We start from the raw sequence: 72,089 nt of genomic DNA, 5'->3' as shown, positions 1-72,089 counted from the left end.
CATGTGCCCCTATTTTCTGGCCCCGCTCCCCCGCCCCCCATTAGCTGAGCAAGGATTGTTTATATTACAGCAGGAATTATTCCAGCCCTAATCAGAGGCCCTGCGAGGTTTCGGCATTCGAGGTATTTCTTTACCCAAGGACACTCTACAATCCTATAATTTCCATTTCCCCAGACGCCCCTGATTGAAAGCAAACATTTTATATTTGGAAAGGAAAAGGGCCATGTGCTATTCATAGCCCAGCCAGGCTGTCCGAGCCAGGCGAGGGGGGCGGGCTTGGTGGGATGGACAGATCCAAGAGGGCAGAAGGGGCGTGGGCTGGGTCCCTGGGGTTGAGGGGGTGGGCAGACCCCAGAGCACCATGCCACGCGGAGACTGAGAACGTGGGCAGTTGGGGGTGCAGCGTGATCCCCTTCTTCCTCCTCCCACTCCTCACTGCCTCGCCAGGTGGCTCCCACTGTTTTTTCCAGGTGAGGACGTGGATACACCCCCATCTCGGGATGGGGCTGAATACAGTATTAATACTATAATTCTGTATGGTTGTGGGGTCCCTGGTCTCCACCTTGGGCCTATCCAAAGTCCCAGGACCAGCTCCTACCTCTCTTCCAGGCACTGCACACCCCTTCCAGGTTACTCACCCGCCATTGCTCCAGAACCTCTCAGGGGCCAATAGGTACACCAAGGCCACTGCTAGCCACCAGACCTGGTCTCCATCCTCACCTTTCTCCCCTGACATGGGGTCTCCAGCCTTGCTCTGTCTCAGAGGTCCAGACAAGGATCATGTATCCTTTACTGGGGGTCCAGAGTCCCCCATACATAGCTGATGTGTATCCAGCCCTTTCTGCATGCCATACACTGCTAAGCCTTTTCTAAGATGCCTCTGTAAATCCTTTGAAGTAGACATTATTGTTATTCCATTTTATGGGTAAAGAAACCAAGGCTTGAAGAGCTTAAGTAAAGTTGCCATGGTCCCATTCCTGTTTTCTTGCATCTCAGTGTCTCAGTGCTTTCTTCTTAAGGCCAGTGAGATAAACTGAGGCAACGCGTGTCCTGGTCACAACCCACCTGGTACATGCTAAGTGATATGCACTTGATTCTTATTTGAATGAATGAATCCCAGGGCAGCAGAGATGTGCAGGGAAACATTAAGTTTTGCTCTGTATAAATCTGTATTGTTGAATGAGAGAGAATTTTTTCTTAAAATTTAATTTTCATTTTTATCAAAGTAATCCATGCTTAGTTTTGTTAGCTGTTTTATATCAAGTATAATTGATGTACAATGAAATGCATATAAAGAGTGTAAAAAGTGATCACTTTTTGAAACGGCTTTATTGAGATATAATTCACATACCGTACAATTCACCTAATTAAAGTGTACCATTCAATGGTTCTTGGCATATTACATTATTGTTTTCGATTGTGGTGAAATGTATACAACATAAAATTTTCAATTTTAACCATTTTAAATACACAATTCAGTGGCATTACTTATACTCACAATGTTGTGAAACCAAACAGAAACTCTGTCTCCATTAAACAATAACTCCACATTCCCCACCCACCTCAGCACCCTGGCACTCTAATCTACTTTCTGTCTCTATGAATTTTCCTATTCTAGATATTTCATATAAGTAGAATCATACAACATTGTCCTTCTGTGTCTGGCTTATTTCATTTATCCTAATGTTTTCAAGGTTCATCCATGTTATAGTATGTGTCAGTATTTCCTTCTTTTTTAAGGGTGAATAATATTTTATTGTCTGTGTATACCACATTTTGTTTATCCATTCATCTGTTGGTGGAAACTTGGGTTGTTTCCCTATGAACATTGGCATACAAATACCTGTTCAAGTCCTTGTTTTCAATTCTTTCAGGGATATAGCTAGAAGTGAAATTTCTGGGCCATATGGTAATCCTATGTTTATTTTTTTAAGGAGCCACCAAACTTTTTCCCAGTGGCTACACCATTTTATATTACCACCAGGAATGTTGGAGGGTTTCAATTTCTCCACATCCTCACCAACACTTGTTATTTTCCATTTGTTGATTATAAACATCCTAGTAAGTGTGAAGCAGTGGTATCTCATTCTGATTTTGATGTGCATATTCCTTAATGACTAATGATGATAAAAATCTTTTCATGTGCTTGTTGGTCATTTGTATATCTTCATTGGAGAAATGTCTATTCAAATAGTTTGCCTATTTGAATAATTGGGTTGTTTGTTGTTTTGTTGTTGAGCTGTAGGAGTTCTTTATATATTCTGGATATTAAACCCTTATCAGTTATATGATTTGCAAATACTTTCTTCCATTCTGCAGGTTGTCTTTTCACTTTCTTGATGAATTTGATATGTTTCAACACATCTATCTATCTATCTAATCTTTCTCCATGGAACCTTCACTACAATCAAAATGCTGAACATGTACATCACCCTCAAAAGTTTGCCATAATCAGCTGTTTTCCATTCAGCATAATTATGTGGAAATTTATTCACATTGTTGTGTGTATCAATACTCCATTCTTTTTTATTGCTGAGCAGTATTCCATGGAATGAATATACCACAGCACAGTTTGTTTAGCCAGTCATTCATTGAAGGACATCTGATCTGGGTTGGTTCCGATCTGGAGCTCTTATTTTTGGGTATTAAAGCTGCTCTGAACATTCAGATGCAAGTCTTTGTGTGGACTTATGTTTTTATTTCTCTTGGGTAAATACCTAGGAGTGGAATTGCTGGGTCATATGCTAATTCTATGCTCAGTTCTTTGAGGAACCACCGAGCTCTCTACCAAAGCAGTCACACCATTTTACATTCCTGCCAGCAGTATATGAGGGTTCCAATTCCTCTACATCCCTGCTAACACTTGCTACTTTGTCCTTTTGGTTATAACCAGTCTAGTGAGTGTGAAGTGTTATCTCATGGTTTTCATTGGCATTTCCCTGATGGCTAATGATGGTGAGCACCCTTTTATATTCTTATTGGCTATTTGTATGTCTGCCTTGGGGAACTGTCTATTCAGATGATTTGCCCATTTTTAATTTGGGTCATTTGGTTTTTTATTATTGTGTAGTAATCGTTCTTTATGTGTTCTGGATACAATTTCTTTATAGGATTTGCAAGTATTTTACCCCACTTTCTGGTTGTCTTTTTACTTTCTTGATAGTGTTCTTTGAAGGATAAAACGTTTTAGTTTTGATGATATCTAGTCTATCTTTTTGTTTTGTTGCTTACTCTTTTGGTGTCGTATCTTAGAAACCATTTCCTAATTCAAGGTTTTGAAGATTTACACTGATGTTTTCTTCTGAGACATACAGTTTTAGCTCTTACATTCAGACCTTTGATCCATTTTGAGTTAGTTTTTGTATATGGTGTGAAGTAGGGATCCAACTTTATTCTTTGGCACGTGGATCTACAGTTGCAGAAGCACCATTTGTTAAAAAGACTATTCTTTATCCATTGAATCATCTTATAGAAAATCAATTGACTGTAATTGTGAGGGTTCACTTCCGGATTCTCAGTTCTATTCCCTTGATCTTCATGTCTTTCCTATGTCAGCACCACACTGCTTTGATTACTATAGTTTTGTAGTAAGTTTTGAAATGGGGAAAGGTGGGTCCTTCAACTGTGGTCTTTTTCAAGATTATTGGGGCTATTCTGGGTCCTTTAAATTTCTATATGAATTTTAGAATCAGCTTGTCAATTTCTGAAAAGGACTCAGCTAGGATTTTGGTAGGGATTGTGTTGAACCTATGGATCATTTTGGGTAGTATTAGCATTGTAGCAATATTAAGTCTTTCAATCCATAAACATGGGTTAGGTGAAAAACATGTCTTTCCATTTATTTAGGTCTTCTTTAATTTCTTTCATTAATAATTTTCAGTTTTCAGAGTAAAAGTTTTACACTACTTTTGTTAAACTTATTCTTAAGTATTTTATTCTTTTTGATGTTATTACAAACAGAATTGTTTAGAAATATTAAATTTTTATATATTGATCTAGTATTCAGCAACCTTGATGAACTTGTTTATTAGTTCTAATGGATTAGCTCTTTTTCAAATGTTTGGTAGAATTTACAAGTGAAACAATTTGGTCTTCGATTTATTTTTGTGAAGTTTTTTGATTACTAAGTCAATGTCTTTATTTGTATAGGTCTATTCAGATTTTCTATTTCTTCTTCTTTTTTTTATTGAGGTATAATTGACATTATATTAGTTTTGAGGTTATTTGATATTTGATAATGATTTGATATTTGTATATTATGGTGAAATGGTCACCACCATAAGTCTATTTCTTGAGTCAGTTTTACTTGGTCTTCTTTTAGGAATTTATTCATTTCATCTAAGTTATCTAATTTGTGACATACAGTTGTTCATAGTATTCTCTTATAATTATTTTTGTTTCTGTAAGGTCAGTAGTTATGTACTGTCTTGCATTTCTGATTTTAGTAATTTTAGAATTTTCTTTTTTTATTTCCTCTTATCAATCTAGCTTAAGGTCTGTCAGTTTAGTGAGACTTTTCTGAGAACCAACACTTGGCTTAGTTTGACTTTCTCTATTGTTTTTCTATTCTCTATGTCATTAATTTCCACTGTAATATTTATTTTATCACTGCTGCTTGCTTTGAGTTCAGTTTGCACTTCTTATTTCTAGGTTCTTAAGGTGGAAAGTTGTTGATTTGAGCTTTCTTCCTCTTTCATGTAATTTAAACCAATAAATTGCCCCCTAAGCACTACTTCAGCTGCATCCCAGAAATTTTCATATGTTATTTTTTATTTTTATTCATCTCAATGTATTTTCTAATTTCCTTTGCAATTTCTTCTTGACCCATTGGCATTTAGTAGTATGTTATTTAATTTCCACACATTTGTGAATGTCCCAAATTTCTTTCTGTTACTAACTTCCAATTTTACTCCATTGTGATTGGAGGTTGTACTTCGTACGACATCAATCTTTTTAAATTAATTTAGGTGTGTTTTATAACCTACCATATGGTCTGTCCTGTAGAATGGTCCATGTATGCTTGAGAAAAAATTGTGTATTCTGCTCCTGTTAGGTGTTCTATAGATATCAGTTAGGTCTAATCTGTGTATATTGTTATTCTAGTCTTCTTTTTTTTTGTTGATCTTTTCCCTGGTTGTTCTATGCATTATTGAAAGTGCAGTATTGAAGTCTCTGATGATCATTGTTGAATTATCTATCTCTACCCTCAATTCTGTCAGCCTTTGCTTCATATATTTCAGGGCTCTGTTGTTAGGTGCATATATGTTTATAATTGTTATAACTTCCTGATGGATTGCAATTCATATCATTATGAAATATCCCTCTATGTCTCTAGCAAAAAAATATTAAAGCTATTTTTTCTGATATGAGCATAACCATTCCAACTTTCTTATGGTTGCTGTATGCATGATATATCTCTTTCCATCCTTTTACTTCCAACCTATTGTATCTCTGAATCGAGTATGTGTTTCTTAGAGCCAACATATAGTTGGATGATTTTTTTTATCCACTATGACAATCTCTGCCTTTTGATTGGATTGTTTAATCCATTTGCATTAATGTAATTATTAGCATAGTTGGATTTACATCTGCCATTTTACTTATTGTTTATTTTATATCTCTTTACTTCTTTTGTTCCTCTTTTCCTTATTTATCTCTTTCTTTTGCATGAAGTGAATGTTTTCTAGAGTAACATTTTAATTCCCTTAATGACTCATTGTCTCTATATTTTTTTTAGTTATTTCTTTTGTGGTTTCTCTAGGACCTACCAAACATATAAGAATCTACTTCAGATTTCTACCAGTTTGATTCCAGTGAGATATAGAAATGTTATTCCTAGATAGCTCTAACCTCTCTTCCCCCTTTTGTGCTGTTATTGTTTTACATATTACAACTATACATGTTACTAAACCAACAGTACACTGTTATATTTGCTACTTTATATTTAGCGAGATGCTGAGAAAAGAAAGGAGAAGTCTGCATTTACTGAGTTGTTATATTTACCTTATTATTTGCCATTTCTGCTTCTCTTTATTAATTCCTCTGGTTTTGAGTTACAATCTGGTGTCATTTTCTTTTTTTTTTTAATTAATTAATTAATTTTTAGTTTTGGCTGCATTGGGTCTTCATTGCTGTGCACGGGCTTTCTCTAGTTGCAGTGAGCAGGGGCTACTCTTCATTGCAATGACCGGGCTTCTCAGTGCAGTGGCTTCTCTTGTTGCGGAGCACAGGTTCTAGGTGTGCAGGCTTCAGTAGTTGTGGCACGCGGGCTCAGTAGTTGTGGTGCATGAGCTTAGTTGCTCCACGACATGTGGGATCTTCCCGGACCACGGCTCGAACGTGTGTCCCTTGCATTGGTGGGAGAATTCTTAACCACTGTGCCACCAGGGAAGTCCCCTGGTGTCATTTTCTTACTCCAATATAACTCAGCTCTTTTCCACCTCATTGGTGCTGTTATTGTCAAATATATGATATTTGTATCCCAACAAATTTGTATCTCCCATTTATATACAAGTTATTTCATACAACTGCTTTTTAATATCAGTTAAGAGAAGAAAGAAAAATATGATTTTTTTTCTGGGATTTTTAATAATTACATAATTAACTTTAACAGGTTTTTTATGTGGATTATAATTTTCATCTGCGTTTATTTGCTTTCAGCCTAAAGAACTTCTTTTAACATTTCTTATAAGTTGGGCTGCTAACAACAAATTATCTTTTTGTTTACCCAAGGATGTTTTGATTTCACTTTCATTTTTGAAAGATAGTTTTGCTGGATATAAGATTCATTTTCTCTTGTTGCTGTCACGATTTCCTCTTTGTCTTTCAGCATTTTTACTATGATGTATCTGGGTGTGGATTTCTTTGTTATTATCCTAATTAGAATTTGTTGAGGTTCATGGATGTGTAGATTAATGTTTTATCTCTACTGATCTATCTTTAAATTCACTGATTCTTTCTTTTGCCAGTTCAAATCTGGTTAAGCCCCTCTAATAAATTTTTCATTTCACTTATTATACTTTTCAACTCCAGAATTTTCATTTGGTTCTTTTTTAATAGTTTCTATGTGTGTTGATATTCTCTATTTGATGCAACATTGTCTTCATATCTTCCTTAACTTCTTGAAGCATGGTTTCCTTTGGGCTTTGAAAATATTTATAATGGTGACCTTGAAGTCTTTGTCTATTAAATATGACTTATGGACCCTTTTAGAAGCACTTTCTTCTTCTTTTTTTTTTTCTGTGTAAAATGTTCATGTTTCTTTTCATGTCTTATATTTTTTTGTGGAATGTTGGATATTTTAGGTAATATATTGTAGCAAGTTTGGATTCTCTTTTTGTTGTTTTTTTTGTTACTTGACTAGATTATTTTAGTGAATTTTACTTCCCCCACAGCACGAAGCCATTGCTGTTGCTCCTCTGGGGGCAGAGCCTTGAGCATGTACAGAGTAACCCTGGGATGACAGTGGTTTTAGCAGGGCTCTTTTTGACTATCTCTTTCCCTGAGTTCTCTATTAATCTACCTTCTTCATTTGATATTACTCTCTATCCTTTAGGCACCACTAATTCCCAGCTGATTGCTTTATAGTTTTGGCAATGCCCTTGGGCATGTATTTCTCAGCAGTCTGATCCAGATATTTGGACAGAAGTAGATTTTGAGACCAGTCTTTGAGGTTTGTTTTGAACCCAGGTGGCGTCTTCTTACTGTATCTTTCCCTGGTTCTCTCTGGTGACATAGATGGCCTATGGTTTAGCTTGCTGTTCTTAATTAAGAGGAGCTATTATTTTTGAGAGCAACTTTAGAATAATCTTCTCCATACTCTGTTTCAAATAATGTCAGTTCCTTTGTGGAGAGCTTTGGAGCTCTCTTTTCTTATGGACTACCTCTCCTCCTGGACATAGTATCTAATCCACTCTTCTGGGCTCCGAATGGGGCAGTAGCCACTGATCTTCATTACTTGCCTTTCTTGATCTGGAAACTCTGCCCTAAACTGGGGATGATTAGAGCTCTAGTATTCTTGGCCTGCTGTGCCGAGGGTAGAGCCTCTGTCCTATAGGTGCAAGGCTGGTGGGAAAAGGGAGCTCCTGACCTCTCAGCCACACTCACCAGGAATTCTTCAACTTGGAATTTCAGGGAATTAGAAATCCTTGTGGCCTGCCCTTCTCAGTGAGGTATAGTAAGGCTTGGTTGAGAGCTGAAGGGAAAGGGAGCACCATCTTCTTGGCCATACTCACCTACAGCGGAGTGTCCCTCAAGCTGAGAGTGGAGAGGGAGAGAAGAAATGGCTCAAATGACGCAGACTCTTGATATTCTTACCAAGTTTTAGTATGTTTTCTTGAATGAATTTTTCCCCTTTTTATATGCCCTTAGGACAAATTCCAGAGACTTTAAATGATTAGGGTTTTTTAAAATAACTATTGCCAGCTTTGTTTTTTTCTCTGTTGAGTGAATCCACAGAGTGCCTCATGCTGACATCCCACTATGACTTTCTTTTTTGCGGTACACGGGCCTCTCACTGCTGCGGCCTCTCCCATTGTGGAGCACAGGCTCTGGACGCACATGACCCATGGGCCCAGCCTCTCCGTGGCATGTGGGATCCTCCCGGACCGGGGCATGAACCGTGTCCCCTGCATCGGCAGGCGGACTCTCAACCACTGCACCACCAGGGAAGACCCCCACTATGACTTTTTAATGAACAGTCAAATTGTTTTCCAAAGTGCTTATACCATGTTACCTTCCCTCTGGTCCTGGTTTCTCTGCATTCTCAATCAGTCTCTGGTGAGTCTTTTTAATTTTACCCATTCTATTAGGTGTGTAGTGGTATCTCCTTGTGTTTTTAACTTGCATTTTCTGATGACTAATGATGTTGCGCATCTTTTCATGAGCCTATTTGCCATTCATGTATATTCATTGGTAAAGTGCCTATTCAAAGATTTTGCCCATTTTAAAACTGGGTTTACTTTTTATTGAATTTTGATAATTCCTTAATAATTATAGATATAAGTTCTTTACTCGATATATGTTTTGCAAAGGTTTTCTCCCAATCTGTAGCTTGTCTTTTCATCTCTTAAGAGTGTCTGTTGCAAAGCAGATGTTTTTACTTTTTATGATGTCCAAGTTATCGATTGTTCTTTTATGGATGGTGCTTTTGGTGTTGTAGCTAGTAAATCTTTGCCTAGCCCAGGTCACAAGGTTTTCTCCTGTGTTTTGTTCTAGAAGTTTTATAGTTTTGAGTTCTACATTTAAGTATATGATCCATTTTAGTTTAAATTCAGATATGAGTTTTGGACAGAAGTTCAATTTTTTTTTTCCCTTTTGATGTCCAATTGTTTCAGCACCATTTGTTAAAAAGGCTATCCTTTCTTCACTGAATTGCCTTTGACCATTGTTAAAGTCAGCTAACTGTATTTCTATATTTGGGAGAAATTGATTTCTGGACTCTATTCTGTTCCATCAATGTATTTGACTATCTTTGTGCCAATACAACACTGTTCTGATTACTGTAGTTTTACGATGTCATGTAATCAGCTAGTGTTAGTCTTCCAGCTTTGTTTTTCTTTTTAAGAGAAGTTTGGTTTTAGGTCCTTTTTATGTCTTCCATGTGTCTACTTAACTTTTTAAACATATAGAATATAATAGCTGTTTGTTATTCTTGTCTGCTAATTCTAATATCTGTGTCACTTCTGGGTCAGTTTTGATTCATTTTTCTCCTCATTGTAAGTTGTATGTTCTTACTTCTTTTCATGTCTGGTAATTTTATTGGTTGCCAGGCATTGTGGAATTTACCTAGTTGGGTGCTGAATAATTCATATTCCTGCAAATATTATTGAGCTTCATTCTGGAACGCAGTTAAATTACTTGGAAATAGTTTGATGATTTGAGGTCATGCTTTTAAGATTTATTAGGTGGTGCTGGAGCAGTGCTCAGTCTAGGGCAAATGATTCCCTGCTGAGAAGACAAGACTTGTCTGTGTATTCTATCCAATGCTCTGTTAGTCATGAGGTTTTCTAATCTGGTTTTCTAATCTGGTATTCTATCCAATGCTCTGTTAGTCATGAGGTTTTCTAATCTGGTTGGTGGGAAGAGAAACTGTTCCTGGTCCTGTGTGAGTACTGGGCTTTGTTATCTATAATCCTTTCTGGTAGTTCTTTCTTCATCCTTGACTAGTTTCTCCCATGCAAGTGCTAATTCATACTCTGCTACATGCTTGGGGTGGGGGTGGGGGTGGGGGTGGGGGTGGGGGTCCTCTGCAGTTCTTTGGAGTTATCTCTTTGCAGGTCTCCACTCACTAATACTCTGTCCTACAGTTCTAGCTATCTATTCTCCCCAGACTCTCAGCTTTGTTTCTCAACTCAGTAAGACCACCAGACTCCATCTGGCTTCCTTCTCCTTGCACTGTGGCCTGGAAACTCTCAAAGGAGTAATTGCAGGGCTGACCTCCATTGTTTCCTGGCCTTTATAAATTACAGTCCACTGCCTGATATCCAATATCTTGAAAAACCATTGTTTCAAATATCTGTTTATTTTTTGTTTGTTTGTTTCAGATGAGAGGGTAAATCTGGACTATGTTACTCTTTATTGACCAGAAGCAGAAATCTTTTCATAATTTTATAAGTTTATTTTATAAAGAATGATTACCCCTGAAACTAACACAACATTGTGAATCAACTATACTCTGATAAAAAATTTTTTTAAAAAAGAATGATTGCCTTGGAGGGATATGAAGGGTAGACTGGAAGGCTAGGGTTTGAGCGGGTGGGATCATACTCAGAGATGAGTGTGGAAGCTGGCAAGAAGAGAAAGACCAGGAGGTACCAAGCAGGCACACTGGGGTTTTGACATATGAGTCCTGGTCCAGGAAGTTGTCTGCTTTTGCAGCCACTGCCCCTGTCTTACAACCTAAGGTAGTTGGAGACTTGGCAAGAAGGGCTCTGCCTGTGGGCTCTGGCTGCCTCTTCCCTGAGATAGAAGCCCTAGTCCGTTTGTGTTCAGACAAAGCTCTATCCTGGGCAGATCTTCTCCCAGGTGTCTTTCAACCTGCTGACCTGTAGTTAGGCAGGAACACCTTGAGGTCTAGCAGATAGTATGGCCTTTGCCAGGTGTTACCAGCACACCTTAGCTGTCGTCTGAGGTCATCAGAACTATGTTGGTGGCTAGTAGTGACTCCTAATGCCTGTCCATACTGGAAGTTCTGGACTCATGGCCCTTGGTGCCTTAAGATGGCTCAATAAGGTAAGCCCTTATTCCCTGGAGAGCTTGGAGTTGTGTTCTGGCTTCCCAAGAAAAAAGCCAATGCATTCTTTTGACCCTAAAAGTCCATTCTAGGAATCTGTGCTCCAGCTGGATAGACTTGTTGACATGCACCAGACATATGTACAAGGAGTTTCACTGTGCTGGTGCTATGAGGACAAAAGACTGGAAACAATTTCTGTTTTCCAATAGCACGCTGGGTAAATAATTTATGTTCTGTCTACCCAATGGAATGCCACGCTACTGATGAAGAGAGAGAGGCAGATCCAAATACACTGATAGGGACTAGTGACCTAATACATTGTAAAGCAGAAAAGACAAGGTGAATAGAGATTTCAAAACATGCTGCTATAGAGGACGCTGTCCTGCACCCACAAATCCTATTTTACACTCTCATATAAATTGAGTCGTGCATCAGAGTCACCTGTGTTTGTGTTCTTTAACTCAACACAGTGATTCTGAGATTCATCCATGTTGCTCTATGTATCAACAGTACCTTCATTTCTAACATTCCACTGTATGGGTGTATCACAGTCTGTTTATCCATTCTCTTTCTGGACATCTAGATTGTTTCCAATTTAACTAAATTATTAACAAAGTTTCTATGAACATTACAATACAAATCTTTGGATGGATACATGATTTCATTTCTCCTTGATCAATATCTAGAAAGCTAGTGCTGAGTCATATGGTAAATATACTTTCAACTTTGTGAGAAACTGCCAAAATTTTCCCCAAAGTGGTTGTGTTATTTTACATTTCTACCAGCAATGTATGAGGTATGCAATTGCTCCACACCCTCACTTATATTTTGAATTGTCATTCTTTTTACTTTTAGCCCCTCTGGTGTGTATGCAATGGTGCTGTCTCATGTTGACTTTACAGTGGTAAGCAATTTTCATGTTCCTATTGATCACCTGTATATCTTCTTCGGTGACATATCTTTTCAAGGCCATTTTTGTTGGGTTATTTGTCTTTTCACTGTTGAGTTGTGGGAGTTCTTTATATATTCTGGATACAAGTCCTGAGAGTGAAAGACGATAGAAATCAGAAAGAAAAAAACTTTTTCTCTCATTAGATGACTTGTCTGTACATTTTCTTAGTGGTGTCATTTGATGAGGAAAAATTAGTTTTTAATTTTGCTGAAGTCTCATTTATATATATATATATATATAAATATATATATATAAATATATAAAAACATATTATATATATAGTTTTGGGTTTTTTTAGCTAGTGCTTTCTGTGTCTTCTCTAAGAAAACTTTGCCTGCCTCAAGGTTGCAAAAATATTCTTTTATGTTTTCTTCAAGTTCTAGTTCTTTTCAGTTCCAGTTCTGTAGATACTCTTTGACAGGTTAAGGAAGTTTCCCTCTGTTCGTAGAATTTGCTAAGAGTTGGGTTGTTTTCCTCCAAATCATGGGATTTGGATAGGTGTTGAATTTTTAAATTGTTTTTTTTTGTGTGTGTGCATCTATTGAGATGATCATATGATATTTTTTGCCTTCTTTCTGTTATTGTGGTAAATTATATTGATTTTTGAATATTAAACCAATCTTGCATTCCTGGTATTAACAAATGCATGCGTGCATGTGCACATAAACACACAAACATTTTTTCCTGGAATTGATTTGCTAATATTTGTTAAGAATTTTGTATCCATATTTTTAGTAATTAATTTATTTATTCTTGCTGTGTTGGGTCTTCGTTTCTGTGCGAGGGCTTTCTCTAATTGTGGCAAGCGGGGGCCACTCTTCATCACGGTGCGCGGGCCTCTCACTATAGCGGCCTCTCTTGTTGCGGAGCACAGGCTCCAGATGCACAGGCTCAGTAGTTGTGGCTCACGGGCCTAGTTGCTCCATGGCATGTGGGATCCTCCCAGACCAGGGCTCGAACCTGTGTCCCCTGCATTAGCAGGCAGATTCTCAACCACTGCGCCACCAGGGAAGCCCCTGTATCCATATTTTTAAATAATATTGGTCTATAATTTTATTTTCTTGTAATGTCCTTTCCCAGTTTTGTTACTAAGGTTATGCTAGACCCATAGATTAATTGGAAAGTTTTCCTGAAAGAGTTAGTGTAAGATTGATACTATTTTTTTCTTAAATGTTTGATATAATGCATCAGTGAAACCATCTGAGCCTAAAGTTTTCTTTGTGGGGAAATTTCAAATTTTTAGTAAGTGTAGGGCTATTTATGTTTACTCTGTGTGTGTGTGTGTGTGTGTGTGTGTGTGTGTGTGTTTGAGAGACAGAGAGAAAGAGAGAGAGGATTTCGGCATTTTATGACTTAAGAAATTTGTTCATTTCATCTAAGTTGACAAAGCTATTGGCATAATGTTGTCCATAATATTCATTGATTATTCTTTTGTTGTCTTCAGGACCTGTAATTACATCTCCTCTTTGATCCATAATAATAATTTGTGTTTTCTCTCTTTTTACTTTTATTGACCTTTTATTACTTTTATTAATTTTATTGATCCTTTCAAATAACCAACTTTTATTTCATTAATTGTCTCTACTGTTTGTTCTATTCCTTGTTTGTCTATTTCATTGAATTCTATTTTTATCTTTATTATTTCCCTTTTTTTCTATTTTGAGTTTAATTTGTTTTTTTTCTAAATACTAAATATGGTTACTTATATAATTGATTTGAGGCACTTCGTCTTTGATAATATAAACATTTAAAGCTACAAATTTCCCTTTAAGCACAACTTTTGCTTCATTCCACAAAGTTTTATATGTTCTGTTTTAATTTTCATTAGTTTAAAACATTTTCTTATTTACCCTGTGATTTCCTCTTTGACCTATGGGCTATTTAGAAGTGTATTGCTTTCAAAGATTAGAGGATTTTCTTATTACCTTATTGTTATGAATTTCTAATTTAACTCTGTAGTGGTATACTCTCTACAGAGTATGTAGAGAACAGACTCTGTATTATTTCAATCGTTTTTAATTGATTAAGAGTTGTTTCGCTAAATTTCCATTGTACGCTTAAAAATGCGTATTCTCCAGACTGTGTTCTATAAATGTCAGTTAGATTAACTTGGTTTATGATGTTGTTCAAATCTTTTATATCCTTATTAAATTGTCTATTTTTAATCAGTTACTCAGAAAGGAAGGTTAAATCTACAACTATATCTGTTGATGTGTCTATTTCTCGTTAGTTCTCTGTTTTCACTTCTCTGCATTTTGAGTCTCTGTTATTAAGTGTATTAATGCTTAGAATTACTATATCTTTCTGAAGAATCCACTCTTATCAATATAAATCAATTTTCTTTCTCTAATAAGACTTTATATCTTTTATATTTTCCCACACATTTACAATTTCTGGCATTTCATTTTTTCAAGTAAATATGATTCCATCAGATATTTCTTTTCAATCCATAGAATTTTCTTTAACATTCCTAGTAGTTCAAATCTCTGGTGATAAATTCTCTCAGCTTTTGTTTGTATAAAAATACATTTATTTTTTCTTTATTATTAAGTGGTGTTTTTGCTGCTACAGAATTCTAGATTGGCAGGGTTTTTTTTTTTTCTTTCCGTATTCCATTGACATCATTCTATTGTCTTTTGACTTGCCTTGTTTCTGCTGATAACTCAGTGGTATTTTTATCTTTGTTTCTATATAACTGTGTCTTTTTGTCTGACCACATGTAAGATTTTTCTCTTTAACTTTACTTTTTCACAAATGGAATCTGATAAGCCCTTGTGTGGTTTTTTTTTTTTTTCTGCTTTTTCTGCTTGAGTTCTTTTGTGCTTCTTTCATCTGTAGGTCTACAGTTTTCACCCAATTTCAAAATTTTTCTGCCACTATTTTTTCAAATATTTTTCTTCCCCAGTCTTTCTCTCTTCTCTTGGAACTTCAACTGCATATATGTTATGACTGACATTTTTCCATACAATTCTGAGGCTCTGTTTATTTATTTTCTGGTTTTTTTTCCTTTGTATGCTTCAGTTGGATAGTTTCTATTGTCTTTGAGTTTACTCATCTTTTCTCCTGCAGTGCTATTAAACCTATCTAGAGAATTTCACTTTGCAAATATTTTCTTTATCAGCTCTAGAAAATCCACATGATTCTTCTTTATAGTTTTATTTTTTCTGATGAAATTCCTACTTTTTTTCCCACTCTATCTTCTACTTTAAATTCACGACCAGAATATAATAAATAATATGGTGTACTATAACAATCATTTAAAATTCTTGTCTCCTAATTCAACATGTTTTCCTGTGTCTGTTTCATTGGGGTTTTTTTTGTTTTGTTTTGTATTTTTGCTCCTGGTTGTGAGTCCCTCTTCCTTCTTCTTTGCATGTCTAGGAATTTTTATTGTGTTTCAAACATTGTAAATGCTATGCTGTTGAGGTCCTGGATGTTGTTTTTCTTTAAAGAGTGTTGTTGACTGATTTTCTGACAGGCAGTCAATTTACTGGCGAATAAACTTGATCTTGGTGAAGTTTGTTTTTAGGTTTTTTAGGGTGGGTTTAGAGTAACCCTTCCCACTGGATAGGCAGAACTCCAATTTTCCTGAACATTGTACAACCTCCAGAATCTCCATTCAGCTCTCAACCACACAGTAGCCATTCTCTGTCTGCCCTGTCCCTGTGCACTTATAGGATGGATAAGTGGGTGGATAGGTGGATGGGTGGGTGAATGAATACATGGGCTGGTGGATGGATGAATGGATGGATAATTTAAAGTGAAGTCAGGGCAGGGCTGGAACAGTGGACTGGAGTGACAGATGGCCAGAGCCCTCTGAACGAAGAAGGAGCTGGACATGCAATTATTGGTGAGGGGTTTCCTGGGCAGAGGGACAGAGAAAACATGAGCAAAGGCCCTGAGATAGGAGCAAGGAACCACAAGAAGTGGCTGTAGCATGGGGGTGAGGGGAAAGATGGGAGATGATAGAACTGATTGAGACCCAAAGCCTGGTGTGGTATGACATGCCCAGTGTTTAAAAATATGAAATAGGTGCCAAACTTGGAAAATTGGGATATTTCACATCAAAAGCTGGATTTTTCGTTCTTCTAAAGTTTGGCATTGCTGGTACCACCAGGCTCATAACCTGGAACTGAGAGGCACAGCCCTACTGCAGACTGGGCAAGAATCTCCCTCCCACCCCTTCCTGGGCCCAGTAAGCCCCTCAGCCCTTTAGTAAGGGGTGGGATCTGCACACCCAAGCCCCTCACCACACCTGCATCTTGCCCTTCCCAGTCCCCACAGGATGGAGGCCTCTCACTGCTCCTGCACCCCTGACCCCAGGTCCGGCTCCAGCCTGTCCTCTGGGCCCTCTGCTTCTGCCTTCTTGCTGGCTGCCACTCCTCCTTCTCATGTCAACCCAGCTGTGCCTGGTTTGTGGGCTCCTCACCCCTGGAGGTGCCCCAGACAGACTGGCACAGAAGGGGAGAGCCCCAGAAGGTGAGAGCTCCATCCTGCCCTGCAGTTTGCCCCCTCCCCAGTCCAGGAAAAGCCTGGCCTCCCATCCTGGGTGCGATGTAGCCCTCTGAGCCCCTCACCTGCCCCCCAGAGGCTTCTGGTGCCATCTTCACTACATCCCCTGATTTCATCCTCATAACAACTTTGGCTACCCTGTCTTAGAGAGGAGGGGCTGAGGCCCTGTGTGGGGCTGTGCTGTGCCCAGGCTTAGAACCAGCAAGGAGCCCCATGTGCCGGGAGCAGAGTGACTGGAGAGGGTGGATGTCTTGGTAGACCTCAGGGAGGAGCCACCTCCCTCTGAACCACATGGGGGGCCTGGATGGTTTGGATGAGGGAAAGACACAGTCTGGCTGGGGAAGAATGGAGTGTGGAGGACAGATGGAGTGGAGGTAGGGAGAGGGTCAGATCCCAATTCCCTTTGGGGTCAGCTGAGGCAGATGAGGGGGAGTCCCATGTTTATTGCCTGTGTGTTCCTCACTTCGTTCCCACTCAAAGGGTGTAGCCAAGACAGTCCTGTCTGGCCTGCTCCGACCCCTCTCAGACTCATACCCAAGCCCTCAGCCCTACCTGCCTCCCTCCAGGCCCCGGGGGTTCTCAGCTCTTGGGCTGCATGCCAGATCCCCAGGAGCCGCTGTCCCATGAGACAGGCGCTCAACTGCATCACCCCACGCCGAAGCAAAGGCCTCCAACATCCTGCATCCCCAGCGGCCCATGAGCAAGTCATTAAGACCTAGCAGAACTTTATAAATGTGGCTTAAAGTTAAGTACATAAGAAAATCTCTGTAATTTCCCACCAAGCAATGGGGATGTTGTCTGGTTCCTACAGGCCATAATTTTTGGGGAGGGAAATGTTTTTTTCCCCACAAATGATGGGAAGTTGGTGGTTACGGTTACGGCTGGCTGTTGACGTTGGGAAGCTGTTCTGATGCCCAGAATCCCACCTACCTCAGCTAAATGGTATCTTTATGAAATTAGCAGAACACGGCTACACCAAGGGGAGGCAAAAAAAAAGAGAAATGAACTTTCAAATTTTAAGTATAATTGGAAAACTGACCTTTGGAAAATATTTTCCCACCTCAGCCCCACGCTGTGGAAGAATGAGTGCTTTATGCTGAGGGTGAGCGGTGACCTTGAGGAATTAGCTGGTCTCTCTGGAGGTGGAAGCAGAGTGGCGTGATGGGTTGTCGGGTCCCTCTGGGCATCCTTGGGTTACAGGGCTTGTGGTCACTGACAAAGGAGGGACCAGGAATGCCAAGGCCACCTGGGGCTGGACGCATGGAGGAGCAGCTGAGGATGGGGCCCTACCCAAGAGCAGTTGGTGGGTCCAGCAGTGGAAAGTGCTCCTGCTGGCCTGGGCAGTTGGGGGGCTGCATGCCTGCTTCTTGCCCCTCTGTCCACTGGCTCAGAAGATGTCAGAGAGGACTTGTTGGGGATGGTATGGTTGGAAGTAACCCTGCATCCAGTTCTGGGCTGATGGAGCTGAGATGCCACTGAGGCCTGCAGGTGGCAGGGAGAGGGAGGTACTGATTGGGCTTCCAGGACATGCCATGCTCCATGCTAGGTGCTGGGGGGTGGAGGGTGACTACAACAAAGCTCAGTTCCATCCAGCAACTTGACAGACATACATTCAAGCCCTGAATGTACAGTTACAGCCCCTCTGAGCCTCAGTTTTCTCATCTATAAAATGGGGGAAATAATGGGAGGAAGAAACAAGTGGTCAACTCGAGGAGCCCCGATGTCCCCCTTGCTGCTTAGGACATGCGGCCTGTGGCTGCCCTGGCAGTTGATCCTTGGCTTTCCAACTCACGGTTTTATCCTCCCTCCACTACGACTGTCTCTGGGCAGATACTTTCCACATTGTGGAGGTTGCACAGGCTGAGACAGAGCTTCTAGGACTCCTCTCTCCCAGTGACCTCTGTCCCACTGGCCCCAAGTTGCTGACTCAGGCTCCTGATCACTCCTGAGGACAGTCATGCTTCTTCTGTGCTCAGGCCAGAGACTGTATCATGTATAAGAGTATGACCGCTGGGCTGTCAGGCCGGACCCTCCCTCAAATTCAATTTGGTTGCTGCTTTGTTTCCAGATCTTGCAGTGATAGGTCATTTGTTTGGGGTTTTCCCCATCAGCACACAAACCCAGGTGGTTCTGTACCCCCCTGGGGCCTCCCTGGGCCTGGTCTGACCCCCTCCCCACAGTCTATGTTCACAGGCCTTGTTGCACACAGGGTCTGTTCCATGCCCTCTGCTGAGCACTCTCCCTGTATAATTTACTCCGTCTTTCTACAGCCGTAGGAGGGAGGGATATGATTAGTCCCATCTTCCAATGAGGAACCCCTGCTAAGTGCCAACAGAGAATAAGGGGCAGATCCTGGCTGCCACCTGTGCGTTTAAGGTCAGTCCACCTCTCCGTGCCCCTGGGAGCTGGTATCGCCACCTTCTGCTAGCGGTAGATGCGAATAATGGGGGCGCAGCAACAGCACCTATGTGACTTCAGCTGGTTGGTTTACAAGGTGACTGGGGACAGGCAGTGGGAAGCAGACGGCAGGACCTCCCCCACACCCCAACAGGTTCTGATCTCTTTCCCCTCCCTTTCAGGGAGTTGCCCCTCTCGCCTCAATGGAGAGTTCCCTCCCTCCTTCCCTGCAGCTGCACTGGCCAGTCCTCCAGATTCTTGGGCACAACAGTGACAATGACCTTCATTTATGCTGCCGACATGCCGGGAACCATTGCATTCCCTCCTCACAGCACCACGTAGGTGCTATCATCACCCTGCTTACAGATAGGGAAACTGAGGCACACCCAGTCACGTCTGAAGGCACAAGGCCCTGCTCCAGCCATCTTCCGACTGCCCCCAAAGCCATGACTGGGGAGCCGAGGAGAGGGAAGCAGGGCAGGGCAGATTTGTCACGTGTTCTCCTTGGAAGAAAGGAGAGTTCACTAATTACCGTTCACTAATTACCACTCAAGCAATTTCCATAATTGCCTCAAGAAAGGGTTTTATCAGCCAAACGTGAACAGAAACAGCCTCAGGGAGAAAGGCTAAAGGATATGCTCAGGAAGCACAAACCAGTGGAAGTAAATCACCTGGGCTGGGCCGAGAGGAGTCCTGGAGCCTGGGTCCAGTCCACACCCCCTCCCCCTGCCGCTCCCAACTCCGTAGAAAGGGAAACCGAGGCCCAGAGAGGCAGGCGATCAGGTCAAGTGCACACGGAAACTCCGTGCAAAACAGATGTGCACGTGCGGCTGGTCGTGCTGTGTAGCGTGGAAATCCATCGCAGGCACATTACGGGTCACTCTTGAAAGCCCTCCCAAAGACAGCGCACGTTTCCTTGAAGCTAATTGCTTTAGTTTGAGGTAATATTCATCACAGAAACACCAGCAGTAACCTTTGGTCTTGGCAAATTCTCCCCTCAATCACGTAACGTAAACAGCGATAAACGAGGGCTTTTTAAGGCTTTCTTCATAATGTGTTGCACATGCATTTGTTACTGAATCTGCGTGAGCTCCAAGCCCTGAAATCTGAGCGTGGCTGTGAGGTGAGCGGCTGGGCCGCCGGAGGTGGGGTCAGGGTTCCCAGGAGACAGTCAAGCCTGGCCGGCCTCCTCCCCCTGCTGCCCCCCTCCGCCCTCCCCCTGCTTCCCTTCCTTCTCTTGGGCAGGTGGGCAGGCAGGGAGTGTCTCTAGTTGGTTGGTTTCTCTCTCTGCCTTTCTCTTATTCTGTTTCCCTGTCTCACCTCCCTCCCTTCTCCCCAACCTGAATCTCTCTCTCTCTCTCTCTCTCTCTCTCTCTCTCTCTCTCTCTCTCTCTCTCTCTCTCTCTCTCTCTCTCGCTCGCTCTCTCTCGCTCTCTCTCGCTCTCTCTCGCTCTCTCTCGCTCTCTCTCGCTCTCTCTCTCTCCACCCGCCTCATTCTCTCTTGTTTCTTTTCTTCTCTGATTCTCTTTCTGTCTATCACTCTCATTGTCTCCTCACTGCCTGTCTCTCTCGCCTTGTCCCTCTCTTTCCTTATCTGTCCAGTGCTGACTTCTGATCTTTGTCCCCCTTTGTCCATCTCCAGTCTCTCACCCTCCAACTCTGCCTCCTCCCTTGCACACAACCTCTCCCTCCCCGGGCACATGTCCTGTGAAGAGCGTGGTCCCACTTCTTCCCTTCTCAGCCCTGGTGGCTCAGAGGGGGCTTGACATAGACCCCTGGCCTGGGGTAGGGGGAGATTTCAGCAGTGGAGGATGAACAATGTATATTGGGCGGTGGGGGCACAAGAAGGACTGCTGTCTTTTGGTGGGGGTGAAGAAATCAGGGGTGTCTACATGGAGGTGGTGACATCTGAGCAGTCTGGAAGAATAGGCAGTGGCCACAAGGAGACAGTAGGAGCAGAGGGACCATGGAGCAAGGGGCACAAGGGCCGAAATCAGGAGCAGCCCTTGGATGGGGATGGCTGGTGGGGGCAGGACAGGGAGGGTGGGCAAGCTGTGGGATGTGGAGGGTGGGGAACAGGCCCTGCCTCGTGGGCAGAGAGGGCATTCCAAGGGCCCTGGGTAAGGGGCAGGGCATGGGAGGGAGGCTCAGTTCAGGCTATAGAATTTGGGGCAGCCCCATTGCTGGGCAAGAAAGGCAGGATGGCTGGCCAGGGTTCCAGGGACCTTGATGAGAGAGGCAGCTGGAGCAGGGGCTACCACAGGCCTGGACACCAGGGCCCAGCCCGGCCACCCCACTGTGAGCCCTCCCATGAGGACTTCCATCACCCGACCTTGTTTCCCTCCTGTCTGTTGGGGTGCTCGTGTGGAATAATTGGGAGGGCTCAGGGCATTGTGGACAGGAACGTGCCCTGGCATTGGCCTAGACACACATCACCCCAGTGACTGCCACACACCCCCAGACATACACTTGCTCCCTGCAGTCATGACAACCAGAAGCTGGCTGCTGGTATCCCCATAATTTCAAGACTTGGAAACTGAGGCACACAGAGGTTCAACAACTGGCCCAGGATGATGAAGCCAGAAGACACAGGGCCAGGACAAGAGCCTCACCCTGGAGCCCACACCCCTGCACTGTCTCCCCGTGAGTGTGGTCCTGGGGGGCACAGAGCCCAGGCCCAATGGTACACCCTTCTTTTCCTAGCCCTGGTGTCTCCAGTGCCCTCATGCGAAACAGGGTGAGTGGGGGCAGAACTGGACCCCAACCTATCACCTGGCCCGCAGTGCCCCACTTCCCATCCCAAGTGATTCCTGAAGCAGCCCACCCACAGGTGGGCAAATGGGCCCCCTGCCTACCCCCTGAGAGAGAGCACGTGTGGATGGAGGAGACACGTCCAGGGAGCTGGGCTGGTCCAGAGGCAGAAGGGGCAAGCAGGGGATAGAGCAGAGCGGAGACGAGCAGTCTCTGTGAAAACAGGAACTGCCCTGGGCCAGTCAAGCCCAGATCTCACTGACTCTCAGAGTGGATGTTCAGAGCCCCAGCGGGGACCAGCGGCCAAAAACCAAATCACAGGGATGAATCATTCAATGCCTCCCGTCCTTCGTTCACTGAAAGATATTTAACATTTAAAAATTGATTGTTGTTTAAACAAAAAAACATGAGTGATTCAGAGTTAAAGGCTTCGGCTCCCCAACGAAAATTTTCAGAAAAACACACGACGCTGCTTCCCCTCGGATGTCCCCTGGACTTTCCTTGTCCTATGGAATCCGTCTCCTCGGATGGCAGCATGCCTGCCTGCTTGTCTGCAAGCCACGCTTTTCATCACCCACGCCTCAGGCAGCTCTTCACACCAGCAAGGAGTAAATGTTCATCACGCCTGCCAGGGCCCTGCAGTCTGGGCTGGAATCCAGACTACAGGAGCACGTGTCAGGGAGAGAGACTGGGGATGCCATGAAATGCCACAGGACTGTATTAAAATGCCATCACCTTCCCCCAAACCTGCCTGCCTAAGCCATAAACCTTGGAGTCATCCTCCACCTTTTCTTCACCTATCATTCCCCATCTGTCCTCAGGCACCCCTCCCACCGGCCACCCCCGTGACCCACTCCCCACAGGCTCTTAGTTCAAGTTCGACCATCCCTCCATGGCTCAGACCCTCCTGGGCCCTGTCTGTCAGAGAGAAGCCAACCCCACAATATCCCGAAGCCCCTGCCTGCTCTGACCTCTGAGAGGTTGCCTGGCTTCACCTCTCCCAGGTCTATCCCTGAATGTTACCTTCTCAGGGGACCCTGCTTTGTTTCTTTTATAGTACCCCTCCTCCTCATTTCTAGAGTCACTTTCTGTTCCCAGAGCTGGACGTGGGTCCTGAGGATGGGAATCTTACCTGTGGGGCTCGGCCAGTGTCTGTGGAGAAAGTGATCCTGTCAGCCTCATTCCCATGCTGACTCCCTACTGTGGACCCGGGCCTGTTCCAGAGGAGGAGCCCAGATAGGAAGGTGGGAGCGGGCTCGGGGTGCTGCAGGGGACCCGGAGCTGGGGGAGGACCCTGGAAGGCGGCATCAGGGAAGGATGGAAAATGTTGGTCTGTGGGTGGGTAGATGGGCTGCAGACCCAGGTTCCAGGAGCCAGAGCCCCGGCTACGGGGCAGAGGGGTAGCTGGAGATCTGCGCTTTCACCTGAGGGCCCTTCCCATGGACACCTCTGGCCCGCAGATGTCCCATGCCCCTTAGGGAAGCCACATCTTTCTTGCTGGGCTCTGGAATTGTCCAGCTCCAGGCTGTTCCAGGCAGGGAACAAGAAGGCCTCAGCAGGCCTCCTGCTGCTCAAATATCAAGCAAATTGAAAATCGAGGCAATTTAAAGTAAAAGGCCATTTTCCTGTAGTACTCACTGGAGGCAGACCTGAAAGTGATTTCCTGAAGGGTCCAAGACCCAGGAACTACCATCCCTTATCCATTGTCCCTCATCCCTTATCACTGGAACATAAGCAGACTTTGGGCACCGCCTCGCCAGGGGGCTCTCTGAGGACCCCTGGCCTCCACCTGACCTCCAAAGTGCTTTTGTCCGTGGGGAAGTTCCTGCAGACACCCCTCGCTTTCAGAGCTCACTTTTCCACACTGACCTCCAACCTTTGACCTCCCACTTGGATCCAGCATCACCCTCCTCTTCAGACAGTGGGGGTGTTTCCCCTATACCCCCAACCAAGACAGAGACCACCGCTAGTTTCTTCGAGAAATCTGTAACTCAGCACCTGCCGTCCGTGACCGCCAGACAGAACCCTCTGTGGTCAGGCCATGTGCCCTTAGCATCGGTCCTCTTGGGGCCTCAGCTTTTCATCTGTAAGGTGGTCATAAATTCCCCCGGGAATTTATGTGTTGGGGGGCCTCAGTGAAATGCAGCTGACAGAATGCCTGGCACAAGTGTGTACAATGGGTGTGAGTGGGGAAGACAGTGGTGACGTGTGCATGTGTGTGAGTGTACATGCATATGTGTGTTTTGTATATGTGTGCTTATATTAGGTATGCGTGTGTATTTGTATATATCTGTGTGTCTATGAATATATGTGTATACATGTATGCAAGTGTGTATGCATGTGTACATACCTGTGTGTGTGTATTCATGTGTTCTCGTCACTGGCTTTATCACACTAACCCTATGGATTTTCATTCCTAGACCCACATTTGTCTCAGACGTTTACCCAGGGCTTGGCTGCCATTAGCCCAAAGCCAAAGGACATTGGAGTCTCTGCCTGGGCCTCTGTTCTGAGCTGGCCAGGATACCAAGGGCCTCTATCATTTTCCAGAGTACTCTCATTTCACACAGCTCTCAGAGGGGACAGGGAGGGGGTGTGAGGACAGCCTTGTTGAGAAAGAAGGAACTGAAGGAGGCCAGGGGAATGGAAGATGGCTTTCAGTGGACACACTGATCAGAGGACCAGGAGGCAATAAGAGACACAGATGAAACTTAAAAATGCAGGGCTGAGCAGAAAAAGTAAAAACCTAAATTAAAAACTTCCATGCACAAAATAATGTGTGTTCAAAGAATAAATCCTGGACAAAAAGCAACACCAAACACATCAGAGTGGGCCTCTGGGACAGAAACAAGAAGCACTTAAAACCAGCCCATGCTGGCAAGTCCTCATTAACTGAGGGCGCTGGTTAACTCACCACAGTTTATGCACAAAAGACACAAACCTGCAAAACACTGTCAAAGTGGGTCTTGAGAGTACCACTCAGGGCTTGAGTTTCCTGGGGCTCCTGGAAGTTTCCCACTTGGCTGTATGAGGGAGGATTTGATCTGTGCAGTGAGCAAGGCTTCCAGACTGAGCTCCTGTCCGCTCATCCCCACCAGGAATCCCGGCTCTGGGAGCAACACTGTGGGATCAGTGAAGGCCTCTGGGGCCTGCTCTGTGAGCCTCCACCCCACCCCTGGCCCGGCAGCGGGGAGGACGGAGAGTCCAGAGCTCCAGCGTCTGTCGCACATTAGGAGCCGTCTGCCTGGTGGGCGGGGAAGGAAATGCCTCCTCCTGGTCCCACATGCCCCCCTGTGGCCCACCTTCCCTCCTCTGACAGGGCCTGGACACTTGGCTCCACCTGCCTGCTTGCTGCCCAGGAGGCCAAGGCTGGAGCAGAAATAGCCCAAGGTGGAAGGCCCAGTGGCACAGCCACCGTCTGCCCTGGACAAGGGCCTGGGGCTTGTAGGGTTAACCCAAGGGAGGACAGGAGGGTAAGGGATGACTAACACCAACCCACACCATACACATGTACAAACACCACACCACGCATATATACACACACACCACACATGTACATACACACACACCACACACATGTATATACACAGGCACACACACCATACTTCCCCCACATATATACACATGTACACAAGTGCATATATACACACAGACAGATATGTATACACATACCATATACTCACACATACATACACACACATACATACACCACACACAGATACACTACACATATATACACACCACACACATATGTATATACACATACACAACACACACCATATATATGCATACACCACACACATATGCACACACCATACATACCACACACATGTGCACACATACACACACACACAGTCACACACATGCATGCACACACTCATACACAAAGTACTGAGCCTCCACACTACCCCAGGCCCTGGCAAGCTGTCCTCAGCCCTCACAATGGCCCTGGGGCTTTATGGCCAGAACTCAGCCTGCTGGACAGGGAGGCCTGGCCGCGGTCATGTCCTGGCTCCCTGTGGACAATGGCCTCTGGCCCTCTGCTCCAACTCAGCCAACTCCCTCCTTCTACAGGTTCAGAAACTGAGCTCCAGGGAGAGGAGGAGACTTACGTGAGACAACCCAGCTAGCGCGTGATAGTACAGGGGTCCCAAGCCTGACAGACTCATAGGCCTCTCTTGGCCTCTGGTGCAAAAGGATTGCCCATTTGCCTGCCACACAATGATTTATTTGCTCTTCTTACTTAAAAGCGTCCCTTAGCCATCTCCTCCTCCAAGAAGCTTTCCTTGGGCCTTCCCCACAGCTCACCCCAGGCTAAGCTGGTGCCCCTGGAACTCACAGAGGACACACACAGCTGTCTTCCCTTCCTCTCTGAGGATCTCTGGGACAGAGTCTGTCCCAGAGATCATGTCTGTGTCTAGCATGCAGCTGGTATCAAGAGCAGAGGGGGAAGGTGTGCTCAGATGAGTAAGTGACCAAACGGGGGAGTGTCTCAATGTCCTTTTATTTATTCAACAAGCAGGCAAATGCACCTGACCTCCCATGCTCCAAATTGTAGTGGGCCTGTCGGTCCTTCCTACCCTGGAACCCTGCACCATCAGTTCACACCCCACATCAGCATCTGCAGGGCCGGGGCAGGCGGCACTGCCCCAAAGCTGCTGGAATCCACTTGGCCTGCATATATGGAGGATGGGGAGCATCCGGGAATTTGCATCTTTCAGGACTTATCAGACCTTTGCCAGTGACCAAGGTGGGGAGGAGTACAGCCACCCAGCCCCTCGCCCCCTCTGGGATGGTTCTGGAGGATGGTCCCTCTGTCTCCTCTCCTCCCTGCAGGATGGCATCAAGGGCTCTTCATGACCTCACATCCCTGCTTTGTTCCTCCACCTTCCCTGTTCTTTCCTAATATATCATTTTCACAGGAACCCCCAACTCAGGCTCTCTTCTGGGGCTTGTTACTGAATATTGTCCCCGCAGGCAAGCTCTGGGGCAAGGCTCTGAAGTTGGATCCCTCATGGGCAGAGGGCAATGTGCTGGTGGAGTGGGAGAACAGTGGCTGCTGCAAAAGTACGACTGTGGTGTCCTCTCTGCCTGCATTGGGAAGGGATGTGATTGGAAGGGGAGGCTGGACTGGGCAGCACATCGAGCATTCAAGAGATGGTGTGGCGGGTGGTTGTAATGAGAGAGACTGGGAGTTGCCAGCCATGAGCTGTCAGATAGAAATGATGAGCTCAGGTCAAGAAATCACCAACTTGGGGTGGTGTGGAACCCAGGCCTCACAGTGGTGTTAAGAGCCCCCTGGCCCCTGCAGCTGGACAGTGTACTATGAGGAGCTGAGAGTGGCTGAACTACAAGGAAGCCTAAATTCACAGCTTCAGCATGGCCTCAGTGGGAAGCAGTGGAACCCTGAGGCCTGGTGTATTTTTTTTTCCCATCGCTCCTGTAACAGATTACCACAACTGAGCAGCTCAAACAACGCAAATTCATTCCCTTATCTTTGTATTGAGAAGTCTGGGGTCAGTGGGGCTCAGCTGCGTCCCCTAACCAGGTTCTCCAAGGCTGAAGCCATGGTGCCAGCCAGGCTGTACCCCTTTCTGGAGCCTCTGAGGATGAGTCTGCTCCCATGAATACTTTTCTTTGTCCCATTGGACTGAGGTTCCTTTTCTTTGCTGGCTATTGGCTAGGGGCTGGCCTTTGCTCCTAGAGGCTGCCCATGTTCCTTCTCATGCTTTCTTTCCATGTGGCACCTCTAACAATGGGGGGGGGTGGGGGTCAAGTCCCTTTTGACTTCAATCTCTCACTTCCTCTCCAGCCACATATCAGACATTAGCTAGGAGAGATTCCCTGCTTTTAAGGACTCCAGTGAATAGATTGACCCAACTATTGACCCCCCTATTTAAAGTCTGTAGCTTTAATCGCAACTACAAAGTCTCTTTTGCCATGTAAGATACCATATTCACAGGGTTCAGGGATTGGGGTGTGGACTCCTTTGAGGGGTCATAATTCTGCTGACCACACCTGGGATAAGGCTATCCTGGTGGATGTGCTTCACAGTAGCAAACCCCAGATTCCCCTGATCTGCATGCATGAAAGAGTCGTCACTCTCCTTGCTGGAGAATAGCAGCCTCCCCTGAATATCATGCAGATATCTCCACTCAGGGGAACGCCCTTCACAAAATCCTCTCTCCCTTTCCCTCTTGGTTGTTAGATAAAAAGTGATAGTCGAATCCCAGTATGACCCAGTAGAGAAGGACCTGCTAACTGAGAAGAAAAATTACTCACTAAAGAAGGTGCAGAACCTGGCTAATGTGCTCCATCACAAACTGAGAGAATATACTTGGGGATGATCTTGAGGATGCTGCACCAAGGGGCTGGGGTTCAGAAATGAAGGCTGTAGGGGAGAGAGTTTGTTCATTCAAGGGCGTTCTCCTGTGACTCAGGATTACCCCCCCATTATGGACGGCATGTTTGCATTCCCCCCAAATCTATATGTTAAAGTCATACCACCCAAAGTGATAGTGTTTGGAGATGGGCCCTTTGGAAGGTGTTTAGGTTTAGATGAGGTCATGAAGGTGGGATCCTCATGACGGGATTAGTAGCCTTATAAGAAGAGGAAGACAGAACCTCACACATGCACCAAGGAGAGGCCATGTGAGCATACAGAGAGAAGGCAGCCATCTGTAAGCCAGGAAGCAGGTTCTTATCAGACATCAAATCTGCCAGCTCCTTGATCTTGGATTTCACAGCCTCCAGAACACTAAGAAATAAATTTCTGTTGTTTAAGTCCCCCGTTCTGTGGTATTTCATCATGGCAGCCTAAGCTGACTAAGACACAACCAGGCAGGACACCAGAAACTGCTCTTAATACACTACTGGGATGCCTCCCGAAAGTTTGGGGAAAAAAATGATGGCCTGCATTAAATGAAATGGAGGTATTAAAACAGCTTTGGCGGAGTGTGTGGGTGAGATCAAATACTCTGATAAATTGGTGTGCTAGAACAGATCTCTACGAAGTCCAAAAAACCCTCCAGCTTACTATGTTCTTCAGGGAAGATGCAGTGGATGTTTCCTCACTGAAGCAGTGAAGAGGAGGAACTGTTATGAATTTAGATACTGATATGACCCTGGGTTCCCTAGCACCAAGGAGGACAATAGGATCATTGTGCTCCTAGGGGCAAGAAAGATGGGAAGCCAACAAGGCTAGGACTTGATATACATATTAAAAAATATTAAGAAAATGCATGAGCAGAGTGATGTCAGCAAAATGTACATATGAGCTCCAAACTTCTGACTCTCCACAGAAACATCGGAAAACAAGCAAAAACTGTCAGGACTCTGGAAAACAGTCAAAGGTTTACAGCAACCAACTGAACAATGAATCAAGAAAAGGCAACTTGAAAACAGTAACAAAGCTTTGTGGCATTTTTACTCGCCCTTGGCCCACTCCCTCCCTGGTGCAGTGATAGTCTTCAAGCAGCAGCAGAGCAGTATGAGATTCTGGTCCCTGGTTCTGCAAGGGCAAAAATCTCTTCTAAGGTGTCTGGAGGTCACCTGAAGGACTGATGCAGGGCACTCATTTCTGTTTCACCTAACTCAGACTTCAGGCCAGAAAACTGGTAAGCATTGCTCAAAAATGCTGCAAGGCCAACTAACAACCCACAGATGGCTCTGGCAAAAGATGATGGTGATACATATGATAGACTACCTAAAGCCTGAGAAGAAAAGCTGGGGAAATTCTGGATTCTTTGGGAAATTAGGACACTCCAAAGCACCAAGAATATAGAGGATTTTAGAAACATGCCCAGGACAAGACATGTGCTCAGAAAGGACATAAAAAAGACCATAAGCTTTCATGTTGGGATAATCCTGAGGTTCAGTGCAAACCTGCTTAAGTATTAGAGTGCCCCAGTGCAGAGACTATCTGCAAAGACTAGGAGAGGTGTTTGGTTTTGTTGTTTATTGTTTATGTTTGTGTTTTTTGTTTTTTTCTTTAAGTTCTTGGCATGGAATGAAATCTCTGTCAAAATCTTAGCTGAACATGAGGTAAAGAAACAACAAGTTCAGTAATCACACGTGACAAGGGTTAAAGTCTTTGCAAAAATATTTTGGGAAAGTCCCTAAATAAGTATGCCGCTAAAGCTACAGCCTTCAACAATCAAAACAAAACAACAAGTGCTGGGGAAGGGGAAGAACTGATCTTCAAAGTTACCACATCATAGCATTCAAATGTTCAATTTTCAACAACAACAAAAAAATCATAAGGAATACAAAAAAAAGTTGTGTCACCTATTTAAAGGAAAAAATAAATTGACAAAAATTGTCCCCATGAAAGCTCAGACATCAGATTTACTAGATGACGAAGACTTTAAACGTGCACAAAGAGCTAAAGGAAATCAGAAAAATGATGCATGAACAACATGAGAATTTCAATAAACAGAAGTTATAGAAAGAAACCAAACAAAAGTTTGGGGCCTAAAAAGTACAATAACCAAAATGAAAAATTCACTAAAGGGAGTTAACAGCAAATCTGAGCAGGCAAAAGAAATAATTATCAAACTTGAAGATAGGCCAACTGAAATGATTGAATCTGAAGAGAAGAGAGAACAAAATAGGGCAAAAAAGCGAATAGATCCTAAAGAACCTGTGGGATACATCAAGCAGAACAATATAGACGTAATGGGAATCTCAAAAGGAGAAGAGAGAGGGGAATTCCCTGGTGATCCAGTGGTTAGGACACCATGCTTCCACTGAAGGGGGCATGGGTTCAACCCCTGGTCAGGGAAGTAAGATCCCATATGCCATGTGGCACAGCCAAAAAAAAAAAAAAAAAAAAGGTGTAGAAAGAATATCTGTAGAAATAAAGGCCAAAAATTTCACAAACTTGATGAATCTACAAATCCAAGAAGCTCAACTCAAAGAGGGATAAACTCAAAGAGACCCATGCTGAGACCCATCATAATCAAACTGTTGAAAGACAAAAACAAAGACAGAACCTTGAAATCAGTAAGAGAGAAGTGGCTCATCCGGCACAAGTTATCTTTGATAACATTAATAGCTGATTTCTCATCAGAAACCTTGGAAGCCAAAAGGTAGTGGGATGACATTTAAAGTGCTGAAAGAAAATAACCTGTCAACTAAGAATTCTATATCTGGTAAACCTGTCTTTTAAAAATGCAAGAGAAAGTAAGACATTCCCAGATAACCAAAAGCAAAGGAAGTGTAATACCACAAGACCTTCCCTAAAAGAAATGCTAAAGGGAGTACTTCAGGTTGGAATGAAAGAGCTCTAGATAGTAACTTAAAGATGTATGAAGAAATAAAGATCTCTATTAAAGGTAAATACCTGGATTATATAAACATCAACATTATTGAATCTTTGGTTTCTAACTCTGGTTTTTATTTCCTACATGATTAAAAATACATGCATAAAAATAATTATAACTTTATGTTATTGGGCACACAATGTATAAAGATGCAGTTCATGATAACAATACCATAAAGGGCAAAGCTGTATAGAAACAAATTTTCATATATTATTGATGTAAAGTTGGTATCAATTAAAACTAGACCAAGGTAAATTTAAGATAGTAAATGTAACACTTATGGTAATAAAGAAAATATTAAAGAATATAATTAAAAGGAAATGAGAAGGGAATCAAAGTAGTTCCACTACAAAAAATCACCTAAACACAAAAGAAGGCAGTAATTGAGGAAATGGGTGGCAAAAAGCTCAGACATAGAGAAAACAAATAGAAAATGACAGAAATAGGGCTTCCCTGGTGACGCAGTGGTTGAGAGTCCGTCTGCCGATGCAGGGGACACGGGTTCGTGCCCCGGTCCAGGAGGATCCCACATGCCGTGGAGCGGCTGGGCCCGTGAGCCATGGCCGCTGAGCCTGCGCGTCTGGAGCCTGTGCTCCGCAACGGGAGAGGCCACAACAGTGAAAGGCCCACGTACTGCAAAAATAATAATAATAATAATAATAATAATAATAATAAAATGACAGAAATAAATCTTTCTTTACAAGTAACTTTTTCCTTTCAACGTAAATGAGTTTAACTCTCCGATAAAAATGCAGATTGGAGGAATTGATTAAAAACAAAAACATTCAACTGTCCACAGTTGATTATGCTGTCCACAAAAGAGTCACCTTAGATTAAAGACACAAATAGCTTGAAAGTGAAAGGATGGAAAAATATACTCCAGACAAATGACAACCCAAAAGCCGTGGGAATGGCTATACTTCTATTAGACAACATAGTCTTTAAGTTAAATACTGCAAAAAGAGACAAAAAGTCACTATGTATTGATAAAGGGATCAATTTATCAGAAAGTATTACACCTATAAACACTTATATGCAAAACAACAGAGCCTAGAGAGATGACATCATCAGGATGTTGGCATAGGTCATTCCTGACTTCAGTCTCCCTCACAAGAAAACCAACTACCAACTAGCCACAGACAACACACTACTGTGAAAGTCCCAGAAGACAAGGATGGGGCTGAAGAACCCCCCTATATCACAGAGACTGAGACAAATTGCATTATAATGATGAGAGGAGTGGCTACACTTTGACAGCATTACCCAGCCTGGCACAGTGCAACAAGAAGAGAGGCCCCCTGAGCCTGCAATTTCTCCAGTGGGAAAAGAGAGTCCAAAGTGGATATCCAACTTCTTCAGTGTTGCATGACACTTCCTGGGAGGCTCACTGGGGTCTCACCTCATGGAGATCACTGCAGAGCTCAGTCACTGGGGATCAGAGAGAGACAGAGAAGGGGGCCTAACTGAGAGCAACTAGCTATCAGATCTTTGTGTATCACATCCCTGCTTGCAGGAATGTCCAAGCAGAGGTCCCAGCCAGCTGCTCTGCCCATCTACAGAGCCAAGCTGGTGGTCCTGTCTGACCAGGGAGCTCAGCTGGCAGTTCTGGCTGTTTTGAATCCCAGGCCAATGGGCCACACTGGCCATGGAGCCCTTTCTATGGCCCCAACTGAGCAGAGAATCAAGTTTGAAGGCCCACCCAACTGCTGAGTATAACCTCAACCTACAGTCCAGCTCAGGGAGGGAGCAAAGCTAGCAGCCCTATACAACTGTTGAGTATAGCTTCTTGCCTTGAATAATCAAGGAGCCTGATCAGTGACCCTGGGCTACCTCTGAGCTCAGGCTGTGGTACCATCCACCCATGGTGGATGTCTAACCTACAGCTGCATCTAGCAGCAAAATCCAGCATACAGCCCTGACCAATTGCTGAACACAGCTTGCTGCCTCACCCAGGCAGGGAGCCCAGCCCAAGCCTCCACCCAACCAAGAGCAATGATGAAGCCCAGCTGATACTCTGCCAAATCATGTAACCCAACCATTGGCATTGCTCTGCCAGGGAACACAGACTGAAATCCTCCTCACCATAGATGATTGCTGAGCCCAGCTACTGGAACACAATAGAACACAGCCAGGAGCCTCTTCTGACCAGGGAGACCATTCAGAGGCACCACTGGAGCATGGAGCCCAGCCAGCAGTGCTCCCACCACCAACCTTAGAGCTCAGGCAGTGGCCTTGCTCAACTAAAGACCCTGATAGCAAACTCCACTTGCCCACAGGTGTTACCAGCTGACCTGTCCAAAAACGCTGAGCTGACTGACTGAAATGAACCTGTAAAGTCTGGAAGAGGAGACTACTCACTCAAATGAGCAGATAGGAACACAAGTATACAAAGACCATGAAAAATCAGGGAAACATGACACCTGCAAAGAAGACCATAAATAAAGCTCCAATAAATTCCCCCAAAGAAATGGAGATCTGTGAATCATCTGACAAAGAATTCAGAGTAATCCTCTTGAAGAAGTTCAGTGAACTACAAGAAAACAGTGACAGACAATTAGGGGAGAAATACATGAACAAAATGAGAAGTCCAACAAAGAAAAAAAAAACATTAAAAAAAAAAAACCCAGAAATACTAGAACTGAAGAATACAGTGACTGAGCTGAGGAATTCAACAGAGAACTTCAACACAGACTCAACTAAGCAGAAGAAAGTATCAGTGAATTTAAAGCTAAGTCATTTCAAATTATCCAGTCAGAGGAGCAAAAAGTAAATAAGCAAAAAGGAATGAAAGACTAGGGACATATAGGATATGATCAAAAGAAAAATATGCACATTATAGGAATCCCTGAAGGAGAAGACAGAGAGAAATGGCAAAAATGTCATTTAAAGCAATAAAAGCTAAAAACTTCCTAAATTAGGGGAGATAAATGGACATATAGATTCATGTGGTCCAAAATACCCCAAATAGGTGGAACCCTAAAAGGGCTACAACAAGACAGATTAAAGTTAAAGTTTCAAAAGTAAAGACAAAGAGAGGATTTTAAAAGCAGCAAGAGAAAAGTGACTCATCACAACCAAGGGAGCCCCCTAAAGATTTCCAGAGGATTACTCAGAAGAAACTTTGCAGGCCAGGAGAGAATGGGATGGTATAGTCATGATATTGAAAAAAAAAATCTGTCAACCAAGAATACTATACCCAGCAAAGCTGTCCTTCAGAAATGAAGGAGAGATAAAGACCTTCCCCAAACAAAAGCTGAGAGAGTTTATCACCACCAGGCCTGCCTTACAAGAAATGCTAAGGGGCATTCTTCAAGCCAAAATGAAAGGATGCTAATTAACATTGTAAAAACATATGAATGTGTAAAACTCACTGGTAAAGTTAAATGTATAGTTAAATTCAGATTCTCTAATACTGTAATGTGGTGCATAAATCACATACAACTCTAGATTAAAAGTTAAAAGACAAAGCTGTCAAAAATAATTATAACTACAATAACTTCTTTTTGGATACATAATATTAAAAATGTAAGCTTTAACATCAATAACCTAAAATGTGAGGGGGGAATAAGTAAAAATAAAAAGTTTCTCTATGCTATTGAAGTTAAGCTGTTATCAGCTTAAAAAAAGATGTTTTAACTATAAAATATTATATGTCGACAATGAATGGATAAAGAAGATGTGGCACATATATACAATGGAATATTACTCAACCATAAGAAGAAACGAAACTGAGTTATTTGTAGTGAGGTGGATGGAACTAAAGTCTGTCATACAGAGTGAAGTAAGTCAGAAAGAGAAAAACAAATACTGTATGCAAACACATATATATGGAATCTTAAAAAAAAAAAAAGGTTCTGATGAACCTCGGGGCAGGACAGGAATAAAGATGCAGACCTAGAAAATGGACTTAAGGACACGGGGAGGGGGAAGGGTAAGCTGGGATGAAGGGAGAGAGTGGCATGGACATATATACACTACCAAATGTAAAATAGATAGCTAGTGGGAAGCAGCTGCATTGCACGGGGAGATCAGCTCTGTGTTTTGTGACCACTTAGAGGGGTGGGATAGGGAGGGTGGGAGGGAGATGCAAGAGGAATGGGATATGGGGATATATGTATACATATAGCTGATTCACTTTGTTATACAGCAGAAACTAACACAACAATTAAAGCAATTATACTCTAATAAAGGTGTTTAAAAAATATATATATATATATATAATATGTAAGCCTCATAGTAACCACAAAAGAAAAGCCTGTAGTAAATATACAAAAGATTATGATAAAGAAGTCAAAGCATACTACCACTGAAAGTCATCAAATCACAATGGAAGACAGAAAGAGAAGAAGCAAGGAACAAAGTATCTACAAAAAAGACAGAAAACAATCAACAAAATGTCAAGAGTAAGGTCAGTCTATCAATAATTACTTTAAATATCAATGGATTAAATTCTCCAAACCAGCTAACTTTTCTAACCAGAATGGTATGAAACTAGAAATTAATAACAAAAAGGTAGAAACTTCATAAAACTTGGAAATAAAACAACACACTCCTGAAAAAGAAATGAATCAAAGAAGAAAAAAAGTCAATCAAAAAATAACTTGAAGGCTTCCCTGGTGGCACAGTGGTTGAGAGTCCGCCTGCCGATGCAGGGGACACGGGTTAGTGCCCCGGTCTGGGAAGATACCACATGCTGCGGAGCGGCTGGGCCCGTGGGCCATGGCCGCTGAGCCTGCACGTCCAGAGCCTGTGCTCTGCAGTGGGAGAGGCCACAACAGTGAGAGGGCTGTGTACCGCAAAAAAAAAAAAAAAAAAAAAACTTGAGATAAACAAAAATGGAAGCATAACATACCAAAACTTATAGATGCTGCTAAATCAGTTCTAAGAGTGAAGTTTATAACTATAAATGCATACATCAAAAAAAATCTCAAATAAACTAGAAAAAGAACAAACTAAGCTCAAAGTTAGCAGAAGGAAGAAAATAATAAAGATTAGAACAAAAATAAACAAAATAGAAACACAATTTTTGAAAGATCAGCAAAACTAAGAGTTAGTTCTTTGAAAAGATAAACAAAATTTACGAATATTTAGGTAGACTAACCAAGAAAAAAAAGAGGACCCAAATAAACAAAAATATAAATGAAAGAGGAGACATTACACTGATACCACAGAAATACAAAAGATCATAAGAGACTATGAACAATTATACACCAACAAATTGGATAACCTGGAAAAAATAGATAAATTTCTAGAAACATACAACCTACCAAGACCAAATCATGAAGACATAAATAATCTGAACAGTCCAATAATGAATAAGGAGATTGAATCAGTAATCAAAATTCTCATGACAAAGACAAGCCTATGACCGGATGGATTCACTGGTGAATTCTATCAATCATTTATAAAGAAGAATTAATGCCTATTTTTCAAAAAACTGAAGAGGAGGAAACACTTTCAAACTAGTTTTATGAGACCAGCATTACCATGGTACCAAAGCCAGATAAGTTCAATGCCAGAAAAGAAAACTCTAGGCTAATATCCCTGGTGAACATAAATGAAAAAATTCTCAACAAAATATTTGCAAACTGAATTCAAAAGCAAATATAGAAGATCAAACACAATGATCAAATGGGATTATCCCTGGGATGCAAGGATGGTTCAACATATGCAAATCAATAAATGTGACATCACATTAAAATAATGAATAATAAAAGTCATATTATCTCAATAGATCTAGAAAAAACATTTGACAAAATCTAACATCTTTTCATGATAAAAGAAAAACCTCTCAACAAATCTTGTAAAGAAGGAATGTACCTCAACATACTAAAGGCCGTATATGACAAGCCCACAGCTAACATCATACTCAGTGGTAAAAGACTGAAAACTTTCCCTTTAAGATCAGAAACAAGATGAGGGTGCCCACTCTCACCACTCTTACTCAAATAGTACTGAAAGTTCTGACCAGAGCAATCAAGCAAGAAAAAGAGAAAAAAAGCCATTCAAATCAGAAAGGAAGAAGTAAAATTGTCCATTTTCTGATGACATAATCTTATATATAGAAAATCCTAAAGACCTCAGGGTAAAATTTCACGATGCAAAATCAACACACAAAAATTAGTTGCATTTCTTTCTACTAACAATGAAATATCTGAAAAAGAAATAAAGAAAACATTCGCAATAGCATCAAAAATAACAAAATACTATGGAATAAAATGAGGAGGTGAAAAATCTATACTGAACTATAAGACATTGAGGAAAGAAATTGAGGAAGAAACAAATTAATGAAAAGGTATCCTGTGTTCATGGATCAGAAGAAATAATATTGTTAAAATGTCCATACTACCCAAAGCCATCTATAGGGTCAATGTAATCCCTGTAAGATTCCAACGGTATTTCTTACAGAATTAGAAAAAGCAAATCCTAAAATCTATATGAAACCCCAAGACCTTGAATAGCAAAAGCAATCTTAAGAAAGAAGAATAAAGCTGGAAGTATCACACTTCTTGATTTCAAATTATATTACAAATTTACAGTAATCAAAATAGTATAGGGCTAGCATAAAAATAGACACTTAGACCAATGGAATGGAATCAACATCCCAGAAATAAATCCATGCATATGTGGTCAAATAATGTTTAACAATGAAGCCAAAAATATTCTATGAATAAAAGATAGTCTCTAATAAATGGTGTTGGGAAAACTGGCTATCCTCATGCAAAAGAATGAAATTGGACCCCTACCTTAAACCACTAACAATAATTTGAGTTAATTACAAGTGGACTAAAGACTTTTAAAACTTGAAACTGTAAAAATCCTAGAAGAAAATACATGGGAAATGTTCCTTGATATAGTTTTCACAATTATTTTTTGGATTTAATATCAAGAACACAAACAACAAAAGCAAAAATAAACAAGTGGGACTACATCAAGCTGAAATGCTTCTGCACAGCAAAATAAGTAATCACAAAATGAAAAGGCAACCTATGGAATGGGAGAAAATATTTGTAAACCATATATCTGATAAGGCAATAATAGCCAAAATATATAAGGAACTAATACAATTCAACAGCAAAACAAAACAAAAAAACAAATAATCCAATCGAAAATGGGCAAAGGACCTGAATAGACATTTCCTTCCAAAGAAGATCTACAAATAGCCAAGAGGTACATGAAAAGATGCTCAGTGTCACTAATCATTAGGGAAACGTAAATCAAAACCACAATGAGATATCATCTCACATCTGTTAGAATGGCTGCTATCAAAAAGACAAGACATAAGAAGTGCTGGTGAGAGTAGGAATGTAATTTGGTACAGCCAGTATGGAAAAAGCATAGAGGTTCCTCAAAAAATTAAAAATGGTACTACCATGTTATCCAGTGATTCTGCTTCTGGATATATAAAAAAATGAAATCACCATCTTGAAGAGATATCTGCCTCCCCATGTTCATTGCAGCATTATTTATAATAGCTAAGATAACAAAACTCAGTGTCCATCGATGAATGAATGAATAAACAAAAAGCAATTGATATAATGCAATGTTATTCAGCCATGAAAAAAAATGGAAATTCTACCTTTTGCAGCAACATGGATGAACTTTGAGGGCATTATGCTTAGTGAAATAAGTCAGACAGAGAAAGACAAATATCATATGATCTCCGTTTTATGAAATCTATAAAAACTAAGCTCATAGAAACAGAGACGAGCTTGATGATTGCCAGAGGCAGAGGTGGGGGGGGTGGGGACAGATGAAGGTAGTCAATGAGTAAAACTTTCAGTTATAAGATGAGTAGGTTCTGGGGATCTAATGTACAGCATGGTGACTACAGATAGCAATACTGTAATGTATACTTGAAATTTACTAAGAGAGTAGATCTTAAAAGTTCTCACCCCCCCCCCATACACACACAAAAGTAACTATGTGAAGTAATGGAGGTGTTAACTAACCTTATTGTGGTAATCATATGACAATATACATGTATCAAATCATCACTTTGTATACCTTAGACTTACACAGTGTTTGTTATATGTCAATTATGTCCCAATAAACCTGGAGAAAAAAAAAGTCCTAAAGCATAAGAAGAAAAGTTTGTCAGATTTGAGGGAAGAAATAGAAAGTTCTACATCAATAGTTGGGGATTTGAAAATTCCACTTTCAATAATAGACAGACCGTATAGACAGAAGATCAATAAGGAAATGGAGGAGTTGAGCAACGTTCTAAACCAGCTAGACCCAACATTCTCCAGGATATACCATATGTTAGACCACAAAATAAGTCTTAGTAGATTTATAAGATAAATATCATACATATAATATCTTTTCTGACCACAGTGAAATGAGGCTAAAAATCAATAACAGAAGGAAATCTGGGAAAATTACAAATATATGAAAATTAAGCAACACACTCTTAAACACCCAATGGGTCAAGAAGAAATAATAAGAGAAATTAAAGAATATTTAAACTATTGAAAAAGAAAAACACAACATAACAATATTTATGAGATACAGTGAAAGCAGTTCTAAGAGAGAAATTTATAGCTGTAAATACTTACATCAAAAAATAAGAAAGATCAAAAATCAATAACCTAAGTTTACTCCTAAGGAACTAGGAAAAGAGAGACAAAACCAAAGTAGCAGAAGGAAGGAAATAATAAAGATTCAAGCAGAGATAAATGAAATAAATAATAGAAAGATAATAAAGAAAGTCAATGAAACTAAAAGTAGGTTGATAGGGACCAAACTGTTCCCCTAAAATTCATATGTTGAAGCCCTGACCCTCAATGTGACTATATTTAGAGATAAGGCCTTTAGGGAGGTAATTAAGGTTAAATGGGGTCATAAGCATGGGGGCATAATTCAATAGGGCTTGTGTCCTTATAAAAAGAGGACAAAAGCAAGCATACAGAAGAAAGGTGATATGAGGGATAACTAAGAAGGCTGTACTTTACAAGCCAGGAATAGAGCTCTTACCAGAAACCAAGTTTGCCAGCACCTTGATCATGGACTTCTAACCTCTAGAACAGAAGCAGAAATGTCTGTTGTTTAAGCCATGTAGTTTGTGGTATTTGTTATGGTAGCTTGAGTAGACTAATATATTAATTCTTTGAAAAGATCAAAATTAGCAAAATTTAAGCAGACTGAAAAGGGACAGAAGAGAGTCAATTCATATAACTAAAATAAAAAAATCAAAGTGGAGGCATTACTACCAACCCTACAATATAAGATTTTGTAAGGGAACACTATGAACTATTTTGCATGAAGAAATTAGATAACCTAGATAAAATGGACAAATTTCTAGAAATTAACAAAACTGACTCAAAAAGAAATAGAAAATTTGAGCAGACCTTTAGCTATTAAGGATATTAAATCAGTAATTTAAAACTTCCCAACAGAGAAAAGTTCAGAACCACATAGCTTCACTAGCGAATTCTAGCAAACATTCAAAGAAGATTTAACACCAATTCTTCTCAAACTCTTCCCAAAAAAGAGAAAAGGAGTGAACACTTCCTAACTCCTTCTATAATCTATTATTATCCTAACACCAATGCTAGGTAAGACATCGTGAGAAAAGAAAATTACAGACTATGTCCCTTATGAATATGGATGTAAATATCCTCAGCAAAATACTAATGTCTTAGTCTTCTCAGGCTGCTACAACAAAATACCATAGACTGGGTGGCTTCAAAAACAGACATTTTTTTTCCTCACAGTTATGGAGGCTGGAAGTCCAAGGGCAGGGTACCAGCATGGCAGGATCGGGTAAGGAATCTTTCCATGGCTTGCAGATAACACTTTCCACTGTGTGTTCACATGGGTTTTCTTCAGTGCATGTGTATGGAGAGAAAGAGAGAGAAGAAAGAGAGAGTGAGAGGGTGCTTCCTTTTGTTTATAAGGGCACTAATCACATCATGAGTGTCCCACCCTCAACCTCATCTAATCCTGATTACCTCCCAAAGACTTTACCTCCAAATACTATCACACTGGAGGTTAGGACTTCAGCATATTAATTTGGGGGAGAGGGGTATGCAAACATTCATTCCATAACAACAAGCAAGCTAAATATCCAAACAGAACAGAATATTTACAAGATTATACACCAAATTATAGATTAAGTGAAATTTATCCTATAAATGCAAAGTTGGTCCAACATAAGAAAATCAATCAGTGTAATACATCACAATAATAGAAGGACGGAATAGTGTTCAAGATGGCAGAGTACTGTGCTCACTCCCTCTTGTGAGAGCACCAGACTCACAACTAACTGCTGAACAATCATTTACAGGAGGACACAGGAACTCGCCAAAAAAGATGCCCTACATCAAAGGACAGGGGAGAAGCCACAATGAGATGGTAGGAGGGGTACAATCATAAAAAAATCAAATCCTATAACTGCTGGGTGGGTGACTCACAAACTGGAGAACACTTATACTGGAGGTCCACTCACTGGAGTAAAGGTTCTGAGCCCCACATTAGGCTTCCCAACCTGGGAGTCTGGCAAGAGGAGGAGGAATTCCTAGAGAATCAGACTTTGAAGGCTGATGGGATTTGACTGCAGGATTTTGACAGGACTGGAGAAAGTGGAGAGTCCATTCTTGGAGGGCACACACAAAGTAGTGTGTGCATCAGAACCCAGGGGAGGGAGCAGTGACCCCATAGGAGACTGAACCAGACCTACCTGCTAGTGCTGGAGGGTCTCCTGCAGAGGTAGGGGGTGGCTGTGGCTAACTGTGGGGACAAGGACCCTGGCAGCAGAAGTTCTGGGAAGGACTCCTTGGTGAGACCCCTCCCAGAGACCGCCACTAGCCCCACCAAGGAGCCTGTGAGTGCCTGTGTTGGGACGCCTCAGGCCAAACAACCAACAGGGAGGGAACTCAGCCCTACCCATCAGCAGACAAGCAGATTAAAGTTTTACTGAGCTCTGCCCACCAGAGCAACACCCAGTGCTACCCACCACCAGTCCCTCCCATCAGGAAGCTTGCACAAGCCTCTTAGATAGCCTCATCCACCAGAGGGCAGACAGCAGAAGCAAGAAGTACTACAATTCTGAAGCCTGGGGAATGAAAACCACATTCACAGAAAGATAGACAAAATGAAAAGGCAGAGGACTATTTACCAGATGACGAAACAAGATAAAACCCCAGAAAAACAACTAAATGAGGTAGAGATAGGAAACTTTCCAGAAAAAGAATTTGGAATAATGACAGTGAAGATGCTCCAGTACCTCAGAAAAAGAATGAAGGCAAAGATCAAGAAGATGCAAGAAATGTTTAACAAAGACCTAGAAGAATTAAAGAACAAACACCTAGAAGAATAAAAGGACAAAAAAAAAACAGATATGAGCAATACAATAACTGAAATGAAAAATACACTAGAAGGAATCAATAGCAGAATAACTGAGGCAGAAGAATGGATAAGTGATCAGGAAGACAGAATGGTGGAATTCACTGCCATGGAACAGAATAAAGATAAACAAATGAAAAGAAATGAAGGCAGCCTAAGAGACCCCTGGGACAACATTAAACGCAACAACATTCACATAATAGGTGTCCCAGAAGGAGAAGAGAGAGAGAAAGGACCTGAGAAAATATTTGAAGAGATTGTAGGCAAAAAATTCCCTAACATGGGAAAGGAAATAGCCACTCAAGTCCAGGAAGCACAGAGAGTCCCAGGCAGGATAAACCCAAGGAGAAACATGCCGAGGCACATAGTAATTAAACTGATAAAAATTAAAGACAAAGAAAAATTATTAAAGGCAATAAGGGAAAAATGACTAATAAAATACAAGGGAACTCCCATAAGGTTAACAGCTGATTTCTCAGCAGGAACTCTACAAGCCAGAAGGGAGTGGCATGATATATTTGAAGTGATGAAAGGGAAGAACCTACAATAAATATTACTCTACCAGGAAAGGATCTCATTCAGATTCGACTGAGAAATCAAAAGATTTACAGACAAGCAAAAGCTAAGAGAATTCAGCACCACCAAACCAGCTCTACAACAAATGCTAAAGGAACTTCTCTAAGTGGGAAACACAAGAGAAGAAAAGGACCTACAGAAACATAAGCCAAAACAATTAAGAAAATGGTAATAGGAACATACATATCGATAATTACCTTAACTGTGAATGGATTAAATGCTCCAACGAAAAGACATAGGCTTGCTGAATGGATACAAAACCAAGACCCATATATATGCTGTCTAAAAGAGACCCACTTCAGACCTAGGCACACATACAGACTGAAAGTGAGGGGATGGAAAAAGGTATTCCATGCACATGGAAATAGAAAGAAAGCTGGAGTAGCAATACTCATATCAGATAAAATAGACTTTAAAATAAAGAATGTTACAAGAGAAAAAAAAAGGACACTACAAAATGATCAAGGTATCAATCCAAGAAGAAGGTAACAATTATAAATATATATGCACCTAACATAGGAGTACCACAATACATAAGGCAGATGCTAACAGCTATAAAAAAGGAAATTGACAGTAACACAATAATAGTGGGGCACTTTAACATCTCACTTACATCAATGGACAGATCATCCAGACAGAAAATTAATAAGGAAACACAAGCTTTAAATGGCACAATAGACCAGATAGATTTAATTGATATTTATAGGCCATTCCATCTGAAAACAGCAGATTACACTTTCTTCTCAAGTGCACACGGAACATTCTCCAGGTATAGATCATATCTTGGGTCACAAACAAAGCCTCGGTAAATTTAAGAAAATTGAAATCATGTCAAGCATATTTTCTGACCACAACGCTATGAGATTAGAAATCAATTACAGGGGGAAAAAAAGTAAAAAACACAAACACATGGAAGCTAAACAATATGTTACTAAATAACCAAGAGATCACTGAAAAAAATCAAAGAGAAAATCAAAAAATACCTAGAGACAAATGACAATGAAAACATGACGATCCAAAACCTATAAGATGCAGCAAAAGAAGTTCTAAGAGAGAAGTTTATAACAATGCAATCCTACCTCAAGAAATAAGAAAAATCTCAAATAAACAATCTAACCTTACACCAAAAGGAGCTACAGAAAGAAGAACAAACAAAACCCAAAGTTAGCAGAAGGAAAGAAATCATAAAGATCAGAGCAGAAATAAATGGAATAGAAACAAAGAAAACAATAGGAGGGCTTCCCTGCTGGCACAGTGGTTGAGAGTCCGCCTGCCGATGCAGGGGATGCGGGTTCGTTTCCCAGTCTGGGAGGATCCCACATGCTGTGGAGTGGCTGGGCCCATGAGTCATGGCCGCTGAGGCTGTGTGTCTGGAGCCTGTGCTCCACAACGAGAGAGACCACAGCTGTGACAGGCCCACATACCGCCAGAAAAAAAAAAAAAAAAGAAAACAATAGGAAATCTCAATGAAACTAAAAGCTGGTTCTTTGAGAAGATAAACAAAACTCATAAACCTTTAGCCAGACACATCAAGATAAAAAGGGAGAAGACTCAAATCAATAGAATTAGAACTGAAAACGGAGAAGTTACAACAGACACCACAGAAATACAAAACATCCTAAGAGACTACTACAAGCAACTCTATGCCAATAAAGTGGACAACCTAGAAGAAATGGACAAATTCTTAGAAAGGTATAACTTTCCAAGACAGAACCAGGAAGAAATAGAAAATATGAACAGACCAAACACAAGCACTGAAATTGAAACTGTGATTAAAATTTTTCCAACAAACAAAAGTCCAGGACCAGATGGCTTCACAGGTGAATGCTATCAAACATTTAGAGAAGAGCTAACACCCATTCTTCCGAAATTATTCAAAAATATTGCAGAGGAAGGAATAACTCCAAGCTCATTCTACGAGGCCACCATCACCCTGATGCCAAAACCAGACAGAGATACTACAAAAAAAGAAAATTACAGACCAATATCACTGATGAATATAGATGCAAAAATCCTCAAGAAAACACTATTAAACAGAATACAACAGCACATTAAAAGCAACATACACCATGATCAAGTGGAATTTATCTCAGTGATGCAAGGATTCTTCAATATATGCAAATCTATCAAAGTGGTAACTTATATTAACAAATTGAAGAAGAAAAAACATATGATCATCAAAGTAGATGCAGAAAAAGCTTTTGACAAAATTCAGCACCCATTTATGATAAAAACTCTGCAGAAAGTGGGCATAGAGGGAACCTACCTCAACATAATAAAGACCATGTACAGCAAACCCACAGCAAACATCATTCTCAATGGTGAAAAACTGAAAGCATTTCTTCTAAGATCAGGAGCAAGACAAGGATGTCCACTCTCACCACTATTATTCAACATAGCTTTGGAAGTCCTAGCCACAGCAGTCAAAGAAAAAGAAATAAAAGGAATACAAATTGGAAAAGAAGAAGTGAAACTGTCACTGTTTGCAGGTGACATGATACTACACATAGAAAACCCTAAAGATGCTGCCAGAAAATTATTAGGACTCATCAATAATATTGGCAAAGTTGCATAATACAAAATTAATGCACAGAAATCTCTTGCATTCCTATGAACTAACAATGAAAGATCAGAAAGAGAAATTAAGGAAACAATCCCATTCACCATTGCAACAAAATGAATAAAATACTTAGGAATAAACCTACTTAAGGAGGTAAAAGACCTGTACTCAGAAAACTATAAGACACTGATTGGAAGAATCACTATTATGAAAATGACTATATTACCCAAAGCAATCTACAAATTCAATGCAATCCCTATCAAATTATCAATAACATTTTTTACAGAACTAGAACAACAAATTTAAAATATGTATGGAGACAGAAAAGACAATAGTCAAAGCAATCTTGAGGGAAAAAAAAAGAGCTGGAGAAATCAGAGTCCCTGACTTCAGACTATCATACAAAGCTATAGTAATCAAGACAATATGGTACTGGCACAAAAACAGAAATATAGATCAATGGAACAGGATAGAAAGCCCAGAGATAAACCCATGCACCCATGGCCAACTAATCTATGACAAAGAAGGCAAGGATATACAGTGGAGAAAAGACAGTCTCTTCAATAAGTGGTGCTGGGAAAACTGGACAGCTACATGTAAAAGAATGAAATTAGAACACTCCCTAACACAAAAACAAACTCAAAATGGATTAAAGACCTAAATGTAAGACCGGACACTAGAAAACTCTTAGAGGAAAACATAGGCAGAACACAGTTTGACATAAATCACAGCAAGATCTTTTTTGACCCATCTCCTAGAGTAATAAAAATAAAAATGAAAATAAACAAATGGGACTTAATGAAACTTAAAAACTTTTGCACAGCAAAGGATACTATAAACAAGATGAAAAGACAACCCTCAGAATGGGAGAAAATATTTGCAAATGAATCAACGGACAAAAGATTAATCTCCAAATTATATAAACAGTTCATGTAGCTCAACATTATAAAAACAAGCAACCCAATCAAAAAATGGGTAGAAAACTTAAATAGCCATCTCTCCAAAGAAGATATACAGATGGCCAAGAGGCACATGAAAAGCTGCTCAACATCACTAATTATTAGAGAAATGTAAATCAATACTACAATGAGGTGTCACCTCATACTGGTTAGAATGGGCATCATCAGAAAGTCTACAGACAGCAAATGCTGGAGAGGGTGTGGAGAAAAGGGAACCCTCTTGCACTGTTGGTGGGAATGTAAATTGATACAGCCACTATGGAAAACAGTATGGAGGTTCCTTAGAAAACTAAAAATAGAATTACCATATGACCCAGCAATCCCACTACTGGGCATATACACTGAGAAAACCATAATTCAAAAAGACACATCTACCCCAATGTTCATTGCAGCACTATTTACAATAGCCAGGTTATGGAAACAGCCTAAATGCCCACCGACAGATGAATAGATAAAGAAGATGTGGTACATATATGCAATGGAGTATTACTCAGCCATAAAAAAACGAAATTGGGTCATTTGTAGAGATGTGGATGGGCCTAGAGACTGTCATACAGAGTTCAGTAAATCAGAAAGAAAAAACAAATATCGTATATTAATGCATATATGTGGAATCTAGAAAAATGGTATAGAAACTGGTTTGCAAGGCAGAAATAGAGATGCAGTTGTGGAGAACAAATGTATGGACATGAAGGGGGAAATGTGGCAGGGGGTGGGGGTGGTGGGATGAATTGGGAGATTGGGATTGACATATATACACTAATATGTATAAAATAGATAACTAATTTAAAAATCCAATGTAAAAAAATAGAAAGAAGGAATAAAACCACATGATCATCTCAACTGACACAGAAAAGGCATTTGACAAAATCCAGCAACCTTTCATGATAAAAATACTCAAAAAAATCCAAAGAGAAGGGAACTTCTTTAACACAATAAATGCCATTTATGAAAAAGACACAGCAGACATCATATTCAATGGTGAAAGTTTGAAAATGCTCCCCCTAAGATTGAGAACAAGACAAGGAAGCCCACTTTCATCACTGCTATCCAACACTTCACTGGACTAGCCAGAGCAATTAGACAAGAAAAAGAAATTAAAAGGCATTCAAAGTAGAAAAACAGAGGTAAAACTGTGTGCATTTTCAGATGACATGATCGTATATCTAGAAAATCCCAAAGAATCCATAAGCTACTAAAACAAGTTGAAAAATTCAGTAAAATTTACAAGTTACAAGATCAATACATGAAAATCAGTTGCGTTTACAACACAAGGAATGAACAATCCAAAATGAAATTAAGAAAACAATTCAATTTATGATAGCATACAAAAGAATAAAATACCTGAAATAAATTTAACCAAAGAAGTAAAAGACTTGTACACTGAAAACTACAAAACATTGCTGAAATAAATTAAAGACCTAAATAAATGGGGAAATGTCCCATGTTCATGGATAGGAAGACAATATTTTTAATACTACCCAAAAGATCTACAGATTCAACACAATCCCTATGAAAATTCCACAGTATTTTTGCAGAAATGGAAAATCTGAACCTCAATTTCACATGTAATAGCCAGGGGCCATGAATATCTAAAACAATCTTGAAAATGAAGAACAAGTTGAAGGACTCACAGTTTCCAATTTCAAAACTTACTACAAATCTACGGTAATCACAATAGTGTGGTACTGGCATAAGGATAGATGTACATACAAATGAATGGAATAGAATTTAGAGTCCAGAAGCAAACCTATACACCTATGGCCAATTGATTTTTTATAAGAGTGCCAAGTTCATTCTTGAGAAAATAATAGTCTCTTCAGCAGATGGTGCTGAGACAACTGGATTTCTACAAGCAAAAGAATGAAGTTGGAGCCCTACCTCACATCATATGTAAAACTTAACTAAAATGGATCAATGACTTGAATACAAGAGCTAAAACTGTAATACTCATATCATAGAAGAAAACATGGGAATAAATCGTCATGATCTTTGACTTAGCAGTGGTTTCCTAGATGTGACACCAAAAGCATGAATAACAAAAGAATAAATAGATAAATTGGACTTCAAAAAAATTAAAAACTTTGTGTATCAAAGAACATTATCAAGAAAATGAAAACATGGACTACACAATGGGAGAGAATATTGCAACTCATATATCTGATAATGGTTTAATACCCAGAACATATAAAGAACCACTTACAACTCAACAACAAAAAGACAACTCAATTAAGTAATGGGCAAAGGACTCTTATCCAAGAAGATATTAAAATGGCCAATAAGTACATGAAAACATGTTCAACTTTATTAGACATTAGGGAAATGCAAATAAATCAAAACTACAATGTGGAAATACCACTTCACACTTACTAGGAGGGCCATAATTTTAAAAACAGAAAATTAAGTATGTATTAATTAAGTAAATGGCTTGTGGATGGTGGTGCCAGCTGTCTCACTCATGGGTGGGAGTTTATAGATAAGCAAGAAGAGGCAGCTATAACAATCCGTGTGGTGATGGATTTGATTGGGAGCCATCAGTATGAACTCATGTTTAGCTAATATAGCTATAGATGGTTCCATATAGAAATATTTATAGATATGTGTGTATATACAAGTTACTATAAACACATCTTTTTTTTGCTCTATTAACTGAGAGGGCCTAAAAAAATGATACCCCAGTAGCAATGAGCACACCCAGCACCAAGATCTTGGTTTCTACTGTCATTCTCCAATAAGAGAAATCAGGGCTCCTTGGAGTAATTGGTGATTCTAAGTCTGGGGAGGAAATATACAAGATGTACCTGGAGCATCTTGCAGTTGCAGAAAATAAGGAAGTGCTCAAAACACACACGCAGAAACACATTGATGGAGGTGTTTCAAAGGTGCACGGGAGCCAACTGAAAGAACTCCCAGTGACCAAAGATGGAATAATTTGAGCAAGAAAATAAAGTAGTACTGGTTTATAACCCAAAGTATAAAATAAATATCCATGGGATCATACTAATATAAGCAAATGACTGAACAAATTTATAAATGGGGGAGAAGATTCAAATCTCCCATGCAGAATTCCAAATAACTTATGTAGATACTTCACCCTCAAGGATGGAAGCAGAACTCTCCATTCCCTAGGTGTGAGATGTACTAAGTGGCTTCCTTCAAAAGAGCATGGTACGGAAAAGGGGGAAAAGAGTAACTTTACAGCAGAGACACTTGACAAATGATGCCTCAGCCAGGTGACCAAGGCCAACATTAAGTCATGTAGGCGGTGTGTACCCTTGATATGATGTGAGGAGAATGACACTTTACCTGTGAGAGGGGGAAGTGTGCCAGGCTCTAAGGCTTAGGCTTGGATCCAACACTCTGTTGGCTCCACCTTGTTCTGTTGACCAAGCAAGTGGAGAGACCAGGTCAGATTCACCAGATGCGGTGCTGACTCCACCTCTTGATGGGAGGAGCTGAATGGCACACAGTAGAGGGTGTATATACAGGAAGGCCTAAAGAACGTTTTGCAATCAACCTAGCACTAGAGTCTGTGAGTCTGACCCACTGCACATTTTTAGAAACAGTTTTACAGGGGCACAGCCATACCCCTTTGTTTACAGTTGCATACGGCTGCTTTCAAGCTGCAAAAGTAGCATCAAGTAGTTGTGACAGAGACTATTCACTCAAGGAAGGCTCAGATCCCCTCTGTGAAACACCTCCATGTGCAGGTGGAGAGACCAAGAAAGTCAGCTATCTAAAGCCTTACTCCTTGAGGAATTCTCTCCCACCCACCCCATCCCTATGTAGGGCCCCTCCTGCTCATCCTCTGGTTGTAACCACCTTCACCTCCTCCAGGAAGTCCCCCACTTTCATGGCACTGTGACTGTGAGTGGCACTTAACAGAAGCTTGCTGGTCCTATTCTAGCACAAGGAAAGAAGTATCTGAGGGCACAGAGGCCTTTGGGATGCAACTAGAATCACCAAGGAGGAAGCTGACTCAGGCCAGGGTCAACCCACTGGCAATGGGAACAGAATGCCGATTTTGGTTAAAAGGCAGAAATCAGTGGCAACCCCAGCACTCACCACCCCTTCCTGGCTGTGTGTTTCTGGGTGGCCCACCTTGCCAGCTGAGCTCAGCATTGTGTTTGTAAAATGGTCAGAATGACAGGCCCCCTTGGGGGTCTGCAGGTTTCAGAGAGAGCACCTGTAGAGTACCCTTCCAGAGCCTGGTCAGGTGACTGTTCAGCACAGTGGGGTTTCTAGAGCAGCTCTATACTGTGGCAGGGTCCTTAGGGCTGTAGGCCCCTCCTGCTGCCCTCCACTCTGCTTGGGAGAGTGCATTCTTGCAGCCCAGCCTCTGTGGGGAGATCTCCTTCCCTATCTGTGTTCTGCTAATAAAGAGAAACACACTTGGCGAGGTTAGACACGCAGCGCTGAGTGATTGACACAGCCACAGCCCTTGGCCGAACAGCACGGGCCATGCAGCAGGATGCTGAGAAAACACCGTGTGGGCTATGCATCCCTTGGCGTTTGCTTTCCATTAGCCTCACATTTTGCCCTTTAGTCACACTCTGTCTATCAAGGCTGGCCTGGGAGGAGCTTGCTCCCAAACACCCTGGCTCACTTCAGGGAAGCCCCTGCAGGTCCCGAAGTGTCCCCCAGCGAGCCCTGGTTCTTCCAGCCACTGCAAGGGCAGCTCGGCCAAGGGAGAGCTTGGGGCTCTGAACCCGGTTCCTCTGTCTGGAGTCACACCCGGGCCACGCTGGGAACTGAGTTGAGCTATGTTGGGCCAGAGCCCGGGTTTAATAGCTTCCCGGATATGTCCCATGTGCCTCTGACCAGGGTTCTGCCTGGGGCTCAGGAGCTGAAGAAACAGCAGGCCAGACTGGTGATGGGCAGGTGGGGCACTTGTCTGTGGGCAGAGGGTCCACAGTCCCCACTTGTTTTCTAAAATAGGCCTACACAGGGTGAGAGACCGGGCCCTCGCACTGGGGAGGGAATGGAGGAATCTGGGCTCAGCCTAGTCCTCCCCCCCCCCCACCCCCCCCACCCCAAATAGTCACTGCAGGGATAGAGAGGCTATGAGTTCCAAAACCTGTGCTCCTTCCTGCCTTTCCCATGGGGTTTCCCTCCACCTGCTTCCATCTCAGGAGCTGTCTCTTCAGTCCCAGACACTGGTCTTGTTTACATCGCACAACACCCACCAAGGGACTGCGTGCAGAGCTGTCCATTTCCTGGGCATATTTAGAGATGATGGTCACAAAGCTGTGAGTGGGATTCAGGGCTGGTGAGAGAGTGGGCAGTGAAACGTCCCAGAACCTAAAATCTTGGCATCCCAGAGTGACAGGAGCCTGATGGTGGTCTGATCCACTCAAGCAAGGCACAGATCCCCTCTGCGAAACACCTCCATGTTCAGGTAGAGAAACGGAGGCTTGGCATGGGCAAGCTACCTTCCCAAAGCCTCTTGAGGTGGGCCAGGATTCCTTCCCAGGGCTTCCACTCTATTCTCCCACTCACACCAACAGAATGGTTATCGGTCTCCGGGGCCGGTAGTTTGGGAATCTGACCATTTTGCACATTTTCTGGGCTCTTGATCCCTCTCTCTTATGGCCTCTTGTTCTGTGATATTGTTGACAGCACAGAACTCAGAGGATGCCTGGCCCTGGCTACCCGTTGAGTATGAGTCGACAAACCAGAGCCCACTCAGACCTCGGCTTTCTCATCTGTCCATGGGGATCCTTGTGGCAGGAAGCCAAGAGGTGACCTGGCTACGCCCACCCGATCTGAGAGGCTCCAGGCTGGAGCGTCACATGCTGCCTTGCCTCCCCAACAGGGCTCTCTCCTTGCCTCCACTCGAGGGGAAATTACCCATTAATGAAAGAGAATTACAAACGCAGCATCTGGCCCCACGCCCAAGGTCCTTGGGAGAGCAGGGAGGGAGTAAGCGTGATGGAAGGGGAATTGGAAACAAATGCACAGGGGTGTTTTCTTTGGTGGATCCACGGTCCCCTCCCCACCCCCTATTCTTACCACTGTCCCAAATTTGGACTTTTAGGGAAACAGATTTCATGCCTAGGTTTCCCATGAACTCTCTTAATTCAATTGAGGAGCCATTATCGGTACCAAGTGTAATAAGCTGTTTCCACAGCCTGGGGGAGACCTGTGGAGGTGAGGGGTGGGTGCTTCTCTCCTATGCAGGTGGGGGCTGGGATGTAGGGCAATGGGGGGCGCTGGGCTGAAGTCCCAGGCCTGGCAGGTGCCTAGAGGGGTGGAACAGGAGGCTGCAGTTCCTTGAGTGGGGGCGCAAGAGACCAAAAGGGGGCAGGAGGCAAAGGAACGGCAGGTGAATCTGGGGCTGAGAGGGCCACCTAGGGTGGGGACAGCTCAGTGTCCTAGGGGACTTGGTGGGAGGGGATGTCACGGCCATGGGTGGGAGGAGCCATCTACCAAGATGCAAGGGTCCCTCTCCCAGGAAGCCCCTTTTCCCATCCTTCCTCCACGAGGAATTTCCTCCCACCTGCCCCATCCCTATGCAGGGTCCCTCCTGCTCATCTTCTGGTTGGACCCACCATCATCTCCTCCAGGAAGTCTTCCAGGGGCCCACCCAGAAGCCCCAGATTCTGCCCTCATGGTGCTGTGACTGCCAGTGGCTCTGTCTTCCATGGTTTGAGGGCTCTGAGAGAACAGAACAAGCACAGGGTCTGAAGCAGATCCTGGAGGGAGGAGCCAGGAAGTGGGCCAAGTTTGGAGAGGGGGCATGGCTCCTCTTAGCAGGGGGACTCTAGGCTGGAACTGGTCTATGGAGCTTACTGTGACCTGGGCCAACCCCTTGGCGTCTCCCCAGTCCTCATCTATCACAGAAGTCCTCATAGCCAGCCTCGAAGGCTGGGCGTGGTGAGAACATGCACAGGGCACCTAAGTAGGCCATTGGAGCACATACCAGGAAGACTTTCCTTCTGCAGAGCGAGGTCACAAGGGGCAAGGGGGACACGTGGACCCCCAACTCCAGCCCCAGCCCCACGGCAATCCCTCAAGAAATGCAGAGCTGGTCAAAACTCTGTTGGCAGGGGGCGGGTGGTGTGGAGAGGACAAAGGGCCCTGCAGACCCACCTCCCCTCCCCTACAGAGGCTCTTGCCTCCTGTTCTAAGGCAGGACCCTCATGAACTCGGTGGTAGGTGGGCAACCCAGGATTCAGAAAGCAGACCCTGTGGGGGCCTTAGGTTTTCCCTTTTATTCTGGACTAGATCCAGAGCTGAGACTCCCAACCACCAGAAACAATACCCAGGAGGCAAAGGTGAGCTGCAAAGGGATGGTGTTACACAGGGGGGCAGGTGCAGAGTGGAGGCAGGCTACATCTGTGTCCCAAAGGCCTCCTGCCTCTGTATCTCTCTGATTTTCCACACAAAATGGCTTGAGTTCATCAAACGCTCCACATTCCCAGCCTTTATGCAACTAGGCAATTCTGTGGGACTAGTTTTGGCCTGTGGCCTGTGGGCAGAGTGGCAAATGTCACTTCCAGGCTGGAGCAGAGAAGTCAGTCTTCTACTTCCCAGCTCTTTCTTCTTCAGTATGTGGTGCCCAAGGGGCCACAGGTGTTGCTGCAAGATGGTGAAGCTGTCATCAGCCTGGAGCCCTGAGGGACTTGTGGGATGCAGGGCCCCAGCTGAACGGTGTGCGAGATGGGGCAGGCATGAGAAGCAAGCCTTTGGGGTGCTAAGCCTGAAAATCGGGTCATTTGTTTTTACAGAAGAACCTAGCTTATCCTGACTCATGCCAAGTATTGGTACCAGAAATGGGTAGGTGACTGAAAGAAAACAACAGAATACGTGACACTGGTGTGGTGGTGTTAGTGCTGGGGTTGGGCAGGAGGCGGGGTGAAATCCGTATCAGATGCTGGAGGGATGGTGACCCACATGATTACAGCTGCAAGTAGAACTTTGAATGAGTGGCTTTGGGATAAGAGGTAGGAAGAGCAGATGTTAGCGGTGTGTGGGGTTGCAACTTGCTGTGCTTGTGCAGTGGTTACAGAAAAGAAAGGAGCTCAGGACAGAACTGGCCAGATTTCTATCAGAACAGAAAAGGAGTAGAGAGTGCCCAGAAAGTCGAGCCTGGATGACATAGAAAACCAGCTGCTTGTGAACCCAAACCTAGAAGGTAAGTTGGAGATGCCTTTGAGGAACATCAAATGCCTAGTAAACTCTTGTAATCCAACAGATGGCCTCAGGCAAGATCAGAATAAGGGTGGACCAGATCCAGAGCAGCTTTATCCCTGCAGAAGGCCGATAGAGAATTTGTTTCCTGGGGCTGCGTAACAAAACACCACAGACTGGCAGCCTAAACAACAGGCCTGTAGGCAGGGTTGGTTTCCCTTGAGGCCTCTCTCCTTGGCTTGAAGACGGCCACCTTCTCCTTGTGTCCCCACATGGTCTTCCCTTTGGGTGTTTCTGATCTCCTATTCTTATAAAGACACCAGTCATATTGGATTAGAGCCCACCCTAACAGCCTCATTTTACCTTAATCACCTCCAAATACAGTCACATTCTGGGATACTGGGGTATGTTAAGATTTTAACATATGCATTCTTGGGGACACAATTCAGCCCATAACACGGGGGAAGGCAGATGGGAGGAACAGGAAGGAGAGGTAGGAGGGAGAAGTCTGGGGGCTGGAAAGCAAAGACTCACAGATGAGAGCTGAAAATTGCATCTCAAAAAGCACTGTGGTCATGGTTGCATGCATGGGAGCTGCCTGCACTGCCAAAGCAAGACAAGCCCTCGGCTCCTGACCTTCCCCAGGCCAGAAGGGGGTTGATGGGGTCTACACAGCACCCAAAGAAAGCCAATGAGGCTGATGGGAGAGGAGGGTCTCCTTGGGCACAGGACCAGGGCCCAGAGCTCACAGAAGACGAGAGAGCGGAAGCAGGACCTAGTCAGGACACCTCACTCCCCACCTGACTTGGGGCCCTGACACCCTAGTCTCCAGATAGAACAGAACATGCTCACTGGGGTACTGGAGGGGAGAGCCCCCTCTTAGACAGGAGGGACCTTAACTTCTAAAGGACTATGAACTTCCTGAGGCTGTAAGGGTTGGTTATTCTAATATCCTGAGTAAGAGTCTGTGTTCTCAGGCCTGCCCTGTTTCTGTGTCTGGGGCTGGGTTTGTCAGTAGCCTGGCAGGACTGGGGGGCCCGCCAGAGCCAGGCTGGGGTCTGGGGCACACAGGGAAAGGGCGTTCTGAGGACCCAAGTCTGAAGTGGTTCCAAGCCAGCCCCCAGGGAAGGCGGCCAAGGCGGGCAGAACTTCAAATGCTTTGGGGTTATTTTATTTTATTTCACATAAGTGGAGGCAAAAATTGGTTTCTCGTGTGGTCTAATGCTTTCCAAGTCGTAACATCACTTCCCCAGCTCCTGCCACTCAGGGTGGAGCCAGGATGGGAAGAGGAGGAGTGGGCTGTGGGCTCCAGCTTCCCCTCCTCACACGAAGCCACCTTGGGGCAGAGTCACAACAGTCTCAACCCCCAGACCTCAGGGACAGGCGTCCTCCATTTAGAGCCCTTCCCTTTTGGGCCATCTGTTTGATATTAGGCAGGTTACCCCACCTCTCTGAACCTCAATCTCCCTGACTGTGAAATGGTCATAGGGGCTTTTGCATGTGAGCCTACTGGGGACTGTGAGTTTCTCAACAGCCCAGGGAGTGATGAGCTGTGATTCTAATTTGCAGCTCTCCTGGGAGGTCCCTGGCTTGGCATGTTCAATCCGGATGCAGGGACCTCTCAGCCAGGACCCCCGAGGGAGTCCCCTCCCTCCCAGAAATCTCAGCCCAGATTGGGCAGGGGTCCCATTGGGCCAGACTGGGGACCTTGGGCGTGTCCCTTGCTGCCCAAGCCCTCCTCCCTCTTCAGTCACGGCCTCCCCTCCCTCTTCCACTCCCATCTGCCCTCAGCACTCTGCCTCAGTTTACCACTGATGTTTCCCAGGGCCCCTGGAGAGGAGGCTCTCGGGATGAGCACCCTAATTCCTTTGGCTGGTCCTTCTGCTCCACTGTATCCCCTCCAACTCCAGCTTCCATGCCATCCACCAGACCCCACAGCCTTGTCCCTGTGCTGCTCAAACTGCTGCTCTCCAGACAAGTGACCCAAGGCACCCAGGGTCCTGCCCCTGTCCACCCAGTAGCCTCACCCTCCACTCCTGATCCTGAAGGCTCATGCTCTCCTCCTCTCCTCCCTGTGCTCATTCCTCTGCCAGAAATGCCCTTCCTTCCTTCCCTCCTTGCTCAGCTCAGGCATGCCCTCTGAAGCTTCCTGACCCCCTACCTCACAACATTTGAAGCCCCCAGAGCAACCTACGCTGCATTTCTCAGGCCTTCCCTCTTGGCTTGTAGGTGTTGACAACCATGTAAGTCAGCTCTCACTGCATAACAAAGTACCCAGAACTTGATGGTCTAAATCAGCAAGTGTTTACTTTAGCTCATGAGTCTACTGGTCAGCCAGTTCTCCCAGTCTCAACTGATCTTGGCTGGACCTGTTGAGGCATCTGTGTTCACCCGGCAGTTTGGCCAGGAGCAGGCTTGTTTAGGATGACCTCTGTATTCACTTTCTGTGCTGCGTAAAGAATCATTCCTCTCCCAGTGGGAGAGAGGCTGGTGGTGTGCCTGAAGGACACTATCCCAGACCTTCCATGGCTCCACCACTTACCCCATCTGTCTCATCAGCGGCTGAGAAGAGAGATAGAGGGACCAGAGGTGGGCAGAGCCTCAGTGGGGAAGGAGCCAGGGTCCTGATGACCGTGCAGGGCCCGGGCTGTAGTGTGGCTCCTGGGACGATGTACCTGTGCCCACCATGCCTGCTCCTGGGCTCCAGCTCGGCCACTCCCTCATGAGTGAGCCCAGCTTGGGGTCCCTGGAGACCCACGAGAAAGGCTTACCATCGGCAGTGGTGCTCAGCCACCAAACAGCCCTGGGAGGCTGCTCATCTTTGGAAGATTATGAGTCCAAGACTGAAGTCATTTCAGGAGAATGGCCGTGGGGAAATGGGGTGATAGGGAAGAGAAGGAAAACGAGGAGACAAGGGGGGTGCGGCAAGAAGGACCAGTGGAGAGAAGGAAAGGAACAAGAGGAGCCACCTTTGCCTCAGTGCCCTGTGTCCACAGCCACTGGTTGTCTCTACCCCAGCCCAGCGAGATAGGAACGGTCACCCCCTTTACAAAGGGACACAGATCCAAGGAGCTTTGGATGGGCAGGAGCATCGCTGCTGTCACAAGTTTGAGGTCCCAAATGCAGCAGCTTGTCTCAGGGGCTGACCTCCCTTCCAGCGCCCTGGAGCCAGGAATCTTCTCTCCCTGTTACAGGCAAGACTCAGATGCTGAAAGTGCCGTCTGGGCTTCCGGTCTTTGTCCCCATCTCCTCGGAAGGACATATCCCCCAGAGCTGGATGGACACTCAGGAGCACCACCCGATGGGACAGCCCAAAGCCCTCCCCAGCCAGGACCTCACAGTGATGCCCCCATCTCCAGCCTCCATTCAACAGGCATCATGAGCACCTAGTGGCAGGCTGCCTCAGTTTGCTCATCTGCAAAATGGAGACAGGCACTGCCTGCTCAGGGGACCTCCAGAAAAAATCAGGGGCAGCAGGTGGGTGCCAGGGAAGTGTGCACTTGGGGTTACAGCCCTGGCTTCAGATCCTGGCCTTGCGGGTCCCCACCTGGGCAACTTTGGCACAGGTAGCAGGATGGTTGGAGGCAGCCAGGCGGAGGGTGATGTGAGGGTTCCAAGAGACCTGGAGCCACCCTGGGAGGGAGTGATGACAGACACCCAGCTATTACTGCACCTTGGGGCCAGGTCCTTCCCACTCACTCAGGGCAGAGGCAGCCCCAGTAAGGATTCACCCAAGGCGCTGTCGGGCCTGTCATTCAGTCCTAATCCCTGCCCTTTGTCCGCCTGCCATCAGGGCTTTGGGTTGCCACCTGCCTGCGCCGGGTGATGTCATGGGAAAAGAATGTGGCAGGTGGGGGCAGGCGAGGGGCCGTCCTGGAGAGTGTCTCTCTCCCCTGCCCAGGTGGGCAGGGGGCTGCGGGAGACAATGTGGAAACTCAGGACTCCCCTCCCCTACAGGCCTTGGGTATAATCCTGCCCTGCAGATGACATGTGTTCCATGAGGTCAAGAATTTTGAAAGTCCTGGAAGTTTCCAGGGCCTTGTTTAAGGGAAGTGCACTACTGGGCTCACAGTTACAAAACAGCTGGGGCATCTGTGTCCAAGGCTCCACCGATTCCTTGAAATGGCTGCAGAACTGGGCATGGACATGTTCTCTGGGAGAGCAGCCCTGGCTTCATTGGATTACCAGGCCTCCACAGCAAGACTCAGCAGTGTGGGGAGCCTGCCATCCTGTGAGCTCAGAGTTGGGGCTGCCGTAGGCCTCTCTGAGCCTCACTTTCCCCATCCCTGAAACAACTTTGTTGTCCCCCACTGATCTCCTACCAGCCCAGGAAATCCCAGACATGTCTCTTAACCTCCTGTGGTCACTCTCAGTCAACTTATTCCTGCAATTCTGCACCTCTTGCAGGGGCACAACTGAGCCCCAGCACAGGGAGGTAGAGGAGGCGGGGGCTGCCCTGAGGGCTGTATACACTGGCCTGGTGATGTCCCTCCTACCAGCCCTTTGACCTGCAAGGCCTTGTCTTCAGTGGCTTCTGGGACCCTCTTCATGACTCTGATGACATTTCCTTCCCTTATTCATGTGATGACTGGGGAACCAGCCTCCTTCCACATGGTGACTCCACCATCTCAAGGGCCTCAGCATCCTTGACTGGGTCCTATGCAAGGGCCAAGAGATGATAACAGATAAAGGGTGCAGGAGGTTTGGTAGCCAAGCCAGGAAAGGCACACATCTCCCCTGCCCAACTTGTAGCAGCTAGAACCCGTCACCCAGCCCTGGGATTGCGAAGCAGGCAGGGAAAGGCACTCCCCTCATGTGATGGGGAAACAAGATCGGTTTGGTAAACATGTGGAATTTTCTCACCACAGCTGGGTGTGTCCCATAATTCCTGGTTTGTCTTTTAAGGATGGAGATAGTTCAGAGATTAGAGTGTTCCATCCCGCAGGACAATGAAAGCTCTGAACTTGATCTGTAAGGCTCCATCTCCCTGCAGGGGCCCAAGTGAATTTCCCTCCTGCTCACCAGCTGCCCAGTCAGAGCATAACTGTGGGGAGGGACAGAAGAGGAGGGCAGTGATTTCTTTTGCAGATGGCATCACTCTCCAGAACCTGGCCAGTGGGTGAAGTGGACTCTCAGGGCACATCTGTGGGCGTTTGAGGAGACATCCTTGTTGGCCTCCTTCTGTGACTTCTTTGGAACAGGCAATATCACCTCTTTGGCCACCCCCTCCCAGCTCCTGCACCCCTGACTATCCTCCCACTCCCACTCAGCCCTCACTGCTGAAGCTCCACCACCCCCTCCTCTCGGGCAGTATGGTGAGCAGGATCCTGAGATGGCCCAGGGCCTACCCCAGAGTCCCACCCTGTGACTGTGACAGGACACATGAATGGGTTACTGATCAGACTGACTTGGGGTGGGCCTGACCTAATTGTGGGGAGGGCTTTAAAAGAAGGTGAAGCATCAGAAAGATGCCCTTCTGATGGCCTGGGAAGGTGCAGATGGCCATGGTGTGAACAGTTGCTGGGGGCCACATGGCTACTGGGTGGCCTCCGGGAGTGAGAGCAGTTCCCAGAAGACAGCTTCATCCCACAGCTGCATGGACCTGAATTCTGCCAACCACAGGGAGCTTGGAAAGAACCCGAGCCCCAGATGAGACTGCAGCCCTGCACAACAGAAAGATGTCAGCCTGGAGACCCTGAACAGAGGCGCCAGCTAGGCCACTCCTGGGCTCCCGACCACGGAGTCCATGAGATCATCAGTCTGTTGTTGTGATCATTAAGTGGATGGCAGCTCCTTGTGCAGCTTAGAAAACGAATACAGTGCAGGCAGGGCTTGAAGGGCTCCTGCCTGGGAGGAGCATGTGTCCTTCCCTGAGGCTGCCCAAACTTCCCAAGCAGCTCCCAGATTCCCTAGTGGATGAGTCCAAAGTTCACTGCGACTCCAGGGTATACACCATGTAGAGGTTGAATGGTGTCCCTCCAAATGTCACATCTGCCCGGTATTTCTGAGCATGACCTTACTTGAAAATAGGGTCTTGGCAGGTTAATGAGTTAAGGATCTTGAGATGATATCATCCTGGATTATCCTGGTGGGCCTTAAATCCGATGACTGGTGTCCTTATAAGAGGTGAGGACACAGACACACACACACAGGGACAGGTCACATGACAACAGAGGCAGAGGTCGGAGTGATGAGGCCACAATCCAAGGGATGACTGGGGCCACCAGAAACTGGAAGAGGCAAGAATGATCCTCAACTAGAGCCTCCAGAGGGAACGTAGCCCTGCTGATAGCCTTATTTCAGACCTCTGGCCTCCAGAACTTGGAGAAGATACACTTCAGTTGTGGTGCTTCAGCTCCCCAGTTGTGACGCTTTCCTATGGTAGCCATGGAAAACCAGCACAGACCCTGAGGGAGTCAGCCAGGAGAGGCTGGGATAGCAAACAGCCCAGCAATGGAAAGGAGCCTCATCAGACACTCAGATCCTGGCCACTGAGCCCCTGTGTCTGGGACGTGCTGTAACAGTGCCTCCAAGTTGGGGCAAAACACCTCCTCTCCCTTCACAGAGAAAAATGAGGGCGGGTGGGTTATTTCAGGGAGTCACCCTGAATATCTATGCTGAGAGAATGTAGGCATTTCCACTCTTCACTGAAGGGAAACCAAGGCTCAGAGAGGGGAAATGGTTTGCCCAGGAGCCAGCCATTGTCCCTAGAAAAACACTCAGAGGGCACAGAAAGAACAAGACAAGAATGTTAATTGCAGCCTTGTTTTTGTAGCAAAACCCCAGACCAGCCTAAATGTGTCTTCATCAATAGAGGTGTGACTAAATAAATTAGGAAGCCCTCTGAGGTTTTCTGCAGGTTTGGACAGGATGGATCTCTGAGACGCAATGGGGAGTAGAGGAAGCAACCTGCACAGTGAAGTGTAGAAACATGATCCCGTGGAGGCCTTTGACAGCCCAGCAAATCCCGAGTCAAACAAACTAATTGCAGGAAGACATTTTTTGAACAATCGGGGAAATTTGAAGACTGATGGGGCATTAGATGATATTAAGGAATGACTGCTAATTTTGTTAAGTGTGCTGATGGAATGGTGTTGTTAAAGGGAAAAGGACACCTACCTCGGGGAGACAGCAACATACTGAGATGATTGCAAATGAGACGGTGGTGCCTGGGATTTGCTTAGAATAATTTGTTGGGGAAGGGGATATGGAGGCGCCAAGACTGGCCATGAGAGATTGGTGGAGCTGTGCAATGGGTACACAGGCTCTTCATACTATTCTGTCGATTTGAAAATATCAACAAAAAGATTAAGCACCATAAAGCAGTACTAAGTGTTTTCTACATATACACATGAATATAAATAAAGGCATGTTTAAATGGCCAAAAGAACGTGCTCCGAACAGGCAAAGGTGGACACCTGTGGACGTGAGACAGGGGATCAGAGGAGCATGGCCATTCGTGGGGCCATAAATCTAAACTGTAAGGTTTTCATTTTTTTAGAGAGAGAATGTCTAGACGTTTTACTTATGTACTTGAATGCTGCCCTCAACCAAATATTCTAAGAGAAGAGAAAAGGCTGAGTGGTACAAAGGTTCAGTTATAAGACAAATAAGTTCTGAGGATCTAATGCATGGCATAGTGACTACAGTTAACAATATTGCAGTGGTGTATTGAAACACTTGAAATTTGCCAAGACGTTAGATTGCAAGTGTTCTCACTGCTGTGGGCTTCAATGCTGGCTTGAGAGTCAGGTGTCCCCACGGCCCAACCCACTCTGCTACCAAGTTCCAGGGAGATGCCCACTGGCGATGTCCACTCTGCCCACTCCTTGCCTACACACCCCCCACCCCAAAGGCCATGTCTATCGTGGCCCTGGGACAAGTATGGAAGGAGAAGCAGTGTCCTCACCAGATGTGGAGCCAGGGCAGCCACTCTCCTACTCTCTCAGCACCCCTTGGCTGCCCCTATATTATTCTACTCCACCGTATTGACAGCTCAGAGTGAAAAAGGTAACTGGGGGCCAGATCCACCAAGAGTCACCAGCCGTTTTGTTTTCAGTAACCCCAAGAGGGGAAGAGGGAAGTTTCCTGTGAGGGCAGAGCAGGTGGGACATCCACAGGCCCAGTGTGAATCCCAGATCTGCTGCCCAGTCTGTGTGGCTGGAGAGGGCCATTTCTGGGCTCAGTCTCCATAGTGGGTAAAATAGTGTCCTCCAGAAGTCATGTCCACCTGGAGCCTAGGAACATGATCTTATTAGGAAGTAGGGTCTTCGCATATGTGATTAGTCAAGATGAGGTCATACTGGAGTAAGGTGGGCCTCAAATCCAATAATTGGTGTCCTTCTAAGGAGAGGAGATGAGGACACAGAGGTATGTGAAGGAAGAGGTCATGAGACTATAGAGGCAGAAATTGGAGTCATGCAGCCACAAGCCCAGGGAGACCTGCAGCCCCAGCAGCTGGAAGAGGTAGGAAGAACACTCCCCTGGAGCCATCAGAGGGAGCTCAGTCCTGTAACATCTTTTTCTTTTTTTTTTTAACATCTTTATTGGAGTATAATTGATTTACATTGTTGTGTTAGTTGCTGCTGTATAACGAAGTGAATCAGCTATACGTATACATATATCTCCATATCCCCTCCCTCTTCCGTCTCCCTCCCACCCTCCCTACCCCACCCCTATAGGTGGTAAAAAAGCACCGAGCTGATCTCCCTCTGCTATGCGGCTGCTTCCCACTAGCTATCTATTTTATATTTGGTAGTGTATATATGTCAATGCCACTCTCTCACTTCGTCCCAGCTTACACTTCCCCCTGCCCGTGTCCTCAAGTCCATTCTCTACGTCTGCGTCTTTGTTCCTGTCCTGCCCCTAGGTTCTTCAGAACCTTTTTTTTTTTTGGATTCCATATATACGTGTTAGCATACCGTATTTGTTTTTCTCTTTCTGACTTACTTCACTCTGTATGACAGACTCTAGGTCCATCCACCTCACTACAAATAACTCAATTTCATTTCTTTTTTATGACTGAGTAATATTCCATTGTATATATGGGCCACATCTTCTTTATCCATTCATCTGTTGATGGACACTTAAGTTGCTCCCTTGTCCTGGCTATTGTAAATAGTGCTGCAATGAACATTGTGGTACATGACTCTTTTTGAATTATGGTTTTCTCAGGGTATATGCCCAGTAGTAGGATTGCTGGATCATATGGTAGTTCTATTTTTAGTTTTTTAAGGAACCTCCATACTGTTCTCCATAGTGGCTGTATCAATTTACATTCTCACCAATGGTGCAGGAGGGTTCCCTTTTCTCCACACCCTCTCCAGCATTTATTGTTTGTAGATTTTTTGATGATGGCCATTCTGACTGGTGTGAGATGATATTTCATTGTAGTTTTGATTTGCATTTCTCTGATGACTAGTGATGTTGAGCATTCTTTCATGTGTTTGTTGGCAATCTGTATATCTTCTTTGGAGAAATGTCTGTTTAGGACTTCTGCTCAGTTTTGGATTGGGTTTTTTGTTTTTGGATATTGAGCTGCATGAGATACTTGTAAATTTTGGACATGAATCCTTTGTCAGTTGCTTCATTTGCAAATATTTTCTCCCATTCTGAAGCTTGTCTTTTGGTCTTGTTTATGGTTTCCTTTGCTGTGCAAAAGCTTTGAAGTTTCATTAGGTCCCATTTGTTTATTTTTGTTTTTATTTCCATTTATCTAGGTGGTGGGTCAAAAAGGATCTTGCTGTGATTTATGTCATAGAGTGTTCTGTGTATGTTTTCCTCTAAGAGTTTGATAGTGTCTGGCCTTACATTTAGGTCATTAATCCACTTGGAGTTTAGTTTTGTGGATGGTGTTAGGAAGTGTTCTAATTTCATTCTTTTACATGTAGCTGTCCAGTTTTCCCAGCACCACTTATTGAAGAGGCTGTCTTTTCTCCATTGTATATTCTTGCCTCCTTTATCAAAAATAAGGTGACCATATGTAAGTGGGTTTATGTCTGGGCTTTCTATCCTGTTCCACTAATATATATTCCTGTTTTTGTGCCAGTACCATGCTGTTTTGATTACTGTAGCTTTGTAGTATAGTCTGAAGTCAGGAAGCCTGATTCCTCCAGCTCTGTTTTTCTTTCTCTAGATTGCTTTGGCTATTCGGAGTCTTTTGTGTTTCCGTACAAATTGTGAAATTTTTTGTTTTGGTTCTGTGAAAAATGCCAGTGGTAGTTTGATAGGGATTGCATTGAACATGTAGATTGCTTTGGATAGTATAGTCATTTTCACAATGTTGATCCTTCCAATCCATGAACATGATATATCTCCCCATCTGTTTGTGTCATCTTTGATTTCTTTCATCAGTGCCTTATAGTTTTCTGCATACAGGTCTTTTCGTCTCCTTAGGTAGGTTTATTCCTAGGCATTTTATTCTTTTAGTTGAAGTAGTAAGTGGGAGTGTTTCCTTAATTTCTCTTTCAGATTTTTCATCATTAGTGTATAGGAATGCAAGAGATTTCTGTGCATTAATTTTGTATCCTTCTACTTTACCAAATTCATTGATTAGCTCTAGTACTTTTCTGGTAGCATCTTTAGGATTCTCTATGAAATTAGAACACTTCCTAACACCATCCACAAAACTAAACTCCAAGTGGATTAATGCAGATCATGTCATCTGCAAACAGGGACAGTTTTATTTCTTCTTTTCTGATTTGGAGCCCTGTTATTTCTTTTTCCTCTCTGATTGTTGTGGTTAAAACTTCCAAAACTATGTTGAATAATAGTGGTGAGAGTGGGCAACCTTGTTCCTGATCTTAGAGGAAATGGCTTCAGTTTTCTACCATTGAGAACAATGTTGGCTCTGTGTTTGTCATATATGGCCTCTATTATTTTGCAGTAGGTTCCCTCTATGCCTACTTTCTGGATGGTTTTTATCATAAATGGGTGCTGAAATTTTTCAAAAAGCTTTTTCTACACCTATTGAGATGATCATATGGTTTTTATCCTTCAATTTGTTAATATGGTGTATCACATTGATTGATTTGCATGGATGAAGAATCCTTGCATTCCTGGGGTAAACCCCACTTGATCATGGTGTATGATCCTTTTAATGTTCTGCTGGATTCTGTTTGCTAGTATTTTGTTGAGGATTTTTGCATCTATGTTCATCAGTGATATTGGCCTAAAGTTTCCTTTCTTTGTGACATCTTTGTCTGGTTTTGGTATCAGGGTGATGGTGGCCTCATAGAATGAGTTTGGAAGTTTTCCTCCCTATGCTATATTTTGGAAGAGTTTGAGAAGGATAGGTGTTAGCTCTTCTCTAAATGTTGGATAAAATTTCCCTGAGAAGCCATCTGGTCCTGGGCTTTTGTTTGTTGGAAGATTTTTTTTTTTTCTCAGTACATGGGCCTCTCACTGTTGTGGCCTCTCTCGTTGTGGAGCACAGGCCCCGGACGCCCAGGCTCAGCGGCCATGGCTCACGGGCCTAGTCGCTCCATGGCATGTGGGATCTTCCTGGACCGGGGCACGAACCCGTGTCCCCTGCATTGGCAGGTGGACTCTCAACCACTGTGCTACCAGGGAAGCCCCATGTTGGAAGATTTTTAATCACAGTCTCAATTTCTGTGCTTGTGACTCGTCTGTTTATATTTTCTCTTTCTTCATAGTTCAGTCTCAGCAGGTTGTGCTTTTCTAAGAATTTGTCCATTTCTTCCAGGTTGTCCATTTTATTGGCATATAGTTGCTTATAGTAGTCTCTCATGATCCCTTGTATTTCTTGATTTTCTCTGTTTTTTTCTTGATGAGTCTGGCCAATGGTTTATCAATTTTGTTTATCTTCTCGAACAACCAGCTTTTAGTTTTATTGATCTTTGCTATTGTTTCCTTCATTTCTTTTTCATTTATTTCTGATCTGATCGTTATGATTTCTTTCCTTCTGCTAACTTTGGGGGATTTTTTGTTCTTCTTTCTCTAATTGCTTTAGGTGTAAAGTTAGATTGTTTATTTGAGATATTTCTTGTTTCTTGAGGTAGGATTTTATTGCTATAAACTTCCCTCTTAGAACTGCTTTTGCTGCATCCCATAGGTTTGGGGCCATTGTGTATTCATTGTCATTTGTTTCTAGGTATTTTTTTATTTCCTCTTTTATTTCTTTAGTGATTTCTTGGTTATTTAGTAGCATATTGTTTAGCCTCAATGTGTTTGTATTTTTTACAGTATTTTTCCTGTAATTGATATCTAGTCTCATAGGGTTGTGGTTGGAAAAGACACTTGATATGATTTTAATTTTCTTAAATTTACCAAGGCTTGTTTTGTGACCCCAGATATGATCTATTCTGGAGAATGTTCCATGAGCACTTGAGAAGAAAGTGTATTCTGTTGTTTTGGGATGGAATGTCCTATAAATATCGATTAAATCCATCTTGTTTAATATGCCATTTAAAGCTTGTGTTTCCTTATATATTTTCATTTTGGTTGATCTGTCCATTGGAGAAAGTGAGGTGTTAAAGTCCCCTACTATTATTGTGTTACTGTCAATTTCCCCATTTATGGCTGTTAGCACTTGCCTTATGTATTGAGGTGCTCCTATGTTGGGTGTATAAGAGTTTACATTTGTTATATTCTTCTTGGATTGATCCCTTGGGCATTATGTAGTGTCCTTCTTTGTCTCTTGTAATAGTCTTTAAAGTCTATTTTGTCTGATATGTAAATTGCTACTCCAGCTTTCCTTTGATTTCCATTTGCATGGAATGTCTTTTTCCATCCCCTCACTTTCAGTCTGTATGTGTCCCTAGGTCTGAAGTGGGTCTCTTGTAGACAGCATATATACAGGCCTTGCTTTTGTATCCATTCAGCCAGTCTATGTCTTTTGGTTGGAGCATTTAATCCATTTACATTTAAAGTGGTTATCGATATGTATGTTCCTATTACCATTTTCTTAATTGTGTTGGGTTTGTTATTGTATGTCTTTTCCTTGTCTTGTGTTTCCTGCCTAGAGCAGTTCCTTTAGCATTTGTTGTAAAGCTGGTTTGGTGGTGCTGAATTCTCTTAACTTTTGCTTGTCTGTAAAGGTTTTAATTTCTCTATCAAATCTGAATGAGGGGCTTCCCTGGTGGCGCAGTGGTTGAGAGTCCGCCTGCCAGTGCAGGGGACACGGGTTCGTGCCCCATTCTGGGAAGATCCCACATGCTGTGGAGCAGCTAGGCCCGTGAGCCATGGCTGCTCAGCCTGCATTCTGGAGCCTGTGCTCCACAACAGGAGAGGCCACAACAGTGAGAGGCCCATGTAGCGCAAAAAAAAAAGGAAAAAATCTGAATGAGATCCTTGCTGGGTAGAGTAGTTTTTGTTGTAGGTTTTTTCCCTTTCATCACTTTAAATATGTCCTGTCACTCCCTTCTGGTTTTCAGAGTTTCTGCTGAAAGATCAGCTGTTAACCTTATGGGGATTCCCTTGTATGTTATTTGTTGTTTTTCCCTTGCTGCTTTTAATATTTTTTCTTTGTATGCAATTTTTGGTATGTTGATTAATATGTGTCTTGGTGTGTTTCTCCTTGGATTTATCTTGTATGGGACTCTCTGCACTTCCTGGACTTGACTGACTATTTCCCGTCCTATATTAGGGAAGTTTTCAACTATAATCTCTTCAAATATTTTCTCAGTCCCTTTCCTTTTCTCTTCCTCTTCTGGGACCCCTATAATTTGAATATTGGTGCATTTCATGTTGTCCCAGAGGTCTCTGAGACTGTCCTTTTTTCATTCTTTTTTCTTTATTCTGCTCTGCGGTAGTTATTTATACTATTTTATCTTCCAGGTCACTTATCCATTCTTCTGCCTCAGTTATTCTGCTATTGATTCCTTCTAGAGAATTTTTAATTTCATTTATTGTGTTGTTCATCATTGTTTGTTTGCTCTTCAGTTCTTCTAAGTCTTTGTTAAACATTTTTTGTGTTTTCTCCATTCTATTTGCAAGATTTTGGATCATCTTTACTATGCTTACTCTGAATTCTGTTTCAGGTAGGCTGCCTATTTCCTCTTCATTTGTTTTGTCTGGTGGGTTTTTCCCTTGCTCCTTCATCTGCTGTGTGTTTCTCTGTCTTCTCATTTTGCTTAACTTACTGTGTTTGGAGTCTTCTTTTTGCAGGCTGCAGGTTCATAGTTCCCATTGTTTTGGGTACCTGCTCCCAGTGGGTAAGTTTGGTTCAGTGGGCTGTGTATGCTTCCTGGTGGAGGAGACTGGTGCCTGTGTTCTGTTGGTTGAGGCTGGATCTTCTCTTTCTGGTGGGCAGGACCATGTCCAGTGGTGTGTTTGGGGGTGTCTGTGAACTTAGTATGATTTTAGGCCATCTCTCTGCTAATGGGTGGGGTTGTTTTCCTGTCTTGCTAGTTCTTTGGCATGGGGTGTCCAGAACTGGAGCTTGCTGGTCATTGGGTGGAGCTGGGTCTTAGTGTTGAGAGGGAGATCTCTGGGAGAGCTCTCACTAATTTATATTACATGGGGCCAGGAGGTCTCTGGTGGAGCAATGTCCTGAACTCGGCTCTCCCACCTCAGACGCTCAGGGCTAACACCCGGCCAGAGCACCAAGATCCTTGTCAGCCACATGGCCAGGTATGTGGGCAGCTTCTTCCCTTTGGGAAGTCTGTGGTCTACTGCCAGCATTCAGTAGGTGTTCTGTAGGAGTTGTTCCAAATGTAGATATATTTTTGATGTATTTGTGGGGCGGAGGGTGATCTCCACTTCTTACTCCTCCGTCATCTTGAAGGTCCTCCTCTCAGGCCTGTGACTTCTTGATCTCCAGCCTCCAGAACAGGGAGAGGATAATTGTCTGTTGTTTAAGCTCCCTAGTGTGTGTGGCACTTTGTCGCATCAGCCCCCAGCTATAAATGGGGACCACAGCACTGTCTATGTTGCAAATGTGATTATTCTGAGGGTGAACTTAGATAATATTCACTGAAAAACAGACACACTGGTGAGGACAACCAGAACAGAGAGGCTGGTGGTGAGGATGAAAACTGGCTCAGGCACAAAGGGCCCGAGGAAGTGGCTAGAGGCCTGGCTGGACCCAGGGCTCAAATGAATTATTTCAGGACGCACTTTCCCTTCCCCTTGCTCCGAGGGTGGCATGCTGGTTTTCCCACTGGGCCTCTGCCCTCGGGTGCCTTCCCAGCTGCCTGGGCAAGGACTCTGAGGGTCCGGCCCTGTGGCCAGACCAGACACATGACCACCCACCCAGCCACCGTGACCAGTATGAAGCTGCTGACCACCATGGGCTGAGGTCACTTTCTCCACCCCTGGGATAGGAACACGGGGGCCAAGGAGGAGGAGAGCAGGATCCCCACATACTGTGGGGGCCACAAACCAACAAACATGTCCCACATGATGGTATCAGGGATGATGCTGGCTGAGGAAGGAACCCCCAGACAAGAACCCACCTTCTTGGTCCCTGTCTCAGGCAACTTGGGCCACTGTAACAGAACACCATAGGCTAGGGGCTTAAACTACAGACATTTCTTCTTCACAGTTCTGGAGGCTGGAAGTCCAGGATCAAGGATCTGGTGAGGACTCTCTTCCTGGCCTGTGGACAGCCACCTTCTCACTGCATCCTCACATGGCAGAGAGAGAGAGAGCTCTTCCTATAAGGACACCAGTCCTGTGGAATCAGGGACCATCCTTATGACCTCATTGAACCTGAATCGCTTCCTCACAGGCTCCATCTCTAATACAGTCACACTGGAGGGTGGGCTTCAACATGTGGATTTGGGGGGCAGGATTCAGTCCATAGAAGTGCCTCTGCTTCTCCCCACTCTAGCCCACCCCCATGCTGGCCCCAAAGACCCATGTCAAACCTAGACTTGACCTTCTCCTTGCCTTCCTTCATAGGCTTTCCCCAATTGTGTCACCAACAGGACAGTTGCTGAAGTGACGTGCGGGCCACGTAGACTGTCTGCAGAGACAAGCTGAGGATTCTTCCTCTCTGTCCCCACAACTACTCCTCCCTGAAGAGTGATGTCATTTCCCCTCCCCTCACACCTGGACTCGCCTCATGACTTGCTTTGACCAATGGAAGGTGGGGGGAGGGACCTCATCCCTGCAGGTTGGGCCTCCTGGGGCCTTGTTGTTCCCATGTCCACTTCCTGGAAAACGTTCCCTTTCAGAGTGTTCCTGCCTCCCAGATCACTAGGACCAGAAGCCTTCCTGGACCCTGGCAAGACAAGAAGCTCTGTGGAGAGACAGGCCCTGAAGAGGAGAGCGTATGGAGAGATTGGCAGACAGCCCCATCCCCCCAGCCAGGCACCAGGCTGTGAACGGGACCACTTTGGAACGATTGGGTGGGCTAGCCAATGCCACATGGTGCAGAGATGAGCTGCCCCACCCCACACAAACTGCAGAATCTGGAGCTATTAAATTATTGTTGTTGTTTTAAACCACTGGGTCTTGGGGTGGCTTGTTACATGGCACTATCTAACTGATATAGGTCTCCACTAATCTTTGGAGCTATGACCAGAGAGATGGGGAAGGGGAATGCAAACTGAGAAATAGCCACTGCACTTGGTACCTTAAAGAGAAGCTTTGGGCGGGGGGGCGGGCACAGGTGAGTGGGAGGTTTGGTTCAACTTCCACTCCTTCTCTGGACCTCAGTTTCCCTTGTCTGCAAAGTAAGCAGCTTGGATAGGACTGCTGACTTTCAGGTATTATTTAGCCCTTTTAATGGACACGGGGGAGATTGGGCCAGCCAGCGTCCATAGCACCTGGTTTTGAAAATAACACCCTGGTTCCTTTCCACATCCCTTGGAGATGGTCGTCTTGAATCACTCTCCAGTGCCTGCCTTCCTGCTATCGAGAGTTGGGCATGCAGCCAGAGGCTTAGCTTCCCTGAAATCCCACCAGGAAACAGAGCTCTGAGATCGTCTTCCTAAGGTGTCCACAGCTGAGGACTTTGTGCAGCTGACAGGCGCAGAGCCAGCCACCCGTGTCCAAATTCAGGCTGTGGAATCCCAGCTCCCCCACTCACAAACTGCTCACTGGCTCTGTGCCTTGGTTTCCCCATCTGTACAATAGGCTAATTAGGACTGACCAGATGATCCAATGGCACGGTGCCTGGCACACCGTGAGGGCTCACAAAGCCTTAGCCCAGGTAGCTGTTGCTGACGTCCTTACCATCAGTCTCCTGGGGCTGACCCAGTTACTACCTTTTCCAAACCCAACACTTAGCCTCTCCTCACCTGATAACCTTCCAGGTCATCCCCTCCCTGCTACTGCAGGCAGCCAAGCTCCCTGGGTGTCATAGTCCACAACACAACTTTGAGTCACTGCCTAGAGGTGCTCAATGGAAACAAACAGGCCAGCATGGTCACCCAGCTGG

This window comes from Delphinus delphis, chromosome 6 (genome assembly GCF_949987515.2).
Source record: "Delphinus delphis chromosome 6, mDelDel1.2, whole genome shotgun sequence".
Lineage (NCBI taxonomy): Eukaryota > Metazoa > Chordata > Mammalia > Artiodactyla > Delphinidae > Delphinus > Delphinus delphis.
Note: the sequence above shows the minus strand (reverse complement) of the source record.